At 43.0% G+C, this 72,089-nt stretch overlaps 3 protein-coding genes across 3 annotated transcripts in view; 1 reads left to right on the forward strand and 2 right to left on the reverse strand.

Moving 5' to 3' along the window:
• The window catches only part of aldh18a1 (aldehyde dehydrogenase 18 family, member A1), a gene marked incomplete at both ends in the record, with an annotated part of 17,650 nt that extends 14,456 nt beyond the window's left edge, over window positions 1-3,194 (forward strand). The window contains 3 exons of the mRNA XM_080455606.1: window positions 658-753; window positions 2,381-2,553; window positions 3,117-3,194. Of these exons, the coding sequence (XP_080311732.1) occupies window positions 658-753; window positions 2,381-2,553; window positions 3,117-3,194 (347 nt within the window). The remainder of the gene's footprint in view (window positions 1-657; window positions 754-2,380; window positions 2,554-3,116) is intronic.
• Window positions 3,195-8,915: 5,721 nt separating this feature from the next.
• On the reverse strand, window positions 8,916-13,085 carry LOC308104971 (gamma-crystallin M2-like; the record flags this gene model as incomplete). The annotated part of the gene is made up of 3 exons (XM_080455607.1): window positions 8,916-9,191; window positions 11,895-12,137; window positions 13,077-13,085. The coding sequence occupies 3 exons, from the start codon at window positions 13,083-13,085 to the stop codon at window positions 8,916-8,918; spliced, it is 528 nt and encodes a 175-aa protein (XP_080311733.1).
• A 985-nt stretch (window positions 13,086-14,070) lies between these two features.
• On the reverse strand, window positions 14,071-18,581 carry LOC308104972 (gamma-crystallin M2-like; the record flags this gene model as incomplete). The annotated part of the gene is made up of 3 exons (XM_080455608.1): window positions 14,071-14,346; window positions 15,154-15,396; window positions 18,144-18,581. The coding sequence occupies 3 exons, from the start codon at window positions 18,579-18,581 to the stop codon at window positions 14,071-14,073; spliced, it is 957 nt and encodes a 318-aa protein (XP_080311734.1).
• Between the last annotated feature and the right edge of the window lie 53,508 nt (window positions 18,582-72,089).

Raw genomic sequence — 72,089 nt, forward strand, 5'->3', positions numbered from 1 at the left:
GACTCCCTCTGAGTTAGAATACCTATAATCAGACAAATCACTAGCTTGGTGTTGTAAAACTTTAAATAGAATGTCTACTGTTTGTGATGTTGATTTCTTATCCTCTGAGGGGAGCCTACACTACAGGCGTGTTGCCTTAAAAACCAGTCAAACCGCATTTCATGTCAGACAAAGAAAGAAAGTGTTTGTTTGTGTTGCTACAGTACAGCAGGGGTCTTCAACAGGGGGGGGGGGGGTCCGGGACCCCTAGGGGTTCCTCAAAGATACTGCATGTATTTTTACATTAACCACTTGAGCCGTCGCATCCCTATTCTGGGGGGAACATTAGCCGAAAATAGCAGATCTACAAGCTCACAACAAGTGAGCTGTGTAGATCGGCTATTTTCGGCAAAGAGGTTTGGTTTGAAAAAAGAGCAGACCAAGTACAGAGCCCTAAGGTCAAGTTCACAAAGTGTTGAGGGTTTAAGTCGTTAAATGTCTGAAAACACATTTAACATGAATCCAATATGTAGTGGGGGGGGGGTGCCTGCTTCATCTCTCTCTCTCAGCTAAGGGGTCCTTGGCCGGAAGAAAACGTTGAAGACCCCCTGCAGTACAGGTTGGGGGAGATGTGAAGATTGCTGTAGGTTTATTTGCTGAGTTGTGTTTGTCTCTCAGAGGACACAGCGGAGCAGTTCCTCCAGCAGTTGGACAGTGCCTGTGTCTTCTGGAATGCCAGTTCCCGCTTTGCAGACGGCTACCGCTTTGGACTAGGTACGTAATGCATGCAACGCGTTGCAACGCTGAATGTTCACCCCCCAGAATAGGGACGCTAGGTTTCAAATGGTTAGCTCGTATACAGTTCTGGAGAACTTTCAATTAAATCCCTCATGCCAAAGCTTTTTTATTTTAACAAAGATGGGAAACATGTTGAATTTAGTGATCAATTAGTGTGTAGGGTCTAAACAAGAACAATTTAGTGATTTTGTACAGTAAATGCCAACTTTGTGCCCCTCTCCTGTGTCTCTGTCGACCTTCCCTCTCCCAGCGTACTCATCTGAAACCACATGAATGTGCTCAGTACAGTGCAGACCACCGGCAAGGCATAGAAATCTCCCCAGTTTTGCTCAATTGAAACTTTGGCCTGACGGTTCTTCCTCTCGGGAGCGTGAATGTGCACGGCAAATTTTATGGCAATCCGGCCATTACTTTTGAATATATGTTGCTCACAGACAGACATAACTTTGGAGGTAATATAAATGCATTATATTTTATTCCTTTCTTACCCTGAGCAGGCACACTGTAGCGCACCACTTACAGTATACATTGTCCCATGACTGTCCCATTTATTACATAACCATCTGCTTACCTCCTAACACCTCATGTTTGATTTTCTATCCCTAAACCTCCCACTTCTCCTCCCCAGTCTCAAAATAATCACCTCCATTCCACTCATAACCCATTCAATCCAGGAACGTATCTGTGCAATTTTAGATGTCTTTGGCTATTCAACAATATCAGATATACAAGCTCATAGCGCAGCACCGAGTGCTGCGCTATGAGCTTGTAGATCTGATATTTTTGAAAAATCTTGAAAATGTGTGCAAATCTTTGAATATATATTTTTTAAAGCAAACACTTGTAAATACATTTGTTCCAGGGGCCTCCAAAAGCAAAGATTTTAGTTAAAAATGTTGTCTCCATTTTTCAAAAATAGCAGATCTACAAGCTCATAGAGCTTGTAGAGCTTGGGGTATTTCAGATCAACCGCAGTCCACAACTGGAGGTTAACTCGACCTCACCATGGAGGAATCCCAAAGTCTGTGGTCTCACTGTCAGCCACTTCCAGTTTTGTGCTTTCATGTGACCGTCCACCGTGATTGAATGTGGCCCAAAGCGAAGTGGATGATTCACCCCTTCACTCCCACCTTTCAGCAAGTCCGCATTGATGGTGCCAATTATAGTGCCAATTTAGTAGCCAATTATTTTTACCCCTTTTTTTTCTGCCAATTTAGTCATTATACCAATTAATCCTCCACAGACATTTCTGTGAGGAGTCCCCCCGGGAGCAAGTAGCACCTCTGTCATTGATGCCACTGATACCACTTAAGAGCAAGGGATTGAGAAATGCGTTCAGATGGATAAGTCTTGCTATATTTAATGGTGGGGTAGGGTGTACCAGAGATTCATTTCCTACTTCTCACTGATAGATGAACTCAAGGGAGACTCGTCGTGACTGAGAGACACTATTCATCAGGGACCAGGGGTTGATGTGTGTAAACAAGTCTGCACAATCACCTATACATGTCCTTGTCCTAGTTTCATGAAGAATAAATATGAAGAATCTCAAACAAAAAGACTTTGTAATCATGTACGTCTCTGTTTCTCTCTTTCTCTTCAGGAGCGGAGGTAGGCATCAGTACGGCTCGTATCCACGCCCGGGGTCCCGTGGGCCTGGAGGGCCTGCTGACCACCAAGTGGGTGCTGAGAGGTGACGGCCACACGGCGGCCGACTTCTCAGAACACGGCACCATGAAATACCTGCACGAGGACCTGCCGGTCACCCCTGGCCGGGCAAAGGGACAGCAACGAGACCAGCAGTGATTCTCAACCGTGTTAATTTCAAGGACCCCTGGTTTTATATGTATTACTGTAGGCCCCCATTTGACACGATTTGTATCTCTGGGACCCGAATCTACAGTGTAAAATCCTCAGTGTTAATTCAACTCTTGAGAGTGTACAATTGGAACCAAATGGACCCCTTTGGTTCCATTTGTACATTCTTGGAATGGTCTGTACATTCTTAAAGACCTGTAAAAGTCAAGTTGGTTCCTAACTATCTATCATTCAGCTGGGGACCCCCTGGAACCCCCTCAAGGACCCCTGGTGGTCCCCGGACCCCAGTGAGCTAGAGCATGAAGACAGAAACAGACAGAAAGAAACAACTACATCCCACACAAGACCTACTGCACAGACACATAAGACCTGCTGTACAGATACACAAGATGACATGACATGCCCCTAAACAATATATTATCAATATATTATTTGTGAAATTCCTGAAAAGGGCTGATGATGAAACTATTCACTGTTGTCGTGCAAAGTGTGAATAGAGCACACTCCTGTTTCTACCTTAGAAATGCAACCAGAGACCCGCTCCCCTGTCCCCTTCACGCACCCGGCCGGTCACGCCTTTGAAACTCCTCAGGACCTAAGAGAGTTTACCTTTTACTGAAATTCTACCTCAGCTTATGGTACTTGAAAAGATTAATGAAACACTAAATCATGTTTTCTTTTTGCTGTAAACATACAGTATTGTGCCTTTATGGTAAAACATGTCATTCCTAATGATGATTCATGACGTCAACATTTCCACCAAGATATAAAACCACAAATACAGGCTTAAAGGGTAAATGCTGCCATTTGCTGCCGTAATGTTCACTCTGCTGCGCCCCCTTGGCAGACCATTGAGCTCCATTGAGCCTACCTAGTCTACAGTATCACAGAGTCACAACAACTGATGCCACCCCACTCCTCAACTTTGGTTGATTTTGAGATGTGTGTAATAGGCAGGGACAGGCTGAAATTGCAGAGAAGACGACACTTGAGCAGCTCAGACATTTAAGCCTCTTTTATTAATGAAGGCGCTAGGACAGAAGTGACTGACGTTCCGATGTAAACTACATCTGGCTGTTGTTGAGTCATCAGTCCTGAAATTTTCTTTTTCTTTAAAGTTACAGTCTGCACTGTACGTTTTATGTCCTCTCCCAGTGGAGAGGTAACTACAACTTTGAACCTGGGTCTCCTATGCGGGAACCCAAACATCTGCTACTCAGCCAAGAGGGAATCCCGCTTGGCCAGGGGAGACATTGGACTCATGATCTTCAGGCAGCGCTACTTGTCAATCAATAGGTGTCCGACACCAGGGTCTTAAGTTCCTCAATGGAAGAGCAGGGAAGACCATCTCATACTACTGCAGATGTGCTAGTTATGTTGTATTAGCACACTCTACCATACAGATTGGTTAAAATAACATTTTATTTATTATAATAAGTTGATTGCAGCTTTAAGTGAGTTTACTCAGTTACCGGTCCATATGATCCATTATTTGGTGATCTCTACACTGAATTGATAGCATTCCCACTGAGGCCAGTCACACTGAGTGTGTTCGTGCATGCCAATTCTACGATCTTAATTGTAAGGCAGTAGTCTGATTTTTTTTAAATGTAATGCAAAAACTGGTTATGGCTTTAATCGGAGTAAGCAAAACCCAATAAGTCAGCTGGAGTTTTGCCCAATCTTGCAATTGTTTTGAACTTGAAAGTGTGAATTTCAAAGAACATAAGAATAAAGATGTTCTCCCTTCCCAACCATTATATTTAAATTCCATTTAGACCACCATCTCCCACCAGTACTTACTTGGCACGTGCATCCAACATTCAACGTGCACTGGTGGTGGAGCAAGCGTTTGTGTGTTGCAAGCGCAAAGTTGTGCATCAAAGCAACGATGGCAAAGAGGGCTCTGACTAATTGACACACTCTGTCCTGAATAGAGAAAGCCCATGCAGAAGTATAGACTTTGACGTCAGTTATAGAGAAACCAGACTTCTGAGTAAAATCTGCAAATTTGATTCAATTTAATTGTCTGATCATTCCCAGTAATCAGAGAATTAGACTGTCAGGATCTGAAAGAAAGGCAGTAATTGATTGTTGGTTATTTTCAAGGGCTGTGAAAACGTTGTACCGATTTTTGTTTTTGTTTTTGTTTGTTATCCAAATGGAATAATGTGGATATTTAACAAAGTTTTCAGCAAAAACCAAACAATAATTTATGTTGTAATGAAATTACAAGATAGATAAATAAATACATCTCTAACAACACTTGTCCTACTTAAGGGTCTTTGCAGATTTCTAACCTGAATCCTATCGTTCCATTGCGAGTAGGTTGTGTGACAATCTGACATAAAACTTGTGTTCTGTGTCTCGAGAGCTCACCCTCGCCAGCCTACGAGCTTACTTCAGATGACTGTACGAGACCTCATGATGTGAATGTTCAACACGATACAGTACACCCTTTAGATATCTTCATGTATTCTATTATTGGAGGCCCTTATGTGTTAAGAGGTTAATCTCCTGTGGCTGTGAGGCCTCACCACCTCCTACATGTAACCATTTATTTTCTTCACATAGAGAGGAATCGGTAGTTGACAGAGTGGAACCTGCATGCTGTGGAACCGATCCCTGAAATCTCTCAAAATTGACTGCCATGTAGCCGAAACCGACGTGGCACTTTCTGGTTTGGGGAAGGTAGTGTTGCTACATTTGATAAACATAACTCACTATCCTGCTACAAATTGTCAGCTTGACCAAATCCTACAGTCTTTTAAAAGCTTACATTTCCACTGAAAGCCTTATTGTATGAGAAATTAACTGCAGTGTTAACTGTGGCACATATCAGACAATGATATGATAATAGCTGTGTGTGTGTGTGTGTGTGTGTGTGTGTGTGGAAGCTTAGGCACCTGTATATTTAATTGTTACATAGTTACAGATATATGCTATATAGCTATAATGCGTTGCGATGTGACATGTGAGCTTGTAGATTGGCTATTTTTGCTATTCATCATACAATGAAGGATATAGGGCTTAGATGCTTAAGATACAGTGCACGCCAGTTTGACACTGATTTACTATTTTCTTTATAAGTCATGTTCTGTAATTGCATTTTTCATGCTTTTGCTTTTGATTTGTTCCATGGCATTTGGAGTGCCCAAAGCTTCTGTCAGAGAAGGAAGGATAGCTGACAAGCTGCCTCCTTTAGCCCAGAGGGGAGAAGGGGCTGCCTGTCTTTAGATTGACTGTTCTATCTGATGTCTTGCAATGCACACTCAGTGATTGGTCCGGGTAATTTAACAACTGCATTGTAGAATAAAAAGTTGTTGTTTTTAGCTTAAGACATTTTTATTTTATTCTTTTCTTGCCACTTGATATTTTGTGGAGAGAATGAAAATCTTTTTACACGTATGTTTCTGTCTTTCCTGGCACTATAGTCTTTTCTATTTCTACAAAGAACACAAATTAATGGGAAAAGAACTCGCACTGATCTGAAAAAATACAGATGTCTAAAAAAAGGCCTTTTTTCAAACTTGCCCATAGGGGAATTTGCATTGCTGGAAGTGGGGCAAAGAAGATGGAAGACAATACTATAGAGGTTTAATTATCCAGCCATCACAATATGAAAAGGGGGAGACATAGAACTGAGACTAATAATGGAATCACAGGCCTATGTTCTGTGTTTCTCTCTCTCGCTCTCTTTTCTTTTTCTCTTCTCTACCATCTAAAGAATTCATTCTCCAAAACGCACTACTTACCCTTCAATCAGCCTCCCATCACCAAGTCCAAAGGGTTTGCAGATGAAGCGGGAGACAAAACTCGGATCTCTCGCTTGTGTCCTTTTTATGTGTGAAGCGATTGAAAGTATCATCTGAGCGTCTTAAGGTGGATAAGGAGCGATCCAGGGACGTTTACCGTTTGCCTGTTTGATGCTCGTTGTGCTTACAAACCGTCCTAAGGAAAAGGCCTTCTGATGAGATATGATATCCCATTGTCTTAGATATGGTGTGCCACTATTATGTTTGTTATGCACATATAAATATACATTTGTGAAAGATATTATGAAACCTATTTGAAATATTCTACATATTCTAAATGTTGTACTTTATTTTTACACCTCTTTTGATTCCGAGCCCAAATTACAATGTCCAAATATGGATCTCAAATGCCATGACCATACATTGTGGCAGACGGTTAACTTACATCTTCCCACCTAAGTTGGCTACTAGGTGTAGTACCCGGCCTGGTGGCTTTGTCTCTGGACAAGTTAATATTGTCTTTGAATACCCCTATTCTCTCCCAATTCCATACCCACTAAGGGAAAACAAGATGGGGTCTACTAATGGCATGGCTTCGCTGTGATCACAGACTTCTATGATGTCAGTCACCATATGACGTCATTACGATGACGTCAGTCATCTCCATATTTGGACAAAGTTTCTGCCCATTCCGACCCCCTTTGAATTCCAGTATAAAAATCGAAGTCCTATAAATGCAGGAATATTCGCAATGTGTGAAAAATATTCCATAACTTCCTTGACCTTATTGGCAGCATGCACAAGAAACTCTTACAAGACTGGCCCCTGATTCTCTGTCATAGCACACACAGGTACGCACGCACGCAGGCACGCACGCAGGCACGCACACACACACACACACACACACACGCACACGCACACGCACACGCACACGCACACACACACACACACACACACCCCCTCTTCTATACAGCTCACCCCATAGGAGTCATGTCGTTTGATTATCAAATCTCTGCATCAAGTAATAGAATAGACACAGAGATATATATATCCTATATTCTTAGGACATAAGCACATAAACCATAGCCATGATGAACATCCTCCTGTGTGTACCTTTCAAAAGTATAGTCGCTGTTTTTGACCGCTATTTGATTGAAATCACTGCCCCCTCCGACCCTATTAACCTTTACTTGTGACAGAGGCCACGGCAGCCTGTGAATTCTCTCTCATGTCTTATCTGCCATTGCCCCCAGTAGATCAGATCCCATGCCCATGATGCGCCCTGTTGCTGCTTGCCGTCTGCTGGGTATTGTTGTCCATAGATATCAGAGGACTGAGGGCACATCACTGGACTTCCACAGCAAAGCCGACAGTCCTTTAATTGGACATTACTCAAGGCCAAAACTCATATTTCTTGTTGTGCTTGATCTTAAGAGACTCTCAAACGTACTCCCCACTGGGCTTCACATTTTTTTGAATCAATAATTTATGGTCAGTGTTATTTATTCATGGTTATCTTCGCCAATTACGCACCGTCTAATTAACAATTTCAATAATTGATATTTGTTTCTGAAAGAGCTAAGTATCCTGGGCTGATGAAATATGCATGAGCAGGGATGAGGACTGGGTTTTGTTTTTTTGTTCTGAGAGAGCTTGATGCTCCGGGCGAGTACCAGGCCACTTTGACTTCAACTCTTTGAGTCAGCTTTCGCCCTGTGATGTGGGTCTAATATAGGCTTCTTTCATAGACCCAAAGCGCCTGCTTGCTGCCATGTGATCTCATAAAGACTCCTACATGCCCATCCTCAGATAGCCTTCTATTTTTTTGTTCTTTAATATCTAGCTTCAAAGAACAAGCTTCTGTTTCCTTGATAATTCTGCTTTGTGGATGGGGGGATGACCATGTCATGGCAGACTGCAGCAACTATTGGTCTTGTTAGGGCCCTGGTGGTTCTGAATACGCTTCTGAGTCTGACTCAGTGTCCAGATGGAACAGATCCAACGCCCCGTCACCACACCAAAGTGAGCAAGGCCTTCACATTTGACAACTTCAGTAAAAAAAAAAAACGACAAAGGCCCTTTTTATAGTTCACTTTCATCAAGTTTTAATTTATTGGAATTCCAATAGGACATGAGGTTGGGGATTGTACACCTGGGACAATCAAAGCAAGAGTTATCATCACTGTATCACTATCAGTATTTTGCTCAAGCACTGAGGGGGTGTCAACTTCACCCAGCAATGCAATGCAAAGCCACCCAAAAACCCCAACAGACAGACATGCCAAATCCCCAGTCATTAGCCTACAGTAAAACATTTTTTTTTTTTACTGTGGCCTGAAATCAACACATTTAATGAGTTGATTTCAGGTTTGGACACCACAGTATCATGACCACAATGAGACGACACCGGCATTAGAGGGGAACGGGACTGGGGGGGGAAGGAGGGGATTAACAGTAGGGGTGTTATGAGGGTAAAGGTTAATACTTCGTTGCACGGGCCGCGACAAAGATGACAGTCGGACCTACGGCGAAGTATATAACTGAGCGATGTAAAGGACAGGGTCATCAGGCTTGCTCGGTGACGCGTCTCAGGGAGCCGAAGGTGGGGCTGGTGCTTCCCCACTCGCTGTATCTCCTGTACTCGCCGGGGCGCAGGAAGAACTGACGGCCCCGGTAGTTGGGGTGCTCGTGGAGGATCCAGTAGCCCTCCATGACGTTGGCGGAGGAGATGTCGCGGGTGTGGAACATCTCATGCAGATCTGGACAGTCCTCGTTGACCTCCATGTTCTGGCCTCTGAACTCGGAGCGCTCAAAGATCTTCATCCTGTAGTTCCCATGGTACTGTGGGAATGAACATCGAGGATGTGAGATTAAATGTTAAAAGATTTAACGTTTATTTGTTGCTCTACAAATAAACACATTTTCTGTTCTATTGTATGTATGGGATTGTATTCTTTCTCTGTGTTTTGTGATTTATTATATTGTGTTGTTTTTATCAGTTTTTATCAGCCTTTTGCCAGGCCATGATTTTACTGTAAATACTGGTTAAATAAAGATTTAATTATAGTAATAAAAAAAAGATAATCAACTGAAGAGAATAATAACAATTGGACAGTAGCGCAATAGGCGGTGTACAGTTCTACAGTCGCCTAGTTTAAATACATCAAGCTATAGCTTGTGTCTGAATGTATCAGAGGTCAAATACTCCCTATCGTGGCATGAGCCACTGGACACGAAACTGGCAACCGAAATCCTCAACGAGCCAATCACACACCAAACTGGCAACCTAGATCCTCAACAAGCGGATCTACTACACACCAAACTGGCAACCTATAGGTCCTCCCCAACAAGCGGAACAACACCAAACTGGCAACCCTGAGCCTCAGGGCCTGAGGTTAACGAGCTGGAGCTGTCAGCTGTCAATATACGAGTTGAGTTGGTTTGTTGGTTGGCTGCCGTTCGCAAGATGTTTGCTAATTAAATGTCGAAGAATAAAGCTGGTGCATACAAAATTAAGGTAAAGAGACGAGGTCAAACTTAAAACAAGTCGAGGTTCGCTTATTTTGTGTAACTAAAACATATCCCAGAATCCCACAGTGAGCCATGGATCACATTCACAAGACGGGACCGTCATGGATTAACTTCAACCTGGTGTTTGCACTCTCTCCCTTTTTGGTCCGTACATCTACTTAAACGTTCAGATTTCAAATATAAAGTCCTTACCCCATGGCCACGGATGTTACAATTATGTACGGGACCTCAGAAGTACCCGTATCGTCCGTATTGTTCAATAAAAAGGACTTTAATCTGATCGGTTGCCATTTTATCTGTATTTTCTCCACGCTTTTAACGACATGACTATTGGTTGGGAGGTGTATTGCACTCTGATACATTATAACTCTGTGAGAAAATGGCCACGATCGGATTAAAATGCTTTTTATTGAACAATACGGAGCATACGGGTACTTCTGAGGGAACGTACATAATTGTAACATCCGAGGTCAAGAGGTAAGCACTTTATATTTGACATCTGAACGTTTATGTAGATGTACGGGCCAAAAAGGGAGAAAAGGAAGACACTATGAAGCTCATCCATGTCTGTCATATAATGACAGTCATGTATCAGGGCTGTCAACTAAGTGCAAGGTGAAAGTCTCAGTGTTATGACATTGCATTGGCTTTGGTAATTAATGACGTGTCAGTCAGTGAGTCTGTCCTTAAAGACTCACTGTAAAACATTTTTTTTAAATGAATCTTTTGAAAATAGCAGATCTACAAGCCCACATGAATGCATCGCATCTCGACACATTCCAAATCTACAAAATAACTAGTAACTAAAGTTTTCAAATAATTGTAGTGGAAGTAAAAGTACTGAAAATTGGAAATACTCCAGTAAAGTAAAAATACCTCAAGAAGTGTGTTGTCTAATGTTTATGACTTTTCTTTCCATCGTCTCAAAAACTTTGTGATGGACCACAGCACTATATCAATCAACAGAACAACATAATGATGCTGGGGATGAACCTATTGTTGTTGGTAGGTATTGTATTATCAGATAGAAAATGTAACAGGCTACTGAATAACATAAAGCACTGTCCTACATACGTTGTTGTTGTTTCTTCAGACATGCAGTAGTTGCTATTTAATAGACTGTAAACAACATTGCAGTCTGAAATTGACTTCATTTTTTTCCATGCTCTGTTTCCATAGACACTGGAGCAGCTGAAGGTGGGGACACATTGATGAAAGAAGCTGATGCTGTGGTATGGTAGGTGTTTCATATAATATTACATCTGTTTTTTTGTTTACACTGCAGGCCCCCCTCAGTGCTTTTGGCTCCTACAAGCCTCGGCACGTCCCTGAGTTGAGACACAGCTCAAATAATTCCCAGTTGACTTTAACATGAAACTGGCAGTGGTAGTGACATACTGTAGGGTCCAAGAGCATCTCCGGCTATCCCCAGTATCCCCTGCTATCCCCAGTCCCCAATGCAATAGACAGCGATTATGGCATAGCCTACAGCTATTATGGTGGAGAAGAACCACTCGGATTTCTTGCGTAAGTAAAAGTACAGCAGCAATACCACCACAATGTGGAAATACTTTTACTTGAGTAAAAGTACAAAACTATTGGCATCAAAATATACGTAAAGTACCAAGTGTAAAAGTACTGATTGTGCAGAATGTCCCATTTCACAAGTTTTTTCTGTGTCCATTTTGTAAAACTAAATAAATGAATAGCTGATCTACAGGCTCATAACTAGTCGCATTGCAACACGTTGTGAGCTTGCAGATCGGCTGTTTTCGAATAGACAAAGTATAAAATAAGACTTGATTGGTTAATATGGGCTTTCTAATAATCTAAATCTACTAGTAACTACTAGTTTTCAAATAATTGTAGTGGAGTGCAAAGTACAATATTTGCCTTTGAGATGTAGTGGATAATTGGAAATGGAAATACAGTAATACTCAAATAAAATGTTCTTAGTTACTGTACTTTCCACCCCAGTCTATTACAGCCATTAGGCCATCAATTAATACTTACAGGGGGCACCATGCGGCAGGAGCGGATACAGTCGTTGAAGCCGGCCCAGCGCTGGAAGTCGGGGTACTCTCCCTTGTACAGCATGTACTGGTAGCCGTTATAATTGGCCTTCTCATAGGCCACCCAACTGCCACTGTCCACCTTGATGGAGTTACAGCGACTGAAGTGGCTGTGCAGCTCAGCACAGTCACTGCTGCACTCGTAGTGACGGCCCTGGAAGTTGCGGTCTTCGTAGAAGATAATCTACACGTTTAGGAGAGATGGATGGCCAGACATCATTATGAGCACAGTTCAAGGGGGAAAAAAGACCTCACACTTTACCTAGGAGTAATTGTTCCCAGGGGAGCTCAACTTCAAACTTGTCTAAGCACAGTTGGTTGATAAAGGACAATGAATTCAGCAGTAATAATGTGCAGCAGTCTGGTTTAATGAACTTTGCCTCTGAGTGCCAATCATTAAGACATTCACAATGCTGCAAGAGCTAGTCTTGTGTAGAGCAATTTGTAATGGAACAGTTTTGGGGCAATTATTGGGTGTGACATTTTGTCTTACGGTGCACACTTCTATTACCATGAACCATACTGCTCGAAAAGTCACTGAAATACAATACACTTAAATTAAGAGGAAGAAAATGAAGGGATTTTTTTTTGAATGAATCTATGCTGGCCCTAGGCACATAGTCTTGTTTTTGTGTCTAGTAGGAAGTTCGGAACACACATTGCATTGCATCACACACCATGTGGATGTACTAGCCACAGTACGTAAACAAGAGACAACAAATTATAAAATGACTCCATACAAAGAAAGAATCTTGTAATATTATTGCTCAGTGCTTACACAATGGCAACGAATCATTTCTGAATTAAATTAATATCTAGAGTATTTAAAGAGAATTTCCCTCTTTAACCGCATAAGCCCTATTTTATACTGCAGCTATTCAAAAATAGCAGATCTAAAAGTTTATAATACGTCAAGATGCAACTTGTAGATCTGCTATTTTTGAAAATGCTTTAAAATTCCAGTTCGGTCTGTAAAATGTAATCTTAAAATAATGAATAATTTAAGGCCAACAACTAAATAAATTCCCTCGTTTACAACCAAACATTTGTGCAAACAAATTTGTCGGTGTCCGTACTGCCACCCACTATTAATGTGCTTATAGATTTGAAATTGCATGCTTACCTTGCCCATTGTAACTGTTCAAGTTCAGAACACAGCAGGCGATGAGCAGTACCAGGCCTTTATAGACCTGCTACGGATCAGGGCTTTGTAAACCCGGCACAAAGCTTTGTCGCGTCAGCACAATACGCTCTATACTCTGCATAACACTATAGGACTGGTGCACGGCAGCAGCCCCTTTGTCTCTGTCAAAGCTCTGTCTGTCTATGGAAAATACTCTACAACTGCACTTTTCCCAAAGAGGCTACAATAAGAGTTGCAACCTCTGCCTTTATTGGCACGAGTGCCAGAAACGTATAGGCAGAGAGGCCCTGTGTGGACAGGTAGAACAGGGGGTCCCAAACTCTTTCAGGCTAAGGACCCCCAAATAGCCATGGCCTCCGGCTGTGGCCCCCCTATTGCAAAATGGCTTTTAAAAAAATGAAATAGTTTGCTCAGGGTGGGACATTGATGTGTCTCTGCTCTATATGTAAAGTGTGATTTGGCACTATAATAACATTGAATTGAATGAGAATAGTAAAAATAGCCGATCTACAAGCATGCAACGTGTTGTGAGCTTGTAGATTGGCTATTTTAGCTATAAAAGAATGTAATATTAAATGTTTTATTTTATTTAATCGTTTTTCGTTTCCTTTCCTTTCCACTTGGCACCCCGTGGCGGCCCCCCACATTTAAAACCACTGTGGTACTAGTAGAGGAAATAGAATAGCTGTCTTTTTGTGGTACAGTACATAAATGAGCGTTTTTCCCTGGACAGATTAAATGCCAGTGGGGTTTTATGAGTTGATAAAACATATAACAGTGCGTCATATAACATTATATTATCAACTTCAAGTACTTCTCGCTTCGTACTTCTCGCTCTTGAACTTGAGGAAACAAGAGCTTGAACAGAATTGTCAAGGACACAGATCGTTTGTAAAAAGCAAAGCGTTTAATAGTCATTGTGAGCAGGTAGAGAAGACATGAGGTGCTGGGTGGCGGGGAGCGTGAGGGGGCTTCACAGACCCATCCTCATCCTCCTGAAGGAGCCCACCATGGGGTTGTGGCAGCCCCAGTCGCCGCAGGCCCTGTACTCGCCGGGCCTCAGGAAGTACTGGCGACCCCTGTAGTTGGGGTGCTCGTAGAAGATCCAGTAGCCCTCCATGATGTTGCAGGAGAAGATGTCGCGGTAGTGGAAGCGGTCGTACACGTTGGGGCAGTCCTCCCCGAACTCCATCATGTGTCCCATCATCTCGGGCCTGTTGAAGATCCTCATCTTGTAGCCTCCTCTATACTGTTGGGTAGGAAGAGAGAGAGAGAGTTAAAGTGTTTGCTGAGACTTTCACTTCATTTACGTAGTATTGTACTGTAGGTACAGACAGAAAAGTGAGCATACGCTGTAAAATTTTGAGTGTAATTTTAACTCTGTGTTCTTCAGTGTAGACGGGTAGGGGGGGAATACAACACAGGTGTGTCCAACCGGAATAGAACCAGGGATTTTGCGTTTATATGGTCAACACACCCTCTGTCAGCTACCCTGTGGACTTCATCCACAGAACGTGCTAAATAGTAAGTCGTTTGGTGTCTTTTCTTTTCTGTGGGGACTTTTCTGAGCCTTTATTTGATAATACAGTGGAGTGAGAGAGACAGGAATCACGGAATAAGAGTAGGGGAGTGACATGCATGAAATGGACCAGCCGGACGGAAATCGAATGAGGGACTCACTGTCAGAGCCCATGTGGTACGCACCCTAACCATTCAGTTTGGTTTCGTTTAAACCGTAGCATTTTGGATCGTGACATAATGTGACTTTCCCCCTCTAAACTGTCGGGAATGCTCAACGTGTCTTACGGAACTAGAATGAAGACGGAACGTCTTTTGGGGTCGTATCGTATTCCTTTTAAAGAATGACTGGCTCTCCTTGTGGACTTTGCAACAGAGACTTTTACGCTTTGACCCACCATGGTATCTATATATGACATCAAAAGGCCCCTGACTGACATAGATTTCTAAGGCAGTGTTTGATGTGCAAGATGGGGGGGGGGGGGGGTGTCGTGGTGTGGTGGGTTACCAGTCCCATCCGTCAGTGGGATTGACTTACAGGGGGGAACATCTGGCAGGAACGGATGCAGTTGTTGTAGCCCATCCAGCTGTGGTAGTCGGGGTACTCGCCGGGGCCCATGACGTACTGGTAGCCCAGGTAGTGAGGCTTCTCATAGCCCACCCAGTGACCGCCGGACACGCGGATGGAGTTGCAGCAGTTGAAGTGCTTGAAGGTATCCATGCAGTCACTGCTGCACTCCCAGTGACGGCCCTGGAAGTTGCGGCCCTCGTAAAAGATGATCTGGGTTGGGAGGAGAAGAGAGGAGGACATGGCAGTCGTGAGTCTAAAGGCTGAATGCAGTCGCCTGGCTGCTGTGCTTATGAACGGGCTGTAGGGGACACTGCTCTCCCTTGAACAAGCATGAGATGCTATTGCATCAACCCTACGTTTCCTATGCTGGTCTGCTCAGCACCTGTATATGGTTTTCATTCCATGCTTGATGAGAAATAAGGCAATTCAATGTACCTTTTTTCACTTTCTTTGTTTTTTGTTTGTTTTGCAAAACACATTTTAAGCTTGACCAGTTTAGATACTATTTTAGTGGATTTTCATCCGATACATCAGACTGAATTTGTTTCTGCTGGCAGGATGTCAACCTCTGAGATGAAAAGAGACAGATAGCTGCTGTTGAACATAGAAAAAGACAATTTGAAATTTGAAATTGATTACCGTGCTATTGGCAAATCCCAGAGACGGGTTAGCCCAACGGTGCATGCCTAAAACATGCCTAAAAATACTTTTCCCAATGGATAAAAAGGCAATTGAAATGCAGGGAATTAACCACTTAACTATGTTGTGTGATTTTACATCTACAATGGAAACATCTGTTTTCCTCCTTTTCCTTTTTCTGTGTGTACACAGTCAAATCCTGAAACTGTTAGATTTAGATTAACCCAGGTCTTTGCTGTGTACTTTACCTGTTGCAGTATCCCAACCATATACTACTCAAACCATAAATGTTTACCTCCTAACTCCATTGATCAAGTAGCAACAACAATTTACGTGAGCCCATACCTTTCCCATGGTTGAAGGACTGATGTTTTGCGCTCCGTAGACCTAGGTGTGTTTTGCAGGGCCTTTTATACTCTGCCACTGGCAACGAGGCCTCTCGCACGTCAGGGACGACTTCTCTTTTACCTTTTTACACGTCACACACCTTTGTCTGGCAGTGCCACGGGACACTTTACTCCTAACTGCTAGAGTTTACCTATAGAATTCACCCCCACCCTCAACTGGCCCCCATACAAGTGACCATTCTATGTTTGACCCTTGTTCCGCCATGACCTGGTCATGCAACCCTTTGAAATATCACACAAAGGCTCTTTAGGTATGTGGCCCCCAGCAACAAAGCTTGTTTAGTTTTACAGAGGGCCATGTTGGGGAAGTTACTTCCCCAATATGGCCATAAATACACATATGTTACCATAAATACATATGACTAAATGAAACATATTAAGGCACATTCTGTGGCAAGTAGTGTGTTATATTACTATTGTCGTCCCTTTTAATGCCCTCAAATTAAGTCCAAATTTAGGCATATTATTGGTATCAAAATTATATTTTAGCAGCACTGGTCATCATTTCAGACTCATGATGAAACAGTCATATCTGAGCTACAGTGCCATCTTTATGTTTTTTATAATAAAAAAAAGTCTAAATGGTAGACAAACTGTAGGATTTTTGGCGTTTCTGAAAGTAATGAGTTACTTGACATGCTTGTAATTGTATTATAATAGTTTTATTAACTTCTTATATTGATTTGCTACTCATGACATTCCATAATCCAGTGGGTTAGGCCATTTTGCGGAGCATGATCCACACAATATGTAAATTATTCTGTTCTGTTCCAGTTTATTTCAGTTTGGACCGATGCTTTTATTTAATATATTATTTTTATTATTATTATTATTATTATTATTATATGTTTTTTTTTTACTTTATTTAACCAGGACGTCCCTTGGGATTTAATCTATTTTTTTGAGGGAGACCTGGTCAAGTTGGGACCCCATTACAAATAATTTTTGGACCGATGCTTTCCCTATCTGACCCAGGTCACAATATCCCGGTTGTGTTTGGTGTTAAGTGATACTGATGGTATTGATTGAATCAAGCCTGCGTGTTGATGTAATCTACTGTGATCTGTTGTCTCTCTTTGCTTCCATAGCCTGCAGTTGTACTATGAAGTCAGACAGGACTGCTCTGTTTGTGTACAAATGCACAGACGGCTGTGCTCTGTGTGTGTGTGTTTGTTTGTGTGTGTATTTCATATGAAAGGGGCGGGGGTGGGCATATGTGCGTTTGAGTCTGTGGATGAAGTGATAGTTGTTTTGGACTCGAGTCTTTGGCTAGTATAACTATAGCCCAGAGCGGAAGGGGGAAAGGCCAGGGAGTGTTGCCCCATGCGTTCTGTTCCCAAAGCCCAGCTGATGCCAGAAAGGTCGGTCTCATCCTTTACCCTTTCATCAGAATAAAGAGACAGCGGCCTCTCTCTCCACTTTGTGTGTGCTTTTTTGCAGCTCTCGACTCTGCAAAGAGACAAAATGTTTTCAGCGAACACAATAGCCATTATGATCCCACTACCCCCATCCCTCAATCCCCCCCCCCCAAAAAAAAAAAAAAAAGCTGCTACTGTGGCAGTATATTTAAAATCCAAATATGACTCTGTTTCAGTGCTAAGGAACCGCGTTGATAAGCTTTTGCTCCTTTGATCAGACATCGCCTTGAAACTCTCTCATAGGCTTCAATAGGTTTCATGTTTTGAAGCCGCACTCTTTTTCTATGACATAAGTAGATCATTGATATCCTTTCATCACGCTGTGCAGTGTAATTGTGGCAGATTATCAGATGGGACGCCGCCTGTATTGTTTTGTTTTGTGAATTTTTCAGGAGCAGGATCTCCAAAAGTAGCACGTTTCCGTGTTTGTTTAATTTAAAGCAGAAGAAAATGTGAATCAAATATTTATTCTTTGTTTTATACATTTCTTTACACGTTCATGGTTCATTCCTTCATTAGGACTAAAAAGTGTGATCTGTTTACCCCGTTCCTGATGTAAGAGTTGGTGGCCACCACCATCATTGTCATTGCTCTCATTTTCAGCACTGAGGAACCTTGACTCATTAGTGGAGACCTCAGCTCTCCATGTGTCTCGTGGGGGGTGGGGGGGGGGGGGGTTGGGGGGATTGCTGGGCCTTGTTTCAGGGGCTCTCAAATGATCATCTTTAGCAATGCTACAAGACATCTCCTCCCCACCCTGAAGGGAAAGCAACATCACAGAGGCCCTCGTCTTGCTTTCTTGGTTCCCCCCGGAGGAGAAGAAAGGAATCCCGCTGAGGAGCATTCCACTCTTCATCTCCAGGATGATGGAAGAACGAGGAAGGAGAGAATGGAGAGACGGGGTGTGGGGGCTCTCCATTCGTGGCTCCATTGTGTCCGAAGGAGGAGCGCGATGTGCGTATATAGCCACATGGGAGATGGCGACACGCTTTGCCCGCAGAACGACAGTCAGTGAGGGGACCTTAGAGGCTGATGTGTACCCCACATAGGGAGGGAGGAATCTCTGACAGACAGCGCGGCCCAACACTAGTTAACTGGCGAACCCTTTTTTTCATCTATGGGGGCTTTCAAAACGGAGAAGCCAGTTTGTATAGCAGACGCCAAACTAGAATGCAAATGTGCTCTTTCTTTTCCAAAGAGACACATCTTTCCAAATCCAAACGTATCAAGCAAAATGTCTTCTGCATCCCCCAAAATATGGCCTCTCCGATCAAACCATAATATATGGTGAGTTTCATCCCTAAAATATTGTAGGGAGAGATAGGGAAACATCGTCCCTGATTGCAACGCCTCCAACGTTCGGAACAATCATCCATTCCACAAAACCCACAATGGTACCGAGGCGTACAGAAGGGGTTTCAGCGGCGAGTTCTGCTACTGTGAATGGGCTAATCTGCTGTTGAAAATGCTGTATGATCGGGACGCCACTTGCCAAAAGCCCCCCCCCTCCCCCCCACGCCCCACGATGGGTGTTCAACGAGAGGACCTCTCTTTTGCGGCGGAGATCATCCTCTCCATTCTTTCTGTCAGAAAATCTCCAGGCGGCCTGCCTCTCTCTTTCGGCTGCCAGCGTTTCGGCGCTCTATCGGGACCGCCAGACGCCGGAGCCACTGTGAGCCGGTGCCAGGGCCAGGATTTACCGCGATGCGTCTGGTGTGCTCCATCTTTTTTTTTGTTGCTGTGGGATAATTAAAAGAGGAAATGGTGCTGGAAGAACAGAATGAATGGAGGGAGGGGGGGGGAGTGATGTTTGGGGCCGAGTAAATGGATGCAGCTGTCAGTTATGTGGAGGTGTTGATATGCCATTTGTTTCCCCCCTTTCTCTGTGACTTTGTGTCGAACTATTCTCCAACAGAGTTTAGTTTTAAAAGTTGTGTGTACAACGACTGTTTTTAATTACCCAAAATGTAATTAAAAACTTTTTAGAAGTACTTTTGTTCATGACCATAATACAGTATGGCATAAACGTTCATGCCATGAACATCCACTCTTTCCAGTCTTTTAGGCTCATGGCTGGTCAGCTACAGATGACCATTAAGGCCAAGGGTGGAATTAATGCATGTTCCTCCAGAACTCCCCTCCTCTGTACCAGGAAATATGGCCCATATCCCTGGATATTAACCTGGGTACTGCCACAAACGTGGTCTCGTCGTCTATCATCGCTGGGGCATCACCGAAGTCCGTCGCTTATTCATATAGTGTAGACTATATGAGAGGTATTTTCCAGGTGATGAGGCATTTACAAATCATGTTCTGACTTTACTTTCTACTTCACTGAATGATATTTAGATGCATCACCATGTGCCGTGGTCTAAACTCCATGAAAAGCAAGCCATCTCCTTCCTCTCTTCTAGACATACCTATGGGGAGTAATGGCTTCTTTCTTTCTTTCTCTCTTTCTGTCTCTCTCTCTCTCTCTCTCTCTCTCTCTCTCTCTCTCTCTCTCTCTCTCTCTCTCGTTCTCTGTCTCTCGCTCTCTGTCTTTCTCTCTGTCTCTCTTTCTATATCTCAGTCTCCTCATCTCCACACTGTTTTGACGTGGCGTGTCTCCCATGCCCCAAAGCTTTCAAGGTTTAAAGAGCAACTTTTCACCCTGTGATCCAGGCACCTTTCAAACAAGTCACGTTGTTTACCGACACATGACAGAGCCTCCAGAGCCTCTGAACAAACGCAACCTCAGCGTGAAGGCCCCCCTCCCTTGCCTTTCACCGCACGCTAAATTTGTAATCAGATGTGATGCCATTATTCACTTCCTCAAAATTGTCATCAAAGCAAATGTGTTCTGACAACACTTAGTGACAAGTGCACCAGAGGAGAGGCGGCAAATCAGCTTTTTCGCACCGTGTATCAATTATTGATTCCACCCCCCCACCCCCCATGTCCCAGCCAGCCACATAGGCACCTTGTGATAATGAAATACACCAATTTAAAAAATAAATAATAAACGGAGGTTCGGCTCAATTGTTGTGAAGGCTTATGCGCTTGATTGACTGACGGCACATTTTCCTCGCTGGCAGTCAAGCAGATCAAAGGAGGGCTCGTCTTATCGCCCAAGGGCACTTGCAATTTATTTAGAGGGGCTGTGCGGCTGTCCCAGCAGGTAATGATATTGGGCAGAGCCACTCAGGATAATCATAGCTATGAGATGCCTCGCAAATCCCCACCTCTACTGTCTATCTCAAACTCATGCGAATGCTTGCATATGATTTACAAGAAAGGTATCCTTATTATACTAAATTAAAAAGGGCATAAGGGTACATTTATAGCACAGTGAACATTCGGTTGTTCAAATGCATTGGCCTTAGCTTCCATAACAATCCAAAGCTTGCTTTGTCTAAATTTTGAAGACTTATGTCCAAATATTATATCTATGCACGTGATTACTTATTCATAATTTCAGTTTGACGTGCAATAATAATAATAATAATAATAATGAATTGCATTTTTATAGCGCTTTTCCAAGTGCTCAAAGCGCTTTACAATGGTTCATTCATTCATACAGGTACATAATGTTTTGTAATATCATTTGTAATATCTTAGAATAAGCTAGGCATCTTGAGATATTAAGTTAAGTGCAAATTCTGCTCTAAGCTCTCTACAGTATAAAAGAAGCTCCCTAAAAGATAAAATATCTCTGTCACAGGAGAAATTATTCTTAGATATAAGTAAAAAAGTTAAAAACATTCCTGTCAAAAATTATTTGCAATGGATATGTGTCTACTGGATCTTTATACTGTATCTTTATACACACACACACACACACACACACACACACACACACACACGCACACACACACACACACACACACACACACACACACACACACACACACACACACACACACACACACACACACACACACACACACACACACACACACACACACACACACACACACATACCATACGTAACAATTATATAATACAATTTCATTGATTGCTGTAATTTGAAGGGATAAACACATGGAAGGCTGTGCAAAAATAAATTGCTGCGTTATCTCAGGGGATGAAACATTCTAAGCAAAAGCAAAGTGTTGCCTTTGTAGTGCATATAATGCTATTTTGGAGTAAAAAAAAAAAGCACATTAATAATACACGACAGAGAGCATATTAATGGCATGCTCCCTGTGTCCAGATGTGCTCAGGTGCTCATGAGCATGCACTTAAACACAATACATCCTTAGATCTTCTCTCCAAAAGAACCACTCAAAACTTAAAGGTAGTGAACTAGTTTAATATGTCTGACATGTTTTATTTTTTATTAAACATATGTTTGCCCCATTTATAGCAAGAATACTGGAAACATTTTGACTGTCTTGACATGCCCAAATTATTTAGTTTCCAAGTTTTGCAGAGAATGCAGCCATTGTTTTTTTTCTCGTTTCTTTTTTAGCTAACGTGTTGGCCCATTAAGTCGGTTTTCAATATAATATTGCCTGGAGCAATAGACGACATTTTGTATTATGAATCATGATACAAAGCTAATAAATGTGGAATTGGATTTGTTTTATCTATGCCCTAATTTCTGTGTGTCAAGAAAACAAAAACAAAGTAATTTTACACAAAATAGAGATATTTTAGCATGGGACCAAGAAAAAGTGTGTGTGTGTGTGTGTGTGTGTGTGTGTGTGTGTGTGTGTGTGTGTGTGTGTGTGTGTGTGTGTGTGTGTGTGTGTGTGTGTGTGTGTGTGTGTGTGTGTGTGTGTGTGTGTGTGTGTGTGTGTGTGTGTGTGTGTGTGTGTGTGTGTGTGTGTGTGTCGGATGGGGGATAGGCTGTGAAATAAAAGCCATTTCTATGTGCTAATTGGTTTGACTGATCTTGTTATAAAGCAATTTGATGAGACTCTACAGATAAGCTAACATGCAAGTAAAACTATTTGAAATGTGCTGCTGCTGGTATAACCAGATTTGTAAGGCAGAATGGCTACTCTAAAAGAGCCTACATTACATTATATAATTGTCATAAAACAGACCAACAGAGAAACACAAAAGCAAGATTCAGACCTTGTCCATACATACAAATGATTGCTATTGCAATGGCCGTGACTTCGTGAACTGTTTGATAATGCCTTGAAATGCCATTTGAAGCAAGAATTATTATAGTGCTTCAAATAAGAAACACATTTAGCGCAATTGTGTAGTGATTAGACTAGTTCAAGTTAGGTTCTTGAAGTTTAACACACATAAAATAATATGTAATAACCGACTAGACAACTTTTTTGTTTGAAGGTTCAAAATGCCTTGTATTCCTGTACGACAGGGAATTCAACATTTACAGTTGCAAAGTCAAAAACCTTTATCACCAACATAAAACTATATTATCCAATTATTTGTTACAATTATTTGTTAAAAATTATAATTTAATTAGGATTTTTGTGTCCACAGCTGGCCAGCTAGAGATTCCAATTCCAATCAGTAGAGGGCAGTAGAAGCCAAAATATTGTCTGTCCTCAGAGTGGCTGTATGAAGCTCTATATACCTCAGCTATATACCTCAGCTATATCTCTCAGACTGTGTGTGTGTGTGTGTGTGTGTGTGTGTGTGTGTGTGTGTGTGTGTGTGTGTGTGTGTGTGTGTGTGTGTGTGTGTGTGTGTGTGTGTGTGTGTGTGTGTGTGTGTGTGTGTGTGTGTGTGTGTGTGTGTGTGTGTGTGTGTGTGCGCGTGTGTGCAGCGTGTGTGTGCGTGCGCGCGCCTTTTTGTATGCAAGTAACTTTGGGTAGACATGTACATTTTGCTGAAGTAGACATGGGGCAGATATTTGTCTGGGTGATATGCAGGGCACAGGGTGCAATTCAATGGTGTCTAACAGCTCCTCGGCTGCTCTCTGTGCCCTAAGCCTATTAGTGCAGAGAGGAAGACTTCTTGGTTGGGGAGATGGGTGCTAAACCAACCACTTCCACACTTAGATGACCTGTCAACCTGGCTACAGTGAACACACAGCACTTCTTCCAAATATAACATGCTGCTTCTACACTCTGCATGTGCCTTGTGACTGACACATACATATGGGTACTACGGCGGAGTTCTTCAAAATGCTGAATTCAAACGAACTTAAAGGCAATATCTCTCGCACATATACATACACACACACACAAACACACACAGTCACAGACACAGACACAGACACACAAACACAAACACAAACACAAACAATGCATGGTCAAACAAAGTCTCATCCACACAACGTGCATTTGTCTGTCTTTGTACGTGTGTGTGTGTGTGTGTGTGTGTGTGTGTGTGTGTGTGTGTGTGTGTGTGTGTGTGTGTGTGTGTGTGTGTGTGTGTGTGTGTGTGTGTGTGTGTGTGTGTGTGTGTGTGTGTGTGTGTGTGTGTGTGTGTGTGTGTGTGTGTGTGTGTTTGAACTGCATATGTGGGTGCTGATTGAGAGATCAGTGCAGGAGCTGCAGGACTGCAGAGATGGCCGTTCTCCCATACGGTCCAGCCCAGTCCAGCCCTCTGTGAAGCTGACCATTCACTCTATTCATTAAGACACTTTCATAGGTGGTGGTGGTGGGTAGGGGGTTTCATGCCAATTGATCGTTTGAAAGTATGTCCTCAAGCCTCTGTGCATGTTGCACTCAATATATACCGTTTGGGTCCCCTCCAGCTAAAGGGTTTCTCTTTACGTTTTGAACAGATTTTTATCCTGCTTCTCCAGCACAGCAGAGAACGAATTGAAATTGAGTCGTCTTATTTCCCATTTTGCATCGGAAAAAGATTCCCACCTTACACTTACGAATTCAACAGCAGGGACTTATCTCGGTAACCAATGACGGTTCGCAGTTCCACCCGCCGGGAATTAATTGCGCTATAGCATGAAGTGAATGTTGGCAGGACGGAATCAAGCATGTCATTAACATTGGCGAACACTTGTTTTGTGTTGACGGATAGGGTAGTGGAATGGATAAGAGGCATGACTTGACGCAAGTACGGGCGGTGGGGGGAGGGGGGGGGTGTTGAGCAGGAGAGGAGTCGCTCTGGTCCCTGGAACGGCAGCGAGAACGTGGGGGCCCCTCAGCTGAGGCCCCTGGAAGACCCACACATTTCACTCGTGGGAGTTTCGACCAAATATACAAAAAGAATCAACGATACACCAAGGGAGAATCTAATGCCAATTCCCATCATCAAGACCCACATTTCTCTCTCTTTTGCTTTTAACTGTTACCCCCCCCACCCCTCTCTCTCCCTCTCTCTCTCTCTCTCTCTCTCTCTCTCTCTCTCTCTCTCTCTCTCTCTCTCCATCTCTCTCTGTTACTTCTTTTCCCTCTGCACTGTTGTTTTCGAGTTTGTTTTCCGCCCGTTCTCCTCTGGCTGTCGCCTAGCACTGCAGCCACTTTCAAAGGCTCGGCTGTCACGCGCCGCCTTTGAGTCCCGTTTGAATTTTTAACGTACACGTTGTCAGGGCGCCGTCAGGAGTGATTGACAGGTCCGTCCCAGTGCAGCGCCGGGCTTGGCAGGCTGGCTGTCTTTTGTCAGAGGCAGGCAGCCGAGGAGAGGCAACAAAGGAAGGGAGCAGAGGAGGGAAAGAGAAAACATACATAAATAAAACAAAACTGTTCTTACCCATTTCTCAATAAAGACCAAATTAGATTAAACTTAAGGCGTGCGAAGGCAGTCGTGGGCTGTGGAAATAGACTTGATATATTTTCTCTCAGGGCTTTGTTCCCGGCGCTGTTGATGGCGCACGGCTAAAAGACTCCCCCCTGGCGGAACACGAAAAGGGCACGGCAGGAGTTGCATTGAGTGCTGGCTGCAGATGTTTATGTTGTTCATTATCTGCCCTTTGCTTCAGCGCCGAGAAGGTCCAAGGTTCATCGTTCACCCTGCGCTCACCTTGTTTTGGAAACAGTAGTCAAATTCCCCCACGGCGACGATAGTGTCGATAGAGTTGTGAGGGCTCTGGCCTTGACCAACCGCCTTGTTTTGAATTTTAACCACATGAACCCCAGCGTCCCTATTCTGGGCGTGTCACGATAGGCGAACATTCTGCAAAAATATAAGGCAAAAGTATGCGTACGTTCGGTGGAAATAGAAAAACATTAAGCGAAAATTGCAGATCTACAAGCTCGGCTATTCACGCTCGGCTATTCACGCTGTTTGACGTACAAGGGAGTACATAGGGTTTTAAATGGTTCAAACAAACACACAAACTTGTCCCCTTTGATTCTAGCCTGTGCTGTTTCAGAAGGACACAGAAAATGGCACTATCTGAAAACGATGAATGGGTTTTGTCGTCATACAGTACTTAATCACATCTAGAGAATGGTTTTAAAAAAATGCTCTATAGACATTGTCAGTGGAATTGTGTTGCTAGGGAACAGCTTGGGTCCAAGTTTATTTGCTTGCGGTCACTAATATTCACAAACACTGCAACAGGAAATGAACTTGAACTCCTTTAGAATGTTGAAAGAACCACAATGGAAATAAGCTCTAGAGCTCTTTTGTGTTTTATCCTTTTGACAGATATGTACAAATATATGTTACATACAAGTCATCAATCAATCAATCAATCAATCAGTTATTGTCAGGTGTGAAAAGGTCCATAGTACCATTCACAGTGTTGGGTGAACACAGTCCTATTGTATCATATCATATATCATTTGGTTATTCAATGGCATTGTTTGAATTGTGCAAGAGTAGTGATGTAGATGCTGGGCTGGGCGTTGTAATTAAATATAAACAATACGTTTGACTGACTACCTTGATGTGATGGCATTTATTTTTTTATTAGTGCTTTCAGAAGATATTTACACATAAGAAAATATTGAGATGCGATCAATAGTAATGTGGATATGATGACCAAAAAAGCATTCCTTGTTAATTTCACTCAAGTTCAGTAAATTGTATCTGTACCGTTCTGTAGCCTTTAAACCACTTGGCATCCCTTTTGGGCATGTCATTATAGGCCAAAAATGTCAAACAATTTCAAAATGTTTGAAAATGACAAAAATATGAAATCTACAAGCTTGCATGTTGACACGTTACAAGCTTGTAGACTGGCAATTTCTCTATTCGTCGTACGGCAATAATGATAACGAAAACGCCAGATGATATCTACTCTCATATCAATATCGCCCAGCTCTAGCTGTAGTCGGCTGACGATGGAGCCAATAGCTTTAATCAACTCTTGCCACACATTCGTTCGACAATGATGTCATCGTCATCCCATCTCTCTGAGATTAGTGCAAAGGGAGTTGGCTGCAGCACAAGCTGAAGGAATTGGAACATTAAATAGAACATTGTAGCCAGTGTTCAGCAACTTGTCTCTGTCAATCTAGGCTGATGGAAACACAAAGCCTCTGTGGACCATCACATGCTATGTAAACATAATATGGGTGGGACTTTGGAATGGCAGACGAGACGTGCAACAATAAGATCTTGAGACAGTTTTAGGGCGGGGGAAATGACCATGAGGCGAATGAAATCCCCTCTTTTGTCTCTACGAGTGCCGAAGAACAGACTAAATGACACTGGTTCACAATGACTTATTTTCAAGTCTGGACTTTGGCTGTTAATTATTTGTAAATGAGGATATGTCTTAGCTATTGGGTGGCCCAGTCACCAAATATTATATGGGGATGGGGTTATAGATTCAGTCATCATTTTACCGGTGAACAAGAGTCGACAAAGATTTCAATCAGAGGGGAAAGCCGTTTAAAGAGCAAGCTTTTCACTTGTGAGTACCGCACATGATGGGATGACTGACTTCCTCTCACTCGCTGAAAGCTTAGGTTTCTTCTTTTTTAAGAAAACATGTCTGCTGTTTGATAACTCCTTGACATTTGACAGTCTTCAGACCAATCAGACAAGGCAGGTTTATGTTTTTTCATGTTACCCATCTTGAGGAGTTGCAACAACGATAAAGCATACCATCTCTTTTTCACACGCCTATCAAAGGCTGCCTCTCACCACAGCGATCAACATCTGATAACATGGTGCCATGCTCATTTCTTTTTACCCCTTTACTGTTCATTTCTGTTTATGTCTCTTTTTGGCGTCACTCACATCTAGGCCAAACTCCAGAAGTTGATTTCAATATATAGGGGGGGACAGGTGACTTTTACCTAAGCAAACCAACCTGTGGGGTGAACCTTTCCCACATTGGACTTTGCCAGAGCTCAGGATCAACCGCCACGCTCGCTTGAGTACGCCACTCTACTCTCAGAGGGACCTTGATGCTGCCGCCGCGTCTTTCTTTATAGTTTCCCAATGAGTTCTACTGTAAATGATACGCCTGGATGTTATCTTGGCGGAAAAGTGGAGTGCGGAATGGAGAAGCAACAAAGGCGGAAGTCTCTCTGGTTACATAATTCATATCAGGCATATTCAAATAAAATTTAACATATTGTCATTCATCTAAAAGCAATCCTTTGTGTGCATGTGTGCAAAAGCATGGATAACTCTGAGGCAATAAATTACTAATGGCCTACCATGGGAGCATGTGAATGAACATGTTTAGTCATTCTGTTTGACAACAAAAGGAAACGGCCTATTCCGTGGGGTGGAAATCAAATTTCCACACTTTTCCGTAGATATTGTTGCTGGGAATGTGGAGTCTTCCATGGGCAGGGAAATGGCACCGACGGTACTCTGCGCTGATGCATCGTTTGTTTGCTGATAAACCAGGAGAAAGAAATATCTCAAGGAGAGAATCAGTGTTAGCACAGTAGAGTATGTGGTTGGTGTGCCCTTGGTTTGGAAGATGGAATTGTTTGTGGAAGATAGCACTCATGACTCCCTTATAAAACTCAAAAAGGATTTGGAAACCTTGGAGGGTAAAAAACGATAGCAGCATGAACTTGTTTATGTTGCTTTACAATTATGGTTGTATAAAAGTTTCTCCATTTCTTTGTTTTCAAGGATTTTGTGGACATTTTGCACAATAGACCTACAGTACCTGGCAGTTGTACATAACAGTATAGTACTTCAGCTTAGTTAGGTAGGAACTCAGTATTGTTGATGCACATGCTGTAGCTAATTTAAACATTCTCTGAATAATGATCACATATTGAGCATTGATTGTGAAGAGGACATTTTTCTTTTGCAAATCTTTTTTTTCTTCATGATTTAGATGACACACGAGATGCTTTCGTGATTGATCGGCTGAAAATCAATATGATGTTGTCATATCCTATCTACAGTTAGTCTTTGTTCTGTGTGATCCATCCGTCTATAGAAAGGCTTCTCCAAATACACAGGAATGAGAAGTGTGACTGAAGATATGATTAAAAAAGACTCCACTTATTCCACAGCTCTGAAGGCAGCCAGCCATCCAGGTGTCGAGTGTTTTTTGGAGATATCATTTGAAAAACTTGAGACAGAAGGGAGGGTGGGTGAGGATATAAAGACGGCGAGTGACTGATAGACTCTTGGAGCGATTATGAGTAAGAACAATGCACCGCAGATAAACAAACCTTCACATCTCAAAACTGCAAGTCTCAAATGTTCGACGTTTGATTTTTTTCCCCTCTTTCTTTTTCCTTTTCGTCTGATTGAACGTCTCCTGTCTCTTCATCGTCATGAAAAGCGGTTTTGCGGCATTATAGACAGCCAGGCACCATATGTGCAGAGCAACTCCGTCCTGCCTTGCACAAGTGCAGCAAACAGTGGCTGGGCAGAGGGTCGCCTTCTTAAGGCCCTGACACACCAAGCCTATATCGGCTGAAACGCCAACCTTCAGCGTCTGTGGCTGACTATTACCCGTAGTTTTTGCAGTGTGTTCTCATTCGATACTTTACACTTCTATTCTACTACATCTCAGCGGCAAAAGTTGTACTTTTTACTGTTATTTGAGAACTTAAGTTACTATTTACTTTGCAGAATTAGATTATTATTACAAAACACAAGAATTAACCACTTAAACCCTATTTTCAGTGTGGAGAGCCTGAGCAAATATACGAGAAGAGAAATGGAAGTGAGCAGCAATCAGAATCAGAAACAACTTCATTTGTCACATCACACGATTGCATGTGTAAAAGGGTGGATGAAATATTTTTTTGTGCAATTTTCTTGTGTACATAATGCAGTTACAGGAAGAGTTAGAATAGGGAAAGAGAGAATAGAGAAGAAAGAAACAGAACACAGTACAAGTCAAATAACAGGAAGGCACAGTTAAATATACAAAGTCTAGTATAATTGCATGATTAAACATTTGAAATTGAAAGATGGCATTACAGAAGGCAGAAGTGCTTCTTGAGCAGGTGGAAAACATATCCAGCATATACAAATAGCAGTATATAAAATCCCAGTATCATGTGCATAGTTAAAGTGGCATCGTTAAAGAAATACGCAGCAATAAGCCTATACAATCGATAAAATAGGGTACACAGATGCAATATTGACATCAATGAAACACCAATGCCAGTTGCAAAAAAAAGTAAAATATCAGAATCAGAATCAGAGTCAGGTTTATTGTCACATCACAGGTTTACAGGGTAAAAAAGTGGGTGAAATTCGTTTTTGTACATCGTTCCCATCGCAACGTTATTTCCATAGAAAGAAGGGGGGGCAAGTGGGAAGGAGATCAAACAAGAGAAAAACTAAAAGGCCAAACAAGTTATCTACATATTTACACTAGTATGGCAATAATATCTATAAATCCCAAACATCTCTGCATGATGTACTGTATTACTGTATGTTTGCTCAATCTTCTGGTTTTCTTTTAAACAGACTACTGCCACCTTACGGAGAGCTTTTTCCTCTCACACAGGCGCACAACATACTGTACGTGCAAGTCAGCCATCAACTGACCGTCGGCTGTAGTCTTTGCGGTGTGTTACAGCGCAACTTTTACCGAAGAAGCTTTTCGTGACAGACGGGGCCTTTAAGCAGAAGCATACCAATCAACCCCCCATCCTTTTGTTTCTGACCCCTGCCTTGCACCAGGTGTGTGTTTCCCTGACCCCAACCCCCTCTCTCGTTCCTTTAACCCTCTCCTTCGTATTTCCACCCCTTGCCGCCTGCAATGAATGATTCACCCCCCCCTCCACCAGAAAGCATTGCAACTGTGCACCGCAGCCTGGCCCTGCATCCCTCTGATCTCACTGTGTTGTGTAACGCTTGAAAAACCCTTGCGTTCTTGCGCTCGTTTCTTTTTTCTCTCCTCTCTCTCTCTCAGTCTCTCTCTCTTTTGCTCTTTCTCTGAGTTACATTCAGTATTGACTGTTTATGCTTTTTAATGTTGTGGAGAAGGCCGGGGGCTGGCGGATGGGGGAAAAGCGCTCTTCTTGACACACTTACGCCCCCATAGTGAACTCTAGCTCCCAGCGCTCTCTCTCGCAAAAAAAAAAGAGAGAGAAAAAGTACACAGGCCCTTCTTGTTTTCCCTCTACCCTCCGTCTCTCTTCTTCCTCATTCTCTTTTTCTCCCTCGCTTTCTTTCTCCAACTGGTAGCGCCTCTGAACATCGGCACCCCATGGTCCTCCCCTCCAAAGATCACCTTATGGAAGATTAAGATGCTCAAAATGCTCAAGCAAAAATATTTACACAATAACACCCCCACCCCCTTCGTTCGCTTTGCATCAAAGCGCTGGCAGTGGAGTTATCTGGGAGGGGGCGTGGCGTGTTAGAGGGCGCCAAAGATTGAAACGGGTCACCTCGAACTTGCCAGGGGAACAAAAGTGATCTCTGCATCATCAGGTCCATCATTGTGACTTCTGTCTGTCCGGCCTCCCATTCTCCCCCCTTTGACTGACGTTATTGTCCTTTTCACGGGCTTTCTTTGACAAATCGATACATCGGCATCTCTGGCCTGGTTCCTGGTTGAAAATGAGCACTGCAGTACCATGGATAGCTCCTTATCTAAAAGTCTGAGCCAAATGTTTAATGGCTATGTATATATTTTTTGTTTAGTCTGTTTTTAACTGATTCATCTTCCATCAATAAGTCTTGGCATAATGTTTTCTTCGCCACAATGAGGGCAACGTTGGGTCTGTGTGGGTATTCTCAGAAGATGAGATAGAGCTGGAATGTATACGCAGCATTGAACTACTGTATGAAGGAGAGTGATCGAGGGAGCCATATATTGACTGCTGTAGGCAGCACGGGTCAGACAAGTCTCTTGAATGAGTCTCTGGACTCCTGCTACTCGGCCACAAAACAAACTCGATGTTAATTTGACTCAAACCGTTAATGTGCTCCTCAGCATAATGCACTGAGACGGGTAGTAACCGGCTGAACAGCCAGAGTTTGTTCCCTTGTGTTGGCGGGCGCACACGTCTATGACCATCCATCTCAACCCGGTGCACAGACGTCAACGGCGATGTTCACGGCTGATGTTGCATCACTGGAGTTCCTCGCGTGACACAGCCGCTTTGATAATGCCGTGATTGACTCCTAACTGGTCTTTTAGAGCACAGGGGAAAAAAACAGAAAAGAGAAGGCACTTTTTCCAACACTGTTCATATGCTTAAAGAGCATTTCACTGTTAAATAAAAAGAACAAGCGAAGCATCCCTCTTGTTCAAGAGGCAGCCACTAATGGAGTCGGTTTGAAGGCTGTTTGGAGTGTGTTTAATGAACACTGGTACACAGTCAGATCCATCAGCGCTGGCTCTTTGGCGCTGACAAGGAGATCCTGTAATGTCAATGTTTGGCGATTATGCTACAAATTAAACAAGCACATCTGTCCCGCGGTGTCCACGAGGGAATATAGCTGTACGTTAACAATGAAACGCAAACTCTATGCTTGACGGCGCGGCCACGCATATAGGTAGCTGTGATCGTAAGACAACAAATTCTAATGGGAAAAAAAGAGGGAAAAAAAGCCAGGGGTCGGACTATGTTCCTTAATCAGTGACGGTGGTGACAGACTAAAGGGGAATGTTTCCACTGACAAAGAGATGGGAATAGATGTATGGAGGCTGCTGGGGGAGGACGACTGACGTGACGTCCCGCCTACCTGCCCCGCCCTGTTTGACTAAAGGAAAACCGTATGAGTAAATGCAGTGGTGGACATTAACCAAGTACAATTACTTATTATTGTACTTGAGTTTTGAGGATCTGTACTTTACTTGAGTATATTTTTTTGATACTTACAACTTTCACTCCACTACATTTCAAAGACAAATACTATACTTTTCACTGCACTACATTTCTAGGAAGGAAAAAAGTACATATTAATTAACCACTATCGACAAGCTCCAAGCTCTTCAATATTTCTTTTTTTGAAAATGTATTTTTTTTAAATATATATATTAATATATAAAAGAAAATACTTTGTAATTTGTACTTAAGAATGCTTAAGTATTTTAAAAAGCATGTACTTAAAGCAAGTACTCCGGTACTTCAACAACTCAAGCACATATTTGACTGAGCAACTTTCACTTGTAGTTGAGTAATATTTGACCATGAGAGCATCTGTACTTTGACTCAAGTACTCAGGTTCTCTACTTTGTCCACCACTGATTATGAGTAAACGACATCAGGCAGTTGATTCCGGCTCCACTGATGCCCCCCAAGGACTTTCTTTTACCCCACTATAACAACCCCTCCCCCCTTCACATACTGCTTTGCAACCGACCACGGGCCTTAAGAAGCCTGGGCCCGCATGGCCCCCAACTCAAAGGGATGGTCGCTTGCGCGTTTATTGATTGGACACTCGATGAAAGGTCAGGGGGGCCCTCCTCTGCTGTGGGGGTCCAGTTCTGCGAGTAAGCCCCACTCTACCTAGATTTGCTCATGAGCGTGCACACACACACACGCACACACGCACACACATACACACACACACAGAAAGCACTGTCCCCTCCATCAGCCACCTGGGGGATAAGCAGAGCTTCCAGACAAGCTAATCATTATCGCACGTACACAAATGTGCTGCACGTGTCGTGAACACACACACACACACAACACACACACACACACACACACACACACACACACACACACACACACACACACACACACACACACACACACACACACACACACACACACACACACACACACACACACACACACACACACACACAGCTCCTGACTGCCTGACAAATGTCAGAGTGGCTTGTATAGGATTTTTTCGCAAAATTATTTATTAATTGAACTGGTTAATTAGGTCCCTGAGGCCTGCACGCTAATTGAGAGTCACAGAGCTGGCGAGGCAAGAAAGCCCAAACAAAGGGAGATGGCTCAAACAAACAGACGCATGCACATAGACACACACACGCGCGCGCGCGCACACAGCTATCCATAAATTAACACAAAAATAAACACACACAACTGTTTCTTTTTTTTTTCTCCTTTTTTTTCTGGGCTTCCCCTTTTCCGCGCATAATTTTGTGACCTGCCAAATGTTCTCCTCTGCTTGATGTTGCAGCGATGGAGAGAGACGCGCAGCCACTGAAATCTGCCACATTGCACAAAGCATCTGTCTCCGCACAGCGCCCTGCATTCATTAAGTTTGTTCCAATTAGCAGCCACAGCTTATAGCACAAACATCCGTTTGTGCCTCCTACTTTGAAAAATCTTCCTAAAGTGAGCGTGTCCCTCAATGTGCCCTTGTGTCACCCAACTTTATCTTCACAAAGTCGCTTTTTCTCGCATAATTAGAGAAGAAATCCACTCCTTCTCCCATCTTTCTCCCGAGCTCTGCCTTTGTCCTTTCTTTTTTTTTTCTTCCTCCCCTCTCTCTTCTCTGTACATGGTGCTCGAGTGCACCTTGAGCGGCTGTGCTTTTGTCACGAAATCACACCAAGGTTGTCTGAAAGACTTATGCGATGGAGTCATAGGCGGAGGCTGGTTGGGGGGTACCAGAACACAGACAGAGGCACGCTGGCACTTCGACAGTTACACCTGTTTCAACAATTATCCTGCTCTCTGATAAGAGTTGAACTCCTTGGATGCGGCGCTGCTCCGAGTTAACGGGAAGTTTCCATTGGTGGCAATGTCTTCTTGCATGTTCTAAAACTTCTAAGCTCTCGGCTTCGTATAGCGGTTGAAGGATGGGGTTATTGTAGGGAGAGAAAAAGGCAAGGCGTTATAATTAGATCCACAATTTTCTTTTGTGCGTTTCAACTTGTAATTTGCACTCCAGATTCTTCAGATTAGTGTCAACCATGGAATAGAGTGAGACACGACTGTCTTTACCCCCCAGAGGAGTTTGGACAAAGTGGCAAAATGCGCATTCCTTTTCATAAAACATGGCTCTACCAAAAAGGTCAAGGTCAAAATCATTCAGATTCAAGTTTCTGCTGTCTCTGTCCCAAACTATGACACCTTGACCTTGGTAGTCTTGACCATGCAATTTATGATGTCATTTTATATATAAATGAATCTGCTGTTGGTTTGGTTGACCAAAATGGTACTAGACAAGTAAATCACTTTATGAGGTTGATAGTGTTATTCATTACAAATGTTCATGTTGCTGTGTACTGTATTTTTGTAAATTATACTGTATGCACAAAGTTTAGTCGTTGTATTTGTTATGTCTTGTTCATCTGCAAGTATGGAGCAAAGGGCAAATACGTTGGGACCATTCGGATCCCTGTGTGGAACTTGGCACAGAGAAATATGATATCATTAGAATTCTAATCTTAATAATGTGATCCTAGCTTGCTACAAGGTCAGTATTTGATATGTGGGGTAATTTTAGGGCCCTTTTCAACAGTCTCACTTAACATTCATAAGCATGCATGACCCCAGCAACTACTACGCTTATCATATTTGTGATTGCACTGTTAACATCGCATTGACACATTTGCCCCTATACCCTCCCTAGGCGTATCCTCACTTGCCCTTACTCTCGTAAACTCTGCGCTTCTTTGGTTAGGTGCTAGTGAAGTGGGTGAATAAATACATTCATTAATGAACAATATACAAACTGGTAGGAGAAAAAAAACGGTGAGCGAGCTTAACCACTTAAAAAAAATAACCTGTTTTCAAAAATAGCTAAAATAGCCAATCTACGAGCTCTCACAGCGATGATTGACTTATTTTTTCATTTCTATTTTTTCGTTGTGTTCGAATGACATTTCAATGTTTGAATGTTTTTGATTTGTTTGAATTTGTGTCATGCCCAAAATAAGGAGCCATGTAAAGTGTTTAAATTTCACTCAAAAAGGTGGAAGATAATAGGGTTCCCAAAAAGGCAAGAGTCAAAAATATAAAAACTGAAGAGAGAACCCACCGTATAATGCAAAATAAAATTATTTAATGACTTCAAATACACACCCTTTACAGTGTTTTATAGGCTTTCAAACACACACACACACACACACACACACACACACACACACACACACACACACACACACACACACACACACACACACACACACACACACACACACACAGGGTTGACATACATGCAGGCCACTTTGCAACGCGTTTCGAGTATCAAACTCTTCCTCAGGCAGCAAAGGGAAAAATCTCAAACGTTTTCTGAAATTGTGCTCTTGGCTTGGATGTTAACTGGTTTCGCCAAGAAGCAGTGTAGTTGAAGAATTTAGAGCTTTGATAAGGCCTGGAGATCAAAAAACGGGCATAACGGGAACCAAAACAGGTCCACTCCAGTCCCTGCTTAAACAAACACACATCTTGGCAGTGCTGTACGAAACACGAACCCAGTTAAAAGATCAATAATAGGTTGTTATGTTGTTGATAAAACATGTAAAAGAAGGACAAGGCTTGCATCTTTAAAATTATGGAGAAACCACTGACCAGGATCATCAATTATTTTGCTTAGCACGTCCTCAACATTCTATCACTGTCATCACTTCTCTGTGTTTATACTGCCTGCGGTTAAATGCAGAGCATTTGCATGTGCTGAAAACAGTAATATACTGTAAAGAATGTCTTTTTTTTCTCCCAAATGAAATCTGAGCACCCTCCGTGGCCTTCAGAATATCGACTGTATCACTTTGTTGATTTACTAAAGAGAAATATTAGGTAGGACACTTTAATCTGGTTGATTTTTATTTTCACATGTTGGGTGTTAAGATTTCAGGGCGAGCAAGTAGTTGAATAGAACACTTTCCTGCTGTAGCTTATGGGGGATTTGTCCACCAAGTCGTTTTTTTTCCCTGAGCCCAGCCTATGTTTTGAATTGTTTTCAATGACAGCGCTGCGATTTACACTATGCTAGAAACACCAGTGGTGTGACGAGGAGCTGAGCGTCTATTCTACGCTGAGCTATGCACATTTGTCATTTTTATCCGGTCGTAGAGAGTTAAAAAATGTTCAACTTTGGGTAGAAAGCTGAGCTTCTCTCTGTCATCATTAGAAGAATTGCTGCAGCCTCAAGGGCTCCCAGATGAGTGTTTCAGAAACGGATCTTGGCATTTTCAGCAGGGAAAAAATGGCAGTGGGAGAAGAGAGCAAATACAAGGCCAAGAAGAAGACGATAGCTACTGTATAGTTCAAGGCAGGGGTGGTCAACCTTTTCGGCCGTATGATCAGGCACGTGATCACCCAGTGCAAGACAGCGAAAACCACCATTGCTTTTGTGTTATTGTAAGCTGTTAATTAGAATAATGCAATCATAGAATAAGCCAATATCTAATAAAACCTTTTATATTAATAATAAAGGTAAGATAAGTAATAATAAATAGTAAGGTTCTGATTGGCCCGGACGGCTAGCATAGCAGTCCGGGCACCTAGGCTGCAGCCTGACAGCGTGTCGTGGGTTCGAATCCCGATCCCGACGACCTTTGCTCTGTGTCACTCCCCGTCTCTCTCTCCCCATTTCCTGTCAGTCTATTGTATACTTTCAATAAAGGCATAAAAAGCCAAAAACATATCTTTAAAAAAAAAAAGAAAAGATTCTGACTAACTGGGGAGAAGTTGTATTCACATCAAACAATAATATTTAATAATGGTTGCTTTGAGGTGATCAATTGTGTTTTTCAACACAATTGATCACCTCAATAGCCTGATCTGATCACCTGGTAGATCAAGAAGAGGTGGTTGTCCACGCCTGGTTTAAGTAGTGAGCAAAAATCTGATATCGTATCATGGTGACATGGTAGTCTGTGTGTGATAGACATAGTTTATTTGCAGGAAGATCTCAGGCTTAGTAGATCTGAAATGATTGTGATCAGATATACAGTACCTTTCTCAAAGCAGTGCTGTTTTAGCACTGCAGCTTAAACCCCAAATTTACATCAACAACACAGTTGGTAATTCACAAGTCAATTAACAAGAGAGCTTTTCATTCACATCAACCTGTAGCCACTTAAACCCTGGCATCCCTATTTTGGGCATGTCATTATAGGCAAAAAAGTTCAAACATTTTCAAAAGTTTTCAATAAAAACAAAAATGTAAAAATTGCAAAAATAGCTGATCTACAAGCTCACAACAACGTGTCGCAATGCAACACGCAATTAACTATAGCTAATTAGATTTAGTCATACTGCCTTTGTAGAGAGTGAGCTAGCCATGTTTGGATGCATTCAGGGTCAGGACCCTAATGTTACATACTGTATATGTTACTCCCTACAGTATATCCTACGTGTTTATATCTTATAGTTTACGTTCCCGGGACTTTTTTAATGCTTTCTGTTCCAATGATGCCGGTATAGAGCTTCAAAAATGGTCTTCATGTATTCTTCACTATGTGTTGCTGCCTGTCTTGGCCAGGTCTCCTTTGAAAGAGATTCTTATTCTCAAAGTGCTTTTTTCCCCTGGTTAAATAAAGGCTAAAAAATAAAATAAAATAAAAATAGCTGTGGATGCGGTGCAGTCACAACACTATGATCAGTGGCAACTGGCAAGAGCAATAAAAAACAGCCACCGCCATGGGAGTCTCAGTATTGATAAACAGCAATGTGATCTCGTAAAATGTGATCTTTATCATCAGATCTCAAAAATAACATTGTAAGGGTCACCATATTAAACACAGTGTGTCCTGCCGAAACACGGCTGTGGCGTTTTAAATTTGTTCAAATTGTGTTTCTCTGTGCTAGTATGGACAGGGCTGTGGACATGGCTGTGCCTTGTTAATGATGAGATGAAGTGTGGCTTAGGTCCCAGTCTTCATTCAATGAAAATCCCCCTGCACACACAAGTAAGGACCCTGCTGTCCCAGTCCCCCACCCCCCCTTCCCCCATCAGAACGACACAGATCGATTGGCGGCTGTTATTGACATGACACCTGCCGAGCGTGGGCTTTAAGCTATCGAAAACCAATGCGGCAGATCAAAAATAGGACTCTGGCTTTCATGTTTGTAAACAGTATCGATTTGCATAATAACCTCAAAAATTAGTTCCCCGGATTAGGCAAGGACAAACCTGGTTCAGCGTTTGTTATGATGCTCGCGGTGTACGCCTAATTAGAGTGGGGGAAAAAAAGAGGCTGGGGCTGTGATCGGTTTGAAGAGCAGGCTGTGATCGGTTTGACAAGCCGGAGCATCGCTGTCGACACCTTTTGGGTTGCCACTGTTAATGAAAGTCATGAAAAAAAAAGGAAAAATTAATAATGAAATAAAAACACACCTCGGCAGACAAAAGTGCTGATGCGTCACATTTACACAAATGCAAATTATTGCTGCATGTCACAATAATTTATTCATGAGGGAGGGTGGCTTCTGTCTCTCGGCGGGTGTGTACCTGTGTCACCGAGGTGCTCTGCCTTCCATGGCGCTGAGAAAGATGTCAGCCTCCAGGAGTGACGGGGAGACAGACATAACTAAAGAAACAATAGGAATGCCACTCCCTTCGCCAGACGGGGCCAGTTCATTGCCACCCAGTGATGCATCCTGGGGCCCGGCGTCATTGCAGAGCGTCTTGTCATCGTTGAATATCTCCATTTCATATTTCAGACAAACCCTTGACCTCGTTGAGCTCCTGTTGTGGCGAAGCCACTTCTTCATTAAGTTAGACTGCATGTCTGGAAATGCTCCTCATTGTCAACCGATATTAGCGTACGTTTCTCACATTCATCAGTTGGATGCTTGAGCTGAAAGAGACTGTTCCTTCAGTTACCTGCAATTAAAGCTGCGATACTATTTAATTCCCAGCGTATTATAATGTTTTGGACTGCAGCGCGGCAACACACAGGCATCACAATAAAAAAAGATGCTGCGAGGCGAAGATGAAGGCGCGTTCCTCTGCGAGTCCCAGTTGTGGACACTTTTCGTATAATCCATCGCAACACCATAGCAGCACCAAGCATTCCCCAGTGAAAGATGCAAAAGATTAAAAAGAAACAGGGGTTTATGGGAAAAAATAAAGGACCAGTGGTGTCTGACAGGCTTTTAAATCTAGGACAGCCATCCCAAGGAGGGATGCACAGACTCATGGCACCAACATAAAAGCACAGTTTTTCAGCGTGTTAACAGGGAGATGGCCATACCAGGCCATTAGTTGGATACTGTTCTCATGGCCTGTGAAGACATCTTGCAGCACCCCATATTCTTACAAAACGCAGTGGGTTTTTATACACTAATAGTCCTCTTATTGTGCACCAAAGATATTTACTCTGGTAGGCAATTTTTCGGGGTGTCAGAAAAGGGAAAGGCTTGTAGGGGTGGGATGAGAACTTTCTCATAAATTCATGCGCTGGTTGCATTCTTTCATATTCTGTCCATCCGGTATTGGCTCAGAGTGTGTGTTGCTACAGTTTTTAACTGTTCATTTTAAATCAGAAGTGAACATCTGTTCAAGTCTTAGCTAAAACAAAAAAAAGCATGGAGAATAAGAAATAGAATGAAATGGGGGGGGGGGTCGGCTGGAGAGAGCTTGACAAGTGAAGGGGTTGGGACAGAGGATTTGGAGCAGAGATTGAGTCAGAGATTGAGCGGAGTGAGCCGGGCCAAAGTGTGGTGGTGTCATTCAAAGGGCCTCCTGTGTGGATACGGCAGATAACCGCAGCCGGAATGGCTCTCCCAGACCCACCTTGAGAAAACAATACCATATGCGCCGGCTTATTTACGAAGTGCTGACACCGGGGGCCTGAAAGAATTAGTATTCTGTTAGGTAAATGTTTTCCTCTGGGCTCCCCTCTCCGCAACAGCTTACAGATGTTTCAGCCATGCACAGAGCGGCGGGCGTCTCCCCACCGTACCATGAATGGAAAAGCATGTGGAAGCCCCCCCCCCCCCAACCCCAGCCAAACTGACAACTAGTGATCTACGACTTTTTAGCCGGTGCACTTTGCCGAGTACACTGTACTACCCCCAGCATCAGCCAAGGTTTTTTTCCTTGACAGAGACACTATTTAGTTGCTGCCTCAACTCCATCGACTACGGGCGCATATCGCTCGCCACATATTCGTCAGGTGGGCTGCGCGCCAGCGGCAGATGTGCTGGCGGAGGTGCAGTAAGTACAGAGAGGTAACTTGCTCTGCCTGTGATAGAATATTGTTAAACGCAAGGTGATGGCGGGTTTTGTCCTACGCAGATTTTTATGCATTAGCTGTGCCATGGCTGTTCACCCACATATGCATATTGTATTCTCTTCATTTTATTTGACCTAAGTGAGTGATCAGTAGTCTGTCAATAAGGTTGTCTTTTTTGTCTGTCTCTTGGCCAGTCCATTCTTGTAAAAGAGACCTATATCTCAATGTTTTTACTGGTTAGATAAATGTTATAATAATAATAATAGCACATGTCAATAACTCACTGTCGTGATGGGAGCACAGCAACTTGTATTGGTTGTTCAGAAAAGAACTCTTAAAGACCCTGAAAAGGAATTAATTTGTGTTAAAAAGTTATAGCTGAAATCGTGTTTAAAAAAAGAAAAGAAAAAAACACTGAACTATGTAGAAAGGAATTTTTTTTTCAAAACATTTCAGATTTTTTTTGTTTATGTTTTTTGGGTAAATCATGGCTCAATGTTGATGACACTCTGGAGCCATTTTCCAGTGAGTCATCAGTCAGTTTCACTGGGCGGGAGAGAGGCACACCAGCATGTTCTCTCTGTTCTCCCATCAATGACTGTGGTTTCAGTGCCTTCAGCGGACACGCCCCCCAAGGGTTCAGAGCCGAGTGAGTAGGGGAAATACTGCTTGTTTTTTCATGATTTTTAAACAAAATGTGATGTACTTCTAACCAATTTTGGTTGGGTGATTTATAACACATTATTCTGTGGCGTGACAAACTGAGAATACATATTACTGCTTTACAGGGTCTTTAGGAACGACTCGGCTGGATTTCTTCGATGTAACTGCTTTTTCATATGTCTACCCTTTTCCCCTGATTATTCTCACATATTCTCTTCTGCACGTGTGCAACACGCACACACACACACACACACACACACACACACACACACACACACACACACACACACACACACACACACACACACACACACACACACACACACACACACACACACACACACACACACACACACACACACACACACACACAGACAGACAGACAGACAGACAGACAGACAGACAGACAGACAGACAGACAGACAGACAGACAGACAGACAGACAGACAGACAGACAGACAGACAGACAGACAGACAGACAGACAATCTTGTTCACAAGGACCGGTGTGCTGTAGGTGTCGGTGACTGATGCTGTGTCCTGCTCATCTCCCGGCCTTGACTCCCATTTATTAGTGTAGAAACGGTCAGGGAAGGAGAAGGGAGACGGGGAGGAAAACATGGTTATCAGCAGGCCAAGATAACCCCCCCACCCACGTACCCCTGACCCCTCCAGAGGTATAGCAACGATAGAGAGGCGACGCAGCCGGTGGACAAATAGAAAGATGCTATCAGATCCTCGCGCTGAGCCCGGCCAATCAGCCCCGGCGCGAGCACCCAGGCTTACTGGGACATGGGAGATGTGTGGAGAGAGCGAGACAGACAGAGAGAGAGAGAGGGGCCAGACCATCTCCAGTCAGCCCCAGCTCCTCCTTTGAAGAGCTTCATCCCAGAGGGAGTAGGGTTCTTGATTGCCTTGTAGAGCAGGAGGGTGCCAGGTGTTGATGGCTGGGATGGGTAGGGGAGGGGGTGGCGAGGTTGGGCGTTAGGTCAGAAGGTGGACGGTTCCTCTTGACAGAGGGTTGGACCCGGCTGTATTTTGAGGATGTGTTGACAAACTGCCACGGGAGAGATACAGCTGTGGTTCCCAAACTTGTCCATGCCTAGGACCCCACAAATAGCCATAGCCTTTGGCTGCAGCCTCCCTATTGCGAAATGGCTTAAAAAAAACCTCACCATTACATAGATAGCCACTGATCTGGTCAGTTTTTAAAGTTTCAATATGGCTCCACTTTGAATGTGACATTGTGGCTTATCACTCTAAATCATGCTTTGGTTTTTGGTGCTTTATTCCTAATCCCTGTGCGTCTGTCTGTCTGTCTGTCTGTCTGTCTGTCTGTCTGTCTGTCTGTCTGTCTGTCTGTCTGTCTGTCTGTCTGTCTGTCTGTCTGTCTACAAAACAACCAACCAACCACCTAACCTCAGTTATAAACATTGCATGTATGTATTTATTTAGCATCACTTAATTGTTATTTATCTTTTCTGAATAGTGGGAGGCCCCCACTGGTTTCTAAATGGCCATGAATTGTCAGGGTCATTTAGGGTGTTGCACACACCATAGGTGTCCCCATGGGACAATAACCTTATTAGTGGAGTCATTCATTATAAGACCAATAGACCACATTCCGCCTATGGCTTTGCCTTCAGGAGTTATGTTAGCGTTCTCTGGGCGCTCTGCTCTATTGCTTTTCAAGACAGAAAGACGTTTTTTTATTTTTTATATATAATATGGAAAACACACTTGAACACAATTTACTGCCCGCAAATTTACGACATTATCCCCCTTTCCTTGCAGTAATTGTCGTTTTCCGAGTTCTCGTCACTTGAAGGAAATTTTTCGCAATTTATTTTTCATTTTCGGGGGATAATGGCTTTTGCGGATGTCTCTAGCACACTCTCAGGTCTTTTTAATCGACCATGTGTCTCCTTACGGAGAGCTCTGTGATTGTAACTGAGCATAACTCAGCTCTGGATAGTGTGATGAAGTCGAGTCAAGTTTTACCCTCAAATTAAACACAACGATGAGGAATTTTGTCTCCGTTTGGAGGATCTCCATCTTCGGTGTTTTGTTTTTTCTCTCTCTCTCTCTCTCTCTCTCTCTCTCTCTCTCCTCACCCTCTCTCTCCCTATGGGTTAATGTAAACTTATTTCTGTTTCTCTCTCTCTGTCCCCCTCTCTCAGGGTCATTATTTTCTCTTTCACACCTCTCTCTGTCTCTCTGTCTCTCTGTCTCTCTCTCTCTCTCTCTCTCTCTCTCTCTCTCTCTCTCTCTCTCTCTCTCTCTCTCTCTCTCTCTCTCTCTCTCTCTCTCTCTCTCTCTCTCTCTCTCTCTCCTTGTTTTACAGTTATTTTATGGCTGCCTCTTTCTCGCTCTCTCTGTGTTTCTGTCATTTTCTGTCTGTCCCTGTACATGGCTTGTTGATGAGAGTTTGGAGGAGAAGACGGGTGGTGCGATGCCTCATCAAACACAGTGGCTGTGTCTTTCAATGGGAGAACAGATCTCGTATGGAGCGTCACACCACAACACCATCACTTGTCTCTCCTACTGTCTGCTGTAGAACCAGAACACACCTTTATTAGAAAAAGATCATCTTAATCATCTTAGATCAATGAACCACTTTAACTCTGGCATTACTCTTTTGGCCATGACATTTTAGGCGCAAAAAGTATAAATTATTTTTAAAAAGTCTGAATTTTACAAAAGAAAAGAAAGAAAAAAAGGCGCAATGCGATGTATTTTGAGCCGAAGTACAAAACAGGGCTTAAGTAATAATAATCACAAAACCATGTCTGTGTGTATGTGAAAGCTGTACATTTACCTGTGTACGTGCATTGACCTTGCCATTGTTTTATACAGGCTGGGGTGGGGGGTTGTTTTTCTATTCGCTGGCTTGTTCGTTCATAAACCTGATATATATAGCTGTTTAGCAATCTACTGCCTTTGGCTCTGTGGCTACAAAGCCACACATAATGATTTATTTTTCATCTGCCACAGTAACCTTGTAGATCGGTTGTTTTTAAATAGCCAAAGTGTAAAATGTAAGGCTTAAGTGGTTAAATAATGATAATAATAATAATAATGATACATGATAAATAATAATGAATAATCATATGTTTATGCACTCTCTATAGTAAATTATCTTTTTTGTTTTCGCCACCGTGAAGACGAAGGAACATTTCCAAGTGGGGATCATAGATTTTTCTTTTCCATTGTACTTTTTTTTTATTTTTATTTTTTTTTCTAATTTTGTTTATCAACATTATTTCCACTAATAAGATCAGTGTACTGTACTGGGTGTATGGCATGTTTTAGAAAATGATGTACAACCTACTCTAAGATTCTTGTTACCTGGCTGCATCTGTCTCTCACTTTCTACTGAATACCTACTGTACCTGAGTAGTGTGAAAATGCAGTACTTGAGTGAAATACTTGAGCCACCCTGTCGACTTTACATTCTGAGGGGTGACTAAACGGAAATCAGGAACAGACAATGGACAGACGTTGTAGGGTTAGGGTTAGGTGCGGACATCCCCCACTGGAAACCAACGTTCATTGAGACAAATCTTAAATTAACTGATCTTTCAGAGGAGACTTTCAACAAAGTTGTTTCTGTGAACAAAGGCCCATTTCAGACTGGCAGTCCAAATCCAGCCCAAATCTGATTTCCTATCCAGATTGGAGTCGGATTGGTCTGAACAAGGCTAAGGAATGTGCTTCAAAATCTGATTAGCAAAAATCTGTTGTTATTTTTGCTGTTCAGACTGCATAAAAACAATGCAACTCCAATCTGGATAGGCTTTTTGGATTTGGGCTGCCAGTCTGAGCAGGGCCTTAAAGGGGAATTTTGGACTAAAGTTTTCTTACCTTTTCTATGACGTTATGATATCTTAAGATGAATGGTACAGTAGAAAAATTTCATAACTCCACCCCTGAGCCGCCACAGCTTAAAAGGTGCGCGGATAGGCCTTAGGTTAGATCACATATTTTAACAGCTTTTTTTGTTCTTTTTTTTTGTGAGATTTGACGTTCATAGTGACAAAACACTGTCCCCCCCAAAAAAAACAAAAAAACAAAACAGAAGTCTCGCTAGACGAGATTGAAATCTCGAGATTTCAATCTCGTCTAGCGAGACTTCTGTTTTGTTTTGTTTTTTTGTTTTTTGGTTGCATAATTCTGTCACTATGAACGTCAGATCTCACAAAAAATACATTTAAAAAAAGCTATTAAAATATGTGATCTAACCTAAGGCCTATCCGCGCACCTTTTAAGCTGTGGCGGCTCAGGGGTGGAGTTATGAAAAATTTCTACTGTACCATTCATCCTAAGATATCATAACGTCATAGAAAAGGTAAGAAAACTTTAGTCCAAAATTCTCCTTTAATGTCCTCCCTAAAGTTGACATTTTTGCGTCTTCGTAAACATCTCTCAATGCCGCATAAAAGCCTCACAAATGTTAACAGTAAAAGTGTAATCCCCACCATACATTACAGTATGACACTTTATTCCTAGTCTGACTTTAGCCACTTGTGATTGGCCAATACAAAAACAAATAAAACTGCCATCCCTGTAGCGCTCCATGCATTTAGGCTTTCTCAGTCGCCCCTCAAAGAACCGAGTCGACCATGCCATCACTACTGATGGTGGGCTCTATGGAGCATTATGAGACACCAGACTCTGTTGTGACAAACAGGACATAGTTTTCTACAGGCAGGTTGGAGGGCTGCAGGGTGAGGAGGCTACAGCTGTCATCACTCAAATTAATGGCACACTATCATACATGTACACACATACACACACGACACAGACACACACACACACACACACACACACACACACACACACACACACACACACACACACACACACACACACACACACACTCGGCCATGCACACACAGACACACAAGGTAAATGTGGTGGCTTTGGACCTTCTGTGTACATTCTGTGCACGCCAATGCATGCGCTTGAACACATACCGTTTACACACACACACACACACGCTCAAACACACACATGTGCGTGCGTGTGCGCGCACACACATACAAATACATGCACGCACGCACGCACGCACGCACGCACGCACGCACGCACGCACGCACGCACGCACGCACGCACGCACTCTCTCACCCAACATGAATATGTATTCCTTCACATACAAGGGTGAGTAACACAAACACACACATGGCATATAGTCTCAGAGACGCACCTTCACACATTGCCTGTGACAGATGTTGGCAGGGATATTGCCAGGAAGAAAAGCCCTTTCATTTCTTCTCATTCTCTGTGTGTTTTGGCATGCCTGTCTCTGTACACACTGTGGCCATGTCGCCAGAGATGCTCTCTCTCTCTCTCTCTCTCTCTCTCTCTCTCTCTCTCTCTCTGTCTCTCGCTCTCTCTCTCACACACACACACACACACACACACACACACACACACACACACACACACACACACACACACACACACTCTATCTCTCTCTTTGCCTCTATCTCTCTTTTCTTTCTGTCTTTCTTTCTAGCTTTCTTTCTAGTTTTCCGTGTGCAGATTTTTTCATTTTTCGTGTGTGTGTGTGTGTGTGTGTGTGTGTGTGTGTGTGTGTGTGTGTGTGTGTGCGCACGTCAGAGAGAGTTATCATGAAATTGAAATCATTTGTGCCAAGTGAGATTAGAAGGGAGCTGGCAAAAGCGTGGGGGTACATTAGCAAAGATTTTCTTTTTTTGTGTCAGTAATGAGCTATAAGTCTTTGTTATGTGCTGGGCTAAGGAGGTCTAATGATGACGTTTGTACCGGAGAGGGAGAAATGGACTCTCCAGAGTCCACACACACACACACACACACACACACACACACACACACACACACACACACACACACACACACACACACACACACACACACACACACACACACACACACACACACACACACACACACACACACACACACACACACACGCAGAGGGAAAGAGAAAACCGCAGGCTTTGGTGCCGGGCGATACAACTCTTAACTCTATTCAATTATGCAGATGAGCCCGTTGGGCTAGTGTTAGCCGTCACTTTAATGATGACGTGGGTAAACAGACACACACTGTAGCTGCTTTACTTTCTCTCAAAGAGCCTCCTGGCCCCCACCCTCGCACCCGCATGCCTTTTCTTTGCACCCACAAGAAAGTTAATTGTCTTAGTCATTAAAGCGGTATCAACTGTCAGGCCACTGACAAAAGACGCCCGAGAAGAGAGAAGAACGGCAGTGAGCCGCACCGGCGTGTGAGGAGGAAAGAAGAAGAGCCGAGTTGAGTGAGAGAGAGGTTTATTTTTTGCCTCGCGGGCTGATGGCAACGATTCTCTTAAGATGCAATCACGGCATTTTGATGTTGGATGAGGACTAGTTCCACCTCTCCAGGCAAAAACCTCTCTGTGGAGAGATGGCGGGCGTCTCCCCAGTGGCCACCGGGTGGCAGAAGAGCACAAGGAACCCGCTGCTGCCTTCAAACAGCAGAGCTTCACTCACCACTAGAGACGGGCAGGAGGAGCGCTTCTTTTTTCTTTGCCTGCGTGCAACATAACTAAAAAGAAAAAAAAAGAACTACAAACTATATGCCATGAGGCCTGGAAATGACATCGCTAAACTTATAAACATGTATTCAAATATGCTCATAACATTCCAGATCATATGGCTGCAGCGCGGGGGGAATTGTTCACATGCAACTATATTCAAAAACTACTGTAGGTAGTAGTTTTATTTTAAAAGAGGCTTGTGTGAACATTATTACTGTTGTTCTTTTGCAATAACAGCTCGCTATAAGGCAGCATAATTTAAAAGCATAGGGACACAATCAAATGCAAGGCATAATTTGATCAGATTTGAATGCATTTATCCATGTAGTTCAGTGCATTTAGCACTGTATGATTTTGCACATTTATCACAGTATGATAATTGCATCAGCTAATAATGCCGTCCCTCCCAACCCATTAAGTATACTGAAGGTGGTTAATAGAATAAATATTAAACCACTGTGGACAAAATCTGTGACTTGCCAGCATTCTCAGAGAAAGAAAAAAATGTCTGGCTGTAATGATATATAGAATTTTACCAGACGGAACTGCCATCATACCTTTGACAATGAATGTTAAGGATTCTTTGTATATATATACTGTATATAATGATAATCATTTTGCTATTTTGGTGGACCTAAGATATTATAAAGGCCTTTCTGTTTCTCCTGTTGTATTGATCTTTTTTTCTTTTTTTTTTAACTGATTTGTGTAAATTGTATCTACGGTATTAAAAAAAAAATCTTTCAAATGAATTTAAAATGTTCAATCAACAAAAAAACTGCTACGGCATATATGCCCTTAAATTCAGATATATCTGAATTATATATCATGATCAAAACTGTGTGCATGTGGCTGGCTGAGGTGAAGGGTGCTTTGTAAAGGATTATATTGGAACAAGTGTTAGAGGATAGCATCCTATACTAACTAATGCTTGACACCCTGATCCTGTCTTCATGGATCTCAACCTGTAGCCTCAACACGTCAATCATCTACAGTAACTTATCAGAAGAAACGCATTATATTGAAAACTTTCCCTCCAGTATTTCTAACTCCAAACACCTGCGACCGCATGATGTACAAATGAACTGAGGACAGTCCAGTCGCCCACCTGCCTGTTTTCTTTCTGGTCTGCCGGGAGCAGAGCTGCACAGTAAAATGCTGAGTGCTGTTCATTTAACTCTGAGAGTGTGCAAATGGACCCGAAAGGGTCCATTTGCGCACTCTCAGATTTAAATGATCACTCTGGATTTTACTGCTGAATGACATCGGTCACTGCCATTCACCCACGTGACTTTTTAGCTTCATGTCGAGGTTTTTTCGTTTCTTTCCTTCTTCTCGAGTAACCTCGAGATCAAGGCTGGATTTTGTCCCGGCACAATGCTTACAGGGCAAAGCTATTGTCACCCGAAAGTGCTAGATAGAGTTACACACCACAAGAATTTTCTTTCTCCACAGAAGAACCCACTCCTTGGGAAGAGGTCTTCCAGGAGTACTTTGGTCTAACTGTCTTCAGTGTCAGACAGTGTTCAGGGAAGGGGGCCGTTGTCTCCGTGGCAACTCTCTGCTCGCCGTGGAAAAACCAGAGACTCCACATCCCCTAACTGAATAGGACAGAGGGATAGGTAGACTCTACCTGTCTCATTTTGGGCGCCGTGCAGGTTTTTTTTTTTCTTTTCGGGGGGCTAGGGTTTGCATAAAAATCGTCCTACTCTGATAATATCACATTTTTCTCTGGAATGTGGTGCCGAAACCTGTGCCCAGATTTGAATCCTGCCGCTAGGCACATAACAAAACAAAAGCCCATGAAGGTTGACATGTTGTGAGTGTGAATATAAATCTCCCTCTAGGGAACAAATACTTAGTGAAAAGCACGCAGGTAAGATGGCGAGAGGGGTGTGTGTGTGAGATAGACTTGGGCATCATGCATGTTTATCGCGGCTCTTGTCTTCCTGTGATGTGACAGGGGGACTGACCCGCTATCTCTTACTCGGTGCGTCTTGGCGTGCTCAGCAGGGGGTGTGTCGGGCAAGGGGGGGGGCAGTCTCCCCTTCTCCTCGGCGCCACCACCGCCAGCCGTCTCCGGCGAGGTGGCGTGCTAATCATTTAAACAGCCCAATCAAAGGCAACGCAATGTCGCACACGAGGGAGAAAACGGAGGAAAGTGATTATTAATGTTTGAGGGAGGCAGCCGGAGTGATTGAGCTGAAGGAGGACTTTGATTTTTTTTGGGGGGGGCCTTGCGTTGTTTTCGAAATGGCACCGGGTTCAGCCTCCAAGGCTCCAGGAAGCTATGGTGAGCTGTCACCATGCGGTGAAGAAGTTTTATTTATTTATTTAGTCGACATAAAGCACCACAAAGACATCCTACGCGTATCAATGCACTGTAGTAGGCTGGCCAACCGTCGCTCCGTCAGAAGGAAGGAAATTGTTATATTTTTATTTTGAGCCTTTGTCTGAATTCTCCTTTATTGTTGTTGTGTGTTTAGAGAACGGAAAAGTCCCTCTGAAAATAGCATGGAGGTAGTAGCAAAGTAGTGAAATTAATTAATGTTCACTTCAGGTTGTTATTGGACTATGCTCAAGTATCTGGATGGAATTGAACACACACACACACACACACACACACACACACACACACACACACACACACACACACACACACACACACACACACACACACACACACACACACACACTGAGTCACACACAGTTGAGATGAATCACCTTGGCTTGTCAAGAGGTTGGTTAATAGACACATTTGATGTCATGCGACGCCCACCCGTGTTGAAAGGGATTTGTTAGTGTGTTGGTATCACCCCCTGTGCATAAAGCTCCACTTAAAACAATAAACAGCAGTGAGCACATCCAAAGCGCCGACAGTTTAGACTGTACTGCCTTTGATATGGGATACCTATTACTGTGGGTTTTATCTAATGGAATGGATTCACTCACCACATTCCACCACTGTTAGCAAGAACCAAAAACTATCAACTGTAATGTTGTGCTATCAGCCCATTGGCTGCAGCAGAACCACTGCCAATACAGTAGCTAATGACTCCAGTCCAAAGAAGAGGGTTCGCCTTTGAGAGCATCCCCAAAATTTTGAAATGCCCCGAAATTCCACAACTTTGAGCCATAAATTGGCAATGTCAAACTTGATACTCAACAGTATTTATAAATTAGAACTCGTAACTTATTGTAAGTATAATTTTACTTAAGAGCAGTAACTTGTTACATTACATAAACGTTACTCAACCAGTAAATGGGCAATCGCGTCCCTCTGATTGAAATCGTATTCCGGGTTGTTTTACGGTAATTGTATTTTTGCAGAATTTCCCTGCTATCAGTCCGAACACGGAAACGTTACAAAGTGCTAGCAGAGAAGGACACACACATCCATAAAAGAACACACACACACACACACACACACACACACACACACACACACACACACACACACATCCATATATTCTACACAAACTCTCTGCTCAGCCTTTCCACGGAGACAGAACAGACTGAGCAGTCATTACACAGACTCACACGGTCTCACACTTGGAAAAATGTACACTGCAAAATTCAGAGCGTTGATATAACTCTGCGAGAGTAAAGAATGGACCTGTAAAAATAGACCCCGGGTCTATTTTTACACTCAAGTTCAATTAAGATTCAGAATTTTGCTGTGTAAAATGTGCCACAAATGTTTCTCTCTAAATTACGCTGACATATGTTAATGCTGTGGTTTTCAAATTACGCAGATAAATAAAAAAATATAAAACCTCAAGATTATTTTAGACATACTGTAGCTACATCTATTCGGTGGACAGAAACAGAAAATATGGAGCAGTCTATAGAGACAGAATGACGTGATGCAGGTCATGTGGTCCAGCTATCTGGATGTAACCTCGGTTTGTCAAATCCCACATGTTCAGGAATGTTGTGCTTTAATGTGACACTCCTGGAAGGTAAAACATCTAAGAATAGAGAACCATAGGAGATTAGGCAGCCAAGGCCTAAATAAATAAGACATACATTTAATGGACATACAGTCAATGTCCTTAGGGAAATATATGAAAGCAAAGGTAGCAGAAATGAAGTCTACACTATAGCTTAAAGTCAGATTGCCTCAGCACAGCACTATTTGTGAATAATGTTAATGAAGCTACTGTATCTATTAATGAGATTTTTGTCAATCTGTGTTTGCGCTCAAACATGCAAGTATTCAAACAGCTGGCCCTGATTCTGATAGTTAGTTGTGGTTGAAAGGTGAGAAGACATATTTTTCCCACCTGAAGATTACATGATTTTTTTAAATGTTTATACTTGGCATACCAGCCAATTACAGAGGTATCGCCTTCAGAGTCCACCAACTGTAGATGTTTGTAACCTTCAAAATTATCATGAAGAGTTCACCAATAAACTACACTCAAAACTATCTTTCGAAAAGTACCCTCAAAGGCGAGGCTTTTTGCCCCAATGTTGTATTCTTGTCTTGATTGTTGGTGACATAACAACAATGTAACAAATTTAGCTACATTGTCAGAAACAATGGATATTGTCCTAAAAAATGCTTCTCCAAGGACATATGGGAAGACAGGATAGGTTTACAACATCATATCTTAGAGAGAGAGACACACACACACACACACACACACACACACACACTCACACTCACACTCACTCTCACACACACACACACACACACACACACACACACACACTTTTTTTTCTGAGCACAGAAATAAAACTGCCCTGTCCCCTTTACAGTTATTGTGAAGACCCAGTATACTTTTAATAATATGCTCTACATCTAGACATTGAATCCATTAGACATTTATTCATTTAGGAGCTGATGCTGAACAGGCTATAATGTCCACTGAGTGTCATGATTAGTTATCATTTGTCAGACAGATCGTCATTACTCACAAGCTAGCTTGCATGCTGGATATGTTAGTTAGCAACCATCATTGTTTTGTAGAAGAGGTTTAACTTGATAATTATTATTTAGCTGAGTGTTTGTCCCTGCTGATGACCCATCAGACTGTTCATTCCATGTCCTTTAACCACTTACAGTAGGCCCTACAAGGAAAATAGCCAATCTACTTGGCTTCTTCCGTTATTTTAGAGTGTATCTATTTATTTAAATAGTTTTGAATATTTATGAATTTTCTTTGAATTATTGTTCATTTCTTATAGTCTTATCTAATTTCATTTTTTAAGGGTATAAATGTTTTCACCTATAATGCCTATTTCACTAATTTCACCCAAAATAGGGATGCTAAATTGAAAATGGTTAAGTAAGACAGGGTCCTGTCAGATTTCTTCACTGACTATTTCTGACTACAAGCTAGTCATTAATTTATGACTAGCTTGTATCGCAGTCTGCTTGGATAACCCTTGGATAACCCTTCTAGTCATATATTTTTTGTCTACTGTTTATATACTGTATATTTTTTATTCAGATTATTAAATGTAAATTCAGATGGCCAGAAGAATTTACCTCTAAAAGAACCTCGTTAAATTATAGTTGTTGATTGTTTTGTCTAAAACACTGGCGGATATACCCAACACAGACGATCATCTGAAAGATTAACCAACACTTGTATGCCTTTTATTATTGAGATATGATTTGAAGACGTCATGACACCCAATAATGTGTTGCTATTATTATTCCAGATTTTGTTGTTGTACAGTATCCTGCATTGCATGATTTACATGTTCGCAGCTGTTAATAACCATGTAACTCCATGTTGTCCGCTGGCCACAAAGCAGGCATCAAAGTCCGCAGCGCACAAATTGAATTGTCCCTTCCCTGCAATTTTCCCCAGTGGGAGGCGGATGCTTTGCATCTCATCTGGTTTCGTAATGGCCACAAATATGTTTTGTCGAGGTGGCAGATCAGCACTCCGACGGAGCCAAATTCCTCAATGGCCCGGCGCAGTCTGTTTCTCTCCTTCTCTCTGACCTTGTGCTCCTATTTTAAACAACGTCTGACACACTTTAATGCAACTCCGTACTTTTGTTCGACCTCGACAGCTTGCTGATACACTACGAATTGCCCTCATCAAAATGAAAGACAAATTGTTAGTTTGCTTGTCAGTTCCACTGCAGTTTCCTGGTCCGCTCTCTGTTTCACTGAGCAAGCCGGACAGAAATAGCCTAGTCTTTCAGGTCTATATAGGCTCTAATGTTTGCCTCTCGCGTCTAAAATTACACGTTGGTGTGTGTGTGTGAATGTATGTGTTTTTCTATATGTTTATCCCCTTAAGTCGAGCTGTCATTAGTAAGTGTATGGTGCATGCGAGGTCTTGCGTGATAATGGGGTTAGTTGTTATGGCGTCTTGTGTGCGGTGCGCTGTATATAGATCACGTCTGTGTGTGCCATTCTTCTGTTGTTCCTGTGCCTCAGCAAAGCGAGCAAACATCTCCAACAGTCACCACCAAACAGCTCCTGAAGGGGCGGTCAGGCAGCAGCTGTTTGTTTATTTAGATCTAACTTGTAATTACGTCTGCGACAGACTGCACCACGTAGGACAGCCATATTTGGCTCCGGTCGCCAGCCAATCGGCGGAGGCTGCACGGTGTCCCTCCTGATTACAGTTGTTGCTGCTGCTGTAACTGTGTCTCCTGCAACGGCTCTGGGAGCACAGAGACCATTAAAGAGATGATTGTTACAGACGCGACTGTTTCCTATACTGTGTGTTGGAATGTAAATATTTTAGGATGGAAACGCCTTTTTTTGCTTATACCGTTAAATGGGCATTCTATATACTATTGTGCCTCAGAGTTTGTGCAGGCCACTGACTGAGCACACCACAGGACAAACATAGGCATTTAGTGTATACCTGACTATAGAGCACGTGAACAGTATGCAGCCATGAGTATTCGATTGCTTGGGTGCTTTGCACTGCAAACCACAGCAGTTCAAGAGTGCATTTTTTATGGGGATTTGTATTATTAATACTTTTTTGCCTTTGATAACAAAACCGCATGCAAATATCCTACTTTAGGGGCGTGACTGCTTCACTTTGTTCCCTCATTTTGTCTTTTTGCAAGCCGTTAAAAATGTGATGTACCCCGTCATCAGGGCCAGACCGCACGGAGTAGGCCGGTGTGCCTTTAGTTGGCTGGCTGCTCGGCGGCATGTCACCGTTCAACCAGTGCGCCCCAGAGAGTCGACGCCGAGACGGAGATGACAAAACCGCAGACCTCAAAAAGAGAGAGAACAGAGAGAGAGAGAGAGAGAGACTCAACTTCACAGGAGGCGCTCAAAAAAAAAGAAAAAGAAAGAACAACCAAATTATCTCACTGTCTCTAAAGCCTGAAGTATACTTGGTTACATGCCGGTGTCACGCACAGAAAACAGCTAATCCACAAGCTCACGACTCATCGAGGTTTGAGCTTGTAGATCGGCTCGTTTCCATTATGCAACACGATGCACAACCAAGTATAAATCAGGCAAAACCCCCCCCTCTTCTTCTCCTTTCTTTCTTCTCTCGCTAGTTTAAAGTTGTCCTGGCTTTTATTTTCAGAAATATTAATTTGGTAGGAGAGCAAGAGCTCGGCGTCGTATCTGAAACGCGCCACAAAGCAGAGCAGAGGAGAGGAGAGGAGAAAGGGGATGGGGAGGGAAGAAAGAAGGCGCAGCGCGCGCACATTTCCCCTCTCTTGACGTTTTGCTGAAGTTTGTACGCCACTTGAGCCCGCCGTTTCCCTCGCTAATGATACCAGCGGAGGATCTCTGGGGAACGGCGTCCGTCGCGCGCCTGGCTTTCACTTTTTTTTCCTCTTCCCCACCAGGTATTTTGGGAATGCACGAGAAGGGAGGCCTGTGAGGCGCATCATTCCGAGAGCTCATCTCTCGCTCTCTCTCTCTCTCTCCTTCTCTATCTCTCTCTCTGTCTCTTTCTCTCGCTCTATTTTCACTCCCTCTCTCACACTCCGATCAGCTTCACTCCCCTCCTTTTTTTTGTTGTACTTCTGCATACGCACACACTCGCTGTCTCACTCTAGTCCTCTCTCTCTTTCTCTCTGTCTCTCTCTCTCTTTCTTCTGCCCTCCCTTCCCTCTCTCTCTCTTTTTTTTTTGATTTGGTAAGGATGACTTCAAGTGCGGGAGGGGAAAAATGTGTGCACAGGAGAGAGGAGAAAATCTTTTTATTAACTTATTCATTGTATATGAAATCAAGAGGTTTTTTCCTTTAGCCCCCCTTCCCCACCCTCAGTCCCACACCACCCCTCTGTCTCTCTCTCTCTCTCTCTCTCTCTCTCTCTCTCTCTCTCTCTCTCTCTCTCTCTCTCTCTCTCTCTCTCTCTCTCTCTCTCTCTCTCTCGTTCTCTCTCTCTCTCTCTCCCATGTTCTCTCTCTGTGTCTCTCCACTTGGTTAAGGCAAATTAATGTTTAAAGAGGTAATTTACTGGGGCCTGGCAGGATTCACATTGTGTATCACACAAACAGGCGGCAACAAAAGGAAATTCTAATCTAGAGAGTAACACGACTGCACAGAGGCTCCTCGACGGGGGGTCCAGGATGAATTATACAACAATCTGTGTTCTCCCTCGTTTAATTTAAAGGTCTGTTTTTCAAGGCTAGCGCCGAGCTCCTACTTCAGAAGGGAGGCTCGGCCCGCTGAGGTCAAGCCCGTATTGACAAATATCAAGAGGCAAGAAAGGAGAGCCCAAAACGCAGATATGAATAAGTAAAGGCAAACAGATAAGCAAACATAAAGCCAGAGAGAGAGAGAGAGAGAGAGAGAATGCGAGGCAGACATGCATCACAACACGTCTTGTTGGCCGTGAAAAGCAGGCGCCCGGGAGAGGGTTTTCTTTTTCTTCTTTTTTTAGCTGAAAGAAACATGAAAACAGTGCATGTCTGGGCATTTCTTTTTAAATGGAAAATAATCGCTTGTTTGACACCGTTGCATCGGTTGTCAGAAGCACCTTTTGGTTGTCAAACGAGCGAAGGGGAGCGTGACAGCGGGGTCTGTGTGCTGCGGTGACCCTCTGACGTACCAGAGGACCTTGACATCACCTGGGGTCAGAGGTCATGAACCCAACCCCCACTTTTATTCTGCTTTTGTAAGAAATTTCAACTGAAAGACAACTTCTGATTCACTTTTATTGTTAACCACTTAAGCCTTATGTACTTCGTCGTACGACAAATAGCAAAATCTGCAGGCAAAACATTTTTTTTCTTCTTGCCGAAAATTGGAAATTCAGGGTTGATGTGGTTAAGGTCGCTGTGGCAGTAGTTAAATGATACCATGAGAGGGACAGTTGAATGAATCCTCCAGTTTACAAATCACTTAGAAGGCAGAGAGAAAAAGTTACATATTTCCACCCCTTACCTTCTCTTTTTTTGACCTGACTGGTCTGGAGAGGAGAGAAGTGTCAGGTGGTGACAGAATTACTCGGCCACCCCAAGTTGCCCCCACGTCACCACCGATTTCCCTCATAGTTCGTGGGACCCCGGTCCATCATACCTCAGACAATCAGCGGGGTCAACGGCCCCATCTGACCCCTCCCCACCGCTCAGCCACCAGCATGGGCCCTGACTAGATGGATTTGACCGTTGAACTCTGCCACAGCAGACAGCTCAATCAGCTTTTTTATGGTCGTCATCGCCGAGGAGAGAGAGCAGAACCCTATGTGACACGAGCTCTGGGAGGAGAATAACAACAACATCTCTGCCATGATGTTCTCTCAACCACGTAAAGAACCTGGCATGCCCTATTTTTGGCATGTCATTAAGTCATTATAGGCCAGAATTTTCCAGAAATTTCAAAGATTTCACAAAGGTTTTATTTTTTTTATTAAAAAAAAGGATAATTTCAAAACATTATTTCTAAATGTTCAACATTTTCAACTAGGAGATCATGTGGATCTCGGGATCGACTTAGAAATGGCGTGGCTCCAATATAGATCTCTGACTTCATGTGACCACTAGCCTGTGACGTCAGTCATCTACAGTTTGATGTCAGTTGTCTATGTCGTTTATACGTATATGACTTCAAATGTGGGCAAGGTTTTTAGCGCGATCACAGCTCCCTTGAATTCCATTATAAAAGTTATGTATTTGAAAAATATTAAAACAAAATGATGGAGGTGAGGTACTTCTGTGGTCTACTAGCAGTGTGTAAGAAATGTGTTGATGATCGGTCCAGCGGTTTGTGATATTAGCTCCGGATAGACAGACACACACGCCTGTCACAGACGGCTAAAACTAAAATGGCGAAAATAGCAAATCTACAAGCTCACAATGCATCCTGATGCGACCCGGCCGCGATGCAACAGTTGTTGATGACATTTCAACGCAATAGCGTGACATGACAAATGGGTTGAGGCAGTTTGGACTATGCAGTCAATCAAATCCTTAGATTTGTTTTTGCGACTTAATAGACTAGACACAATATATTGTATACTGTAGAAATGCACCGATATGGAAATTCTTGGCCGATACCGATACCGATGTTTAAAATAACAATTTAGCCGATAGCCGATATTTGTTTATTTAGTTTTTGGTGTTATTATTTCCCCCTTTTGTGCCAGGGAAACAAATACATCTTCATTTAAGAAATAAAAAATTGCCGATACCGATATGCCGCAAATATCGGCCGATACCGATATGCGGCTGAAATATCGGTGCATCCCTAGTATACTGTCATATACTGTTTTTGACGCGCGTGCACTCATGTGTACTCAGATATCCCCCAATCTGGCGATGAGTTAATTGAGGAAGTGTTAAAAATAAATAAATGAATAAATGGGGGTGAACTCTTGACACAAATTTGTTCCCCGCCGGCACCCGGTGAGAACAGTGAGTGATGTTCACTCCCAGTTTGTCCTTAGAGTTCCGGCCGGGCCTGATTGAACCTCCAGGGGCATGGAACAGCCACCAGTGATCTCAACGCTCTGAGGAAGTTACCGGCCTTCTCTCTCCTGAGGCCCGCGCTGCCTCTTGATTTTTTTTCTTTTTCGCCTGCTCTGTTGCGAAAGAAAAGGAAGCTAAAGATAAAATAAAAAAATAAAATAAAAAAAAGATCCCCCTCCTCTGTGTGTGGGCTTCACACAACTGTAAAAAAAAGTGCGTCATCAGCACAAAGATAAAGCTGTGTGTGTGTGTGTGTGTGTGTGTGTGTACTGTTACTGTATGTGTGCAGGTGCATTTGCAGTGTGCTCTGTGCGTGGTGTTGTGCAAGTGTGTGTGTGTGTGTGTGTGTGTGTGTGTGTGTGTGTGTGTGTGTGTGTGTGTGTGTGTGTGTGTGTGTGTATTCTAGGCAAGGTGCCTGCCCTGGAGCTAGATAATGTGAACAGAAGCAGATGGGGGAACTTAAACGTACACCCACTAGGGTATAGCAGAGCTGGCACAAAGAACAGGCCTTAGAACGTCTCTCTCCGAACCCGAGTGGATGCCAGCACACTCACACAGTGCTCTGACTGGTTGACAAGGAGAGAGAGACACACACACACACACACACACACACACACACACACACACACACACACACACACACACACACACACACACACACACACACACACACACACACACACACACACACACACAGCATTATGTATCTGCTCTACCTGCTGTTCTTCTGCACTGCCATTTGTGTTCTCTTTGGGCATGTATTTCTTTTCCCTTTATGAAACTCTAGCCCTACTATCAATCTGTTTTTGTGTGTGTGTGTGTGTGTGTGTGTGTGTGTGTGTGTGTGTGTGTGTGTGTGTGTGTGTGTGTGTGTGTGTGTGTGTGTGTGTGTGTGTGTGTGTGTGTGTGTGTGTGTGTGTGTGTGTGTGTGTGTGTGTGTGTGTGTGTCGTCTTGTTTGCTCTGTGCATCATCTGCGCGTCTAAAAGATGATCAGATCACGTTTCCAAAACAGTAGACACTGGATACTCGCTGTTGTTGCTGAAGTGAAATTGTTCAGGAAGAGGGTCAGTCTGAGTACGCTTGAAACAGCCTCGCACGCTTTGGTTTGGACACAGTGGGTGCACTAAGAGCTTCTGTGACATCATGCACTGGTCAAAGTGGGGGCCACCAGGGGGCGCCACTGGGCCAATTAGAAAATGAGGGGGAGTAAACAAACCAAACAAACAAATACATGTTTAATTTAAATTCAAATTCAATTAATAAGATTATTGTGCCACTTTAGCCACTTTGAACCTGATATGTCAATTTGGGCATGTCATTAGTGCCAACATTTTTCAAAATAGCAGATCTATAAGCTCACAATGCATTCCGTCGTGACACGTTGTGAGCTTGTTGATTGGATATTTGCCTTTTTTTTAGGGGGGGGAGGGGCTGTGGCTATTTAGGGGTCCTTGACTTGGAAAGGTTTTGGAACCACTGGCATGATGAATCTGTCTGTAATTGAGACACAAGCGGCGTTTAGTAATGACCTTCACTCCCCGTGAAATGACTTTATTATGCCAGTATCCAAATAAATGCAGACTAGGCAAAGAAGAGACTGACATCAGTTTCTGAAATAATATCCAGGGGGAGGATTCTCTCTGGGAAACCAAAATAAAAAGACGAGCGTGTTTGTTTGTTTTATTCACAGCCCCGTGAAATCCTGGATCAGAGGAGTCGGTACGTCATAACAGTTAGGATGCTCACACACGCTCAGTTAACCTCCAGATAAGTCAGAGGCATTTCAACCAGGCCATGTTGTGCAAACACACACACACGCACGCGAGCGCGCACACACACACACACACACACACACACACACACACACACACACACACACACACACACACACACACACACACACACACACACACACACACACACACACACACACACACACACACACAGTGGTGTAAAGTAACTAAGTACATTTAATTAAGTACTGTACTTAAGTACAATTTTGAGGTAATTTTACTTTACTTGAGTATATCCAATTTCCAGTACTTTTACTTCTACTCCACTACATCATCTCAAATGCAAATATTGTACTTTTACTCCACTACAATTAGTTACTAGTTACTTTGTAGATTTTAATTATTATTACAAAACATACATTAACCACTTCAGCCCTACATTTCGTCTATTTGAAAATAGCCGATCTACAAGCTCACAATGCGTCGCGATGGTACTTTAAGTATATTTTGATGCCAATAGCCAACACTTTTATACTTTTACTCAAGTAAATTCTGAATACCAGACTTGTACTTGTAACAGAGTATTACTACATTGCAGTATTGATACTTTAAAAAAATGTGAGTACATTTTCCACCAGCGTGCGTGCGTGCGCGCGCGCGCGCACGCGCACACACACACACACACACACACACGCACACTTACAGTATATCAAGGCCCCATTACAGTTTGCCATCTGTCTTTAATTATTTTGTACACTTAATATGCAATAGAACCTTTCCAAATAGGCGCGATGAGGAAAGAGAAAATGGGAGAAATGTGGAAATACATCTAAATGATGGTTGTGCGTAGGCTTTAATGATATTCCCACGGTCGCACTGCCTGGCAAATATGCAAGTGAAAACGTTCAAGACAGCGTATTAGGCCTACTCCATGCAGTGGTCAAAACAAGCCTTTAAGTGTGTTTCAATGTTGTCTCCAAAACAAACACTGTTCCCATAGGCTTCTATGGAGGATTTAACTGTATTTGTGCTATTAGAAAACTACTATAAACAAGCAGTGGTGGAGAGTAACATTAAGTACATTTACTCAAATTTGAAGTACTTTTACTTTACTTTATTTCCATTTTTTTGTATACTTTATACTTCTACTCCACTACATCTCGGAGGCAAATATTTGACAGCTTTAGTTACAAGTTACTTTGCAGATTTAGATTATTTTGCAGATTTAGATTATACAAAACATACTTTAACCAATCCCTATTTTATGGCTATTCGAAAATAGCTGATCTACAAGCTTGTGAGCTTGTATGTGTGCACCCGCGCGCGCGCCACACACGCACACACACACACACACACACACACACACACACACACACACACTGCCTAATAGATCAATATCTGTGAGGTGTTGAGGAACACAGACGCGCAGGTCCACTTCATCCAGTCTGACAGCGTGTCCACGCATTCACACATTATAACTCAGCGCCGCATCACTCTGCAGTTAACTGTTGTCGCCTTCGAACGACTGCAACAACTCCTGACTTTTCTCGTCTCTTCTAAAGTCACAAAGTGTCACTGATACCCGCTTTCACGCTTAAATCACTGTGACGCCGACTCCAATCTAATCATCGCGAGGCAACAGTAACGGTGCCAACTCTTAGTCATGCGACACATTTTCTGCGAAGCATGCAAATCACCGGGGGCCAATCCGTCATCGGGCGTATAAATCAGACCCCCCCCCCCTCCCCTTGATGCTCGGCCTCTCTGCTCCGAGCCACAGTGAGTCGGGGGGGTAAACAAGGGGCCAATGAGTCCCCCCACAATGAGGAGCACATGTTGCTGCGTGGTGGGTGGGGGTTGGAGAGGTCGCGGAGGAGCTTTAATGATGAAGTGAGCTAGAGATCTTCTCCAGTCTTTTACTCGTTTTCCCTGGAGGTTTGGGGGGGGGGAGGGGCGGCGGCATTATCACAACAATGTAAGGGAAAGGGGGGTGGGACAAAGGGTAGAGCGGTAGGAGTTCTGGGACCACTGGGGCAGGGTCAATGGACGAGGTCAGGTGTCGGATAAAGACGTGAATGATGATGATGTGATGATTATTATAGCAAATAGCTTGCCCTCTTAAGCCCTAATTTGTTGCTTGACAAATAGGGAAAGTCGTGAGCTTGTAGATCTGCTATTTTCGCTACAGTACAATTGAAAATTTTTTGAACATTTTTGCCTACAATGACAGGCCCAAAATTGGAACATCAGGTTGACAGTTGCTAACTACTCTATAGCACTGTAGCAAACATATTGGAAGCTAATAGCACAAAGAGGGAATCAAAGCAATTGAATACACATAAAATAACTTTGATAAAAGGGAATCTATCAAAAGTTGATTTATTGCACGTCGCCGGTTCTAATAATGTTTCCTGGGATTCCCTGAAGTGTCATAGTGCCGTGACCATTCGGTTCAATTATAAGCCAATGGGGCAAAGATGAAGCTATAGCACTGAGATGCTTGTGGGAAATCTGTCTCCTGGTCTCCTCAGGCAGGTTGTTCTAAAGCTTGGGGGCCCTGTTGGAAAAGACTTTCAATACCCGTTGTCTCCCGTCTAGACCTTAGAACAACCAAAAGGGCCCCGTCTGAGGTTCTTAGGCTGTACAGTGGCACTGCACCAGATTTATTTAAAAATATGTTTCAAATGATGGAAGTAGAAATACCACAAACTCAATTTAGAAATGTAATCAATCTTTGCCTCTTATGTTGGACGTCAAGTGCTTAAACCCTGTGCTCTGCTCTTTTCCCCTCACCACACCAAATATCTGCAGCAAAAATAGTCGATATGCTCACAGTGTGTTGCAACGTGACGCATTGTGAGCTTGTAGATCAGCTATTTTCGGTCCATGTTCCCCCCAGAATAGGGATGCCACGGTTCATGTGGTTAATATCTATTTTCAAGGCATTGATAGAATTTGTAGGATTCATGCTAACATTATATGCAATCATATGTACATAATGAATTGTTATTATTATTATTATGAATGAATTATTATTATTATTATTATTATTATTATTATTATTATTATATTGTATAATTATGTTTTTGCATGATATTTTAAAATATTTGTTTTTGAAAGACGACAGGGCAGAATCACAAATTACTAAATGTGCTGGATAGGTCATTTGTCAGATGGACGATACATTTTACTTCTGTCTGAGTTGAAGACTGCTCTGTTTATCAGGTTGGGATAATGCAGTGCCAAAAGGCAGAACCAATACTGAGTGCAGCTAAATAGACTTTTTGTAACTTCGGGTCGTGTCAGGGATCTTAACTTTAGCTGAACTCCAAATAAAATCTCTCAAATATCCATAAGTGATTTGTAAGATGGAAGATGTTTTTCGACAGTCTCAGAGTGCTCGGTTTTTGAGGTCGTCATTGAACCATTGGGATCTACAGCGTCAAATGCAGAACTAATGTCTGTGGGCTTGTATCTTTTGCTGAACTCCAAGTAAACTTGCTCAAAAGTCCAACCTTGCTCCATTCTACAAAAACATAAAGGCCAACTTGGTTTATACAGTATGTCATGTTTTTGTTGTACTTATTAGATAAAGCATATATTTTTAACGAAGAAACTGTAGCTTTTGCCTTGTCCTGTGTGAAGGCAGCGTCTGGACTCTGTCTGTTCGCACACCTTGGTTAACCTCTTAATGTCCGCGCTCAAAGGTTATTGCGAACGCAGCGGAAGGAGGCGCGCCGAAGGCGCGCCTCCGCGCAAGTGGAGCTTACTATGAAACCCTGCTCGGCTTGTGTGTGTGTCTGTCTGTGTGTCTGTGTGTCTGTGTGTCTGTGTGCACTGCCTGTGTGCAGCCCCTCTGAGATAAGTAAATGTCCAATTTAGACGTACCATACATCAAATGAAAGGTCTTTTAAAACTGAACACACCTGTCAAGGTTGCGTTTAAGCCCGCCAATTCCCCCGGAAGCCACGCCCCGGAGGAGGCTCCTAAAAACTCCCCATTGAAACCCCATGTTAAATGAAAAGTGCCCGAATCGCTCCGAAACTTTTTCTACCCCCCCTAAGTGGGGGTCTACGAACAAATATTTCGGCTTCGGATTTTGGCTCCGCCCCCCGGAAGTGGGTGAAACAGGCACTTCAAACACTTTGTTGAATTGTTCAAAAACATTCAAAGTTTTTTTTTTGTGAATTTGTATTTTTCTAAGATGCTCCTTTTAACGCAGATTTTGTTTGTATTTTTGTATTTTTGTATTTTTCTTTTTTTCTTTTTTTAAACTCTTTTTTCATTATTATTATTTTTTTTTTTTGCGTTCGCTTCCCGCGTTCGCGCGTCTTACTTGTCATTGGTAAGTACTCTCTCTAACCTTAGCTGAAAAGGGGATTTCTGAGAGGGCCAGTTACTGACAGTACGAGGATCAATGAGGGGCTGCAGTGGTGGAAAGTAACTAAGTACATTTACTTAAGTACTGTACTTAGGTACAATTTTTTGGTATTTTTACTTTACTGGAGTATTTCCAATTTTCTGTACTTTTACTTCTACTCCACTACATCTCAGAGGTAAATATTATACTTTTACGCCACTACAATCATTTGACAACTTTAGTTGCTAGTTAGTTTATATATTTTGATTATTCTTACAAAACATACATTAACCACTTTAGCTCTGTATACATTTTGGCCATTTGAAAATAGCAGATCTACAAGTTCACAACGCATCACATCGCAGCTTGTAGATCTGCTATTTTCAAAATATTTGTATAAATATGAAACCTGTGAAATGGACAATCTGCATAATGAGTACTTTTACTTTTGGTACTTTAAGTACATTTTGATGCCAATACTTTTGTACTTTAACTCAAGTAAATTTTTAATTCTGGACTTTTACTTGTAACAGAGTATTTCTATGTTGCATTATTGATACTTTTACGTAAGTAAAACATTTGAGTACTTTTTCCACCACTAAGGGGCTGAACTACTTCATGTTTAAAACTGGAGGGAAATATGCCAGTGGCCATGTAGCTGTTGACAGTAGATAAAATACTCGGTGCAGCACTCTTAAATAGCTCGATTAGGCGTTGAGTGGGGGGATCGCATCTAGTGGACAGGTGCAGGATGTCAAATGAGATACAGCAACCCGCAAGGGCAAAGGTGAAAGGGTCTTCAAAAGAGCTCAGCACAGCTGAACTGTCTGAACGAACTGATAAGTGGTCAGCAAGGGGGGGTGGGGGGTGGGGGGGGGGGTCTGGTAGCTGATATTATCAACCCAAATCTCTGCACTGTTCAGTAGCATGAATGTATGAATGTAATTCACATTGAACAGGCGCCCTTGAGTAAAGGTAGTTGTGTTATTTGTCGCGTTGAGGACTTCATCCTGACATTGAATCTTTTAAAACTTCTTTCGCAAACAGGAACGACAAAATGTTTTCCCATTCTCTTAGCTTTAGGCTTGTTTATTTACTGTTTTATATAGTTTGTGACACATCCGAGCGGATCGCTGCACTCTATACTGCTTAAAGCCACTTAAAACGCTCTGGAGGTTTGGAGATTGCTGATGCCTTTGTGTCCATCTCCGTCTGTCTCACTCACGCACACTCTCTCACACACACACAAGCGCAAGCACAAACACACACGCGCAGGGCCCCTCCTTCTCTCGCAAACACTCAAGTTTGATTGATGAGGAAATAGCCGGCAAATTGCGGTGTCCGTTCTGATGGATTACATCATTTGGCCCAATGTGCTGATCACGTATGCCAAACAAGAGCCCCTCCTCCTCGCTCCGTTTCCCTTTGGCTCACAATTGATCAGCGGGAGTTTGAGGGTTTCCAGGCCGCTTTGAATTTAATGCATGAGGAAAGGAAAGCAGTTGACACAGCTCTCTGCTGGCCGCTCCCCCCCCCCCTGCCCGTCCTACCCTGCCCCTCCGTACCTCCATCCATCTTTATCTCAGGAAGTCCTAGGCTGTGACAGATCCAGTGACTCTGTTTGTTTGCCCCCTCACACAAACACACACACACACACACACACACACACACACAGACACGTTTGTTTTAATATACTTGTGGGGACATGTGCATTTTAAGGACACCGATTTTATAAAAAAAATGTTTGCCGTTTTTGACCCTAAGCGAAAATAGCCGATCTTGTAGATCTGTTATTTTTGATGCACGACACAGCGCGCAACTAAGTATGAGGTGTAACTCTAACCTTATCCCCTAAACCTAACCTCTAAATGAATAACCCTGACCCCCATCTGAATCTTTTCTAATCGTTAACGATAAAAATCCTTTTGAAATAATAAAAAATGGTCGTCCTAGCATTGTCCATTTCTTAAATTCTACTAGGCCTATTATTATATTTGTTGGAACATTTGGCCCTCACAAGAATAGCAATACAAGTACACACACACACACACACACACACACACACACACACACACACACACACACACACACACACACACAGAGCGTGTGTTAACTGCATGCTCTGCTTTTAGACAGACTATTCTTTACACAGGATCAATTACAACGAGAGAGTTATTGAAGAAGAGACTAAGGGAGATGGGCAGTGACTGTCAACCCCCTGACATCCTTTATCAGCGTTCGATGTTGTCATCTAGCGACGGCAGAGCTGCCTGCGAGCCAGTGTTCATTTCGTCGAACTAAAACTATGAAGAACAATGTTCGTCGACTACCTTTTTCCACTGACGAAAAACTAAATGAAAACTAAGCCATGATAACTAAAACTATTGACTAAATATATTGACAGTTTTGTCAACAAATAAAAACCAGACGATCTACAAGCTCACAACGCGTCGTGCGCAGTTAAGTTTAAATCAGGCACACTATCACGGCCCCAAAAGACTAAAACTCAATCAATATTTGCTGTTAAAATGAACACTGCCGTGAGGCCGTGGCAGCGGTGGTTCAACTCTTTTTTTTCTAAAAAATGCCATGATATTTCTGAGCCTCCTGCGTTTGTGTGCAATTTTATTCAGAGAACACCATAGAAAAAAATCAACATTTCTGAGGAACATAACAAAAAATTGCTTCTTTCAGTCCTCGCATTACACCGCACAATGTACCTTACTCTTGAAGGCGTAAACAAAACCCAGAAAAGGCCAGAGGCCTCCGGTTAAGGTGACAGAGAGTGGTGTTGTGTGTGTCTGTGTTTGTGTCTGTGTGTGTGTGTGTGTGTGTGTGTGTGTGTCTGTCACGTGTGCTGGCACCGGAGAGCCATGCATATTCCTCAATCAAAATTACAGGCCCTAACATGTGTAAACAGCTCTGCCAGGGCCTTGTTCTCCCAGCGGCTTATTTGGTGGAACCCATCCAAGCGTCACCTCATATTCAAATCATCTGACAGGTGAGGAGGAGAGGGAGGAGAGGTGGGAGGGGTGGGGGGGGGGAGAAGTGGCTGCAGACGAATTGATTGATGGGCCAATGGCACGCAGCGGCGGGCGGGTTTATGAGCCAGAGCGAATCTGAATATTGAGAGCGCGGCCGGCCGTCGTGTCACACTTGCCCATAATATTATGAATTATTTGACAACGCATTATGTTGGAGATCTGTCACGCCAAAAAAAAGAAAAAAAGATGAGTGCCCCCCCCCCACACACACACACACACACACACACCCTACATCGGTTGAAATTACAAGGCTGCAGTGCGCTGACGAACAACCCCCCACCCACCCGATACTTGAATTCTATGGGGACTGTTCTGACATGGGGGCCCAGCATCACTAACTCAGAGTTAGTGACTGCCAAAACAAAACAACTATCACTATGCACAGATTCCATTGGTCTGCACATGCATTCCATCGCATCTGCACTTTCCATCTGGAGAAAGGCTTTTTTCTGGGGTTTTTTTTTGCAGACAGACAAGAGTTTAGAACAATTTGCGCCCTGAGATGTCACAAGCTGTGACAGGAGCAAGGATCCTGGGTAATCTAAATCTCAGGAATGACGCTCCATAGTGGAAGCGCTCCACCCCCGGTGTTCACTGGTGTCTCTGCTCCCAGCTGACATTCTATTAGAGCCGACCGATATATTGGACAGGCCGATATACAGAATAGAAAAGGTCATTACTTTGACTTTTTCGGCAACATCGGTATCGGCAATTAAGCACCTGGTGCGTCCCGATTTGAAACCTCTTTCACAGTGTTGTCCCTATAGTGCATATCATAGCCGGAATTTAAATAAATAGCCGATCTGCAAGCTGTCAATGAGTGGTGACACATTGTGCGCTTTTACATTGACGTTCCAACCCCAGTGTTCACTACTGTCTCTGCTCCCAGCTGACATTTTATAGAGTTCCCTGCTCTTTCTTTTTTTTTTTTTTACCATTCCACAGAGGTTATTGTGCCTATAAACACGCCACCTCTGGTCCATCCTTAGGCTGTCTTACACCGGGAGAGAAATGGTCTTTGCTAATGGCTTCCACCTGGCCCTGGTGCTGCTCTCCGCCAGAGCCCTTCATTGAGTTCCACTCACTCAAACCATGTTGCCGTCCGTCTGTCGGATTACCATGGAATTCGCTGTGTACCTTCATACTCCCTGGAGGATGAACCCTACTGGTTTTAGTGACTCGCATGGCCTTTCCTATAGCTCCACCCATAGGCCAAAATGTCCGATTGCACACAAGAATTGGTGGATTGCCATGAAACCATGGAAGTGAATTCATACTTTCTGGAGGATGATCTCTAACCATTTGAGTGCCCCCCTGACCTTTCCTATGTAGCACCACCCTCAGGCCAAAATTTGAACTTTGCATGCTAGATTATTTCATAATTTAATAGGCGATGAACCCTTCTCTAGCGCATTGCTAGAATATTATGTTGGGAGTAAGGAGCAGAATGGCCTCTATAGGGCTACTAGCATGGCTTTTATATTACTGTTGTTTAAGTAATTAAATCCTATGTACTATGTACTGGGATCTCCCAGGGCTCTATACGTGGTCCGCCCCCTTTGTTTCCTTGACACTAAATCTCTTCACCGAAGGAAGCAGACCTACAAGCTCACAACGCATCGCAACATGTGTTGTGAGCTTGTAGATTTGCTGATCTGCTGCCGACTGTTCGCCCCCAGAATAGGGACACTAAGGTTCATGTTGTTAATGTTTCTTTGCAGTTTTATTATCCCTTTTCAGTTGACAGGAGGGATGGCTTGTGACATATATAGGCCTTGAGCAGGTTTGAAATCCAAGATGTCGAGAATATGTGTCACAAACGGTTTACTCTTGACTACAGTGGTTTCCCCTTTCACGTTGTCAATTCACCGTCACTTTCTTTTGTGGTGTTGAGTGACATTAACGTCACAAAGCATTGTCAAGCGATATAAAGGGGGCCAGCATAGCGCTTGCATACGGCTGTTTGACTACGTAATGTCCAGTCCAGAGCTAAAAGAACAGTGGTGGCTTGTCTGGAAACAAGCTATATTTATTTTAACCGATACAGTCCACCAAAAATAAACCAGGATCTGATTAAATTTACATTTTGGTGAGAAATATGCCATGCATTTGCTCAATTATATTATAATTAATGAATAATGATCAATTCATTTCACATCTACAACATCTAGTTTAAAAGTTGGTTAATATTTTCAGTGGTTCCATAGTGGAATCTGTTATTTTAGCTACCCCTAGATCTTCTTAAGGCTCACTTGTAAATTTGCTTTTCAGGCTCCTCCATATAGTACTGATTCAGAATCAGTCCTTTGAAATACATAGAATCAAACTCCTGCCCCCACAACGTTACACTAACAGACAGCAAAACAGGCCAAACTGTACTGTTTTAATCATAATATTATATTATCAGTACAACAAAAGCAGCTATAATTTCACTTTGTAATGCAGGTGCTTTGCTGAGAGCCGATCTATGCCTGTATTTTACACAAAACCATTTGTCTGGTGAGAACCTGACCCATTTACCTGAATAACCATCACGATAACATGCATTTGGAGCAGCCTTTTGTGTGTTGACTCTCAGATCATTCATTCTTTTCCCACCACAGGGCCTAAAACCAATCATTACATCAAACCTACGTGATCCAAATAGGGAACACGCTGTACCTCACGTGTGGACGCGTGTGTGTACATTTGCTTGACACGTGTCATAATGTGTATTTTAACGTCCGAACATTTGAATGAGAAGAGTCGGCGCTATCGTTTATTTCTCTTTGATGCCCTTCGGTTGGTTGGGGGGGATGTTCAGCACACAGCCGTGTGCGTCGAACGCACCGGTCCGAGGGCGAGCTCTATAACGACTCAAAAGGTTGCTAATCCTACCATCATTTAGATGTTAGCCGCGCTCCGGCAAAACAGTGGAGGAAACAGATCGTTGGCCCTCTAAATAGCAATCAATGCTTGATTTCTACCTCCATCGCCTCCCCCTACCCCACGTTCCCCACGCATCATCTGGTGTATGTGTGTGTGTGTACAGTGTCAGCCGTGTTCTTTTTCCTCTGAGGGTCTCTTTGACTAACCCCCCCCTCCTCCTACCCGCAACCCCTCTTCCTCTGAGGACAGCCAGCTAAGAACCGAGCAGCATATCAAAGAGTGGGAGGGCACAGCCAGGCCACTGGGTTTCTGGCAAAATCATCTCAATAAATAAATATCACAAGACACCGCCGGTGGGCAAGGCTTTGATGTGTGTGTATGTGTTGAGGGGGTGGGGGTGGTGGGTGGGGTGGGGATTGAGCCCCATCCTCTTTCTTTTTCGGCCTCCTGTACAGGAGCCTCTCTCCTCCTGCGTCTTGGGTCCCGGTCCGCTTGCGCTTGACAAAATGGCTCATCATGTGTGCATCATGTCTACGCGGTGGTATCAAGTGGCATCATGTTAGATGTTTTGTCATGCTGTACTTTGTTTGTAAACCTTATCATCATTCATGACTTTTAACAGTTTTTATTGTTGATTTTTCAGAAATGCACTTATTTACTATTGGTATTGTGTGTGTTTTATTGTGAGAAGTGTGAAAAGTCTATTTCCTGCCCAGGTATAATGAGCGCTCCTCTGAGAGGTGGAGAGACAGGTAATTTGTCCCTGTGATTGGAGTATGATGCTGTGCTCCTTCTGACTCCCAGGTGTTATACATTATCATTAGGCAATCATTTTTGTATACGTATATATGTTCCTTTTGTCTGTCATTATAATATTTGCCTGATGAAGACCTAAAAAGGGTCGAAACGTTGCGCCAGTAAATACAAGTACGTTTTTGGAGCTTAAAAACAGTGTGCAGATGTTTTTATCTTCTCCTCGATTCGTGGTGGTATTGCCAGCACGTGAATGTTGAGGTG

The sequence above is a fragment of the Gymnoscopelus braueri genome (assembly GCF_963280865.1).
Source record: "Gymnoscopelus braueri genome assembly, chromosome: 17".
In the NCBI taxonomy this organism is placed as follows: Eukaryota; Metazoa; Chordata; class Actinopteri; order Myctophiformes; family Myctophidae; genus Gymnoscopelus; species Gymnoscopelus braueri.